The following is a 72089-nucleotide window of genomic DNA, read 5'->3' as shown; positions in this document are numbered from 1 at the left end:
ATTATCTTGTGATCCACATAATTAGGAAACCCATTCGAATTTAAACACTTGCTGGGTTTCTCAAAGAAAAGTTTCATTGTTTGAATTGTATCGTAGTATGATGTATACAGTGCACAGCTAGAGAAAAAGATATTTCACGTAGGCTGCAGTGCCTTCTAAAGTTACATATTTGATTGTTATTTTTAGTGAAATAAATTACTAATATCAGAAATCTCTTGGGAAAGATATGAGCATTTCTACAATCTGAAGATCGTCAATGTTAAAATACAGAACAAAATAATTAAGGTGGTCTTTGTGTGCATGTGAAAAATAACGAAGAGCTATTGTTGTGATCATTTAAATTAAATTAAATTATAAATAGCACCTCAAATGAAGTTTAAATGCAAAACCGAGTGCCTTTTAAGGTAGTTATATCATGAGTTCGAATGCTGTCTAAAAGATGAGAAACATTTATAAGGACTATTTAAATTAAGGGGATATTAAATCCCACATTGTTTTTAAACCGAATAAGAAACTCAAAGATCGGAATCAAAGTGTTTCATGCCGAATATAGTAACTATAAAAGTATCGGCGACTACTAGCGTAAGCTAAAGCACGTAGTCCAAAGTACGTTGTACAAACTAGGGCAACTCTTAGCAAAGGTGGAGAAAGTTCTGATCGCTATTCTTAGTATTTCCCATAATGTAAAACCCAAAATAATACCATTAATATTATTTTGGTCTAGCTACTCACTGATGAGATCTGAATAAAAATCGAAACCGGTCTGGGTAGTGACCTCCCATCATACATCACCTAGGAGATGGGTTTTACATTATGGGAAATACTAAGAATAGCGATCAGAACTTTCTCCACCTTTGCTACGAGTTGCCCTAGTTCGTACTACGTACTTTGGACTACGTGCTCTAGCTTACGCCAGTAATCGCCGATACTTTTATAGTTACTATATTCGGCATAAAACCCTTTGATTCCGATCTTTGAGTTTCTTTTTCGGTTTTAAAACAATGTGGGATTTAATATCCCCTTAATTTAAATAATGTTTACATCGCCGAAATGAAGCCTATTTGGCTCTTTATTGTAAATAATTTATAAGGATTTCTTCAACTAATGATGACTTAAACATTCATAGGAGGTGGGAAGGTCCTTCCAAAATTTCGGGTTTACGTTGCTCCCTCTCCCGTCACGCAAAATAGACAAACCATTCGAAAAGCTCATCCAATGAGAGAGATATTATTGCCTTGGGGCCTTGGATGAATAGCGTCTTCCTAAAAGTCACACGGACATCTCATAACTAGTTTTCCCCTTTATAGCTCATACTGTGGGTGCTGTTATTTTGTTAACTTATCGTTTCTTTATTATTTACATTAGCACCAATGAGATAACGGGAAAAGAAACTATCACGGATATTGCTCAACTACCACACATGTCGAAAATATATCGGATGCGTTTTACAGAATGCATAAGCAAGAAGTGGCGCCGCTTCGTCCGACTATCTGCTTAATGTGACAAAGTCGTTTTAGCTGAATGGATCCGATAAAATCTGGTATTGGTAATATTTACTATTGCAATCTAAATTTAAATGGTAAACTGAATTTTTATTGCAGATACGGAGAAATGCTTTTTGATTCCTGATTTAATCCTTAAATCAGTAAGCTCTTTTCCCCTTTTACTTACAAGGCATATTAGGCCTAGCTATTACGAATTACAAGAGAAGGTAGAAAATATATGCAACTTATTAGGTATTATTTAAGTTTCGTAAATCTTAAAATCTAAAACTGCTGTTTATTTATTTATTTTTCAACTAAGGGGTGCAGCAGTTTCAAAATATATATCCAAATATCTGTTGGAAGAGTGGTAGAGTCCAGGAACCCCCCCCCCCCTACTTCCTTGGAAATATATATATATATATATAAACACTTAAAACTATTCATCTTGAGGAGATAACAAAATAAATCAACTAACTTAATCTTCCATATAACCAATTTATTTATTAGTTATTTTCCAGAAAGAGTTATTTCGAAGTTATTATATAAACACAAGCCACAATGTCAGAACGCTATACCAGAGCGCAATCTTGCTCTCTAGTATATGCCTTCTGACATTTTGGCATCTCTAGCTCTCTGTGAAATTTCTAATACTATCGCTTAAAAAAAATAAACATTAAATTAAATGTTAATGTTAATATTATTAATATATAATATTATATTATTAAATATACACTCTCAAAAAAGCCCGTTTAATTAAAAATTAAGCAGACTTTTTACAAGATAGAGCAAATGAAACCCTGTGGAAATGGTGCCTGGAGAAATGAATGTTTTCCAAACTTTTCATCCACCAGTTCCAATCGATCTCTAGCACAGAAAAGTTGGATTTTTTTCTTCCGGAAAATTCCGGTTTTTAATCCCACAACTCAAGAAAATCGATCGTATAACTGACACAATTTCAGACAATAATATGCAGCGTTAGTGGATTAGGGACTACAAAAAGGCGGGAGTTGTCTGCTGTACTCTCATCCAGAGATGCCAATTAAAATCGCTGATAGTCCAGTCTTTGGCCAGCTAAGGATAGAGTTAGCTTCCTGCCTAGGTTCCCCAAAGTTAGTTTGGGTCAAACGTTTTCGTCTGCTCCCTTTGGGGAATAAAAAGCATTGACATATTTTTGTATATTATTACAGACTCTTTAATAGACAAACCAGAAAATATGAATCCTTTTCCAAAACACACTAGTGTTTAGAAAATTAAATATTCCTTTGGCTTACTTCATTAAGCAAACTGGCAGTTTGAAAGGCGAAAAGGGGAATGAACGATGTTGTGATATGTTTTATGAGAGAGAAAGAGAGAATCTCTCTCTCTCTCTCTCTCTCTCTTTATCTCGTATCTCTACCTACTTCGGTAGGTAGAGATACGAGCCGGTGTATTGTCTGTAAATTGCTTGAGTTCTTCTGGCCTATTTGCTTGCCTTGTGGGATGAAAAACCCGAGTTTCCAGGAGGGAAATACTGCCTCGTATGGAAGGGTTAACTTACCTTTAGTTGCACAGCTTTATTTTTAAAACATTTTCAGGGTAGCCATTAGGAAGAAACTACTAAAGATTATCTTCATCTTTCATTATATCAACGTCCTTCCCATGAATCTCATGGATTTTTAAGGTACTAATAACTCCCAAAATTTTTGTCGTGGTGATGGAGAGAGCTGACATGAAGATATCTACCATTACGAATCGGATTACTGTGGATATCTAGAGATACCCCGCCGTTTAATTCTTTATTAATTAGTACAACTAAAAAGAGAATATTGCTTCCCTTTCCCCCCTCCTTTGTGTGCGCGTGTGTGTGTGTGTGTGTGTGTGTGTGTGTGTGTGTGTGTGTGTGTGTGTGTGTGTGTGTGTGTGTGTGTGTGTGTGTGTGTGTGTGTGTGTGTGTGTCTCCCACCTACCAAAGTTTGTAAACCTATAATGCATTACTACCGTGGGTGTAATAAGAATTCTTTTTTCTTTTCTTTATTAATTTTATATTAAAATATGGATGGAGACTATTCAGAAAAAAAAATTAAATAAAATTGTGTAGTAATTGTGTAAAATCATTCAGTCTATGTTTTCAAGCAATAAATATATCATCTGCGTAGCACCACCACCACCATGTGGCAGGATTCAAATTAGTTTGTGATAAGTCTGTCTCTTCAAGCATTTCCACATATGTTTGCGACTGACGGTTACCACGAAAAATCCAAAACCAGATCATATTGTTGGTTATAGATCCTGTCTTTTCATTTGAAGAAAGAGGAGCGAAGATAATGTATAAAAGGTTTAGTAACAAATGGAAATATTTTGTGAATAATGACATGACATCCAAGCTAGCTAAAATGTCAGAATGGTTTAGTTATATTCTACAGATTTCTTTTAAAACTGAGAAGACTTTTTGAAGAAAGAATCAATGTCCCGTGTGGCTTTTCAAAAGTATAGTTCATGCCATCCGCTATCAGGCACAGGAATGTACCTGTTTTATGAATTTTTGGAGAACTGTACAAATCTAAAAGTAAGATGACTAGGCTTAAGTGTTTTCTTTAATTCTTTAGGTAAGTCGTGTATGGCTAGTATGATCGTATGCCTTATCGTAACAAGAAAAGGCTAGATTAATGTCTCTTTGTGAATAAGTAGCGGAATCCAGGGGCGAATGCTGGTCTTGAAATTCACGCTTGCTCTTATCATTCACGGAGTGAGAGGTGTGATTGAAGTCTGATTAGCGGAATAATGAATTACTGACCATTTAAAACTATGTATTTAGAAATTTATGTACATTTAATCATACAAATACAACATTTATTTTACAAATGATATTCTATCTTTTTCAATTTAGCTATTTGAATACAAATTCTACCCTACGTTTCTTCTTTATGAACTGGTCAATAACATCGTCATAAAAAGTTGGTTGTATTAATTTTCACAAGCAACACGCACACTTGTAAAGGCTGGCTGAAGCTCACTGGCTAGAGCTACGTTGACTGCGTACGCCTGTGTTGCCTACCCAACAGCGTGAGACGATGTAAAATGGCTATGCGCGCGCATGAAATCACAGTGCTGCTGCTGCGAGGACCTGGAAGCTCCTACAACCGAGCAAGCCAAGGTAGCTTTGATTAGACGAGCAAGCATCGGGCTTCGATACACAACGCAAAGCTCAATTATTGCCGCGCAAGCTTCTATCTACAAAAATAAAAGCTTAAATGGAATGCTTATAAATGCATTTCAAGTGCTTTATGTGCGCACTCTATATTAATCTTCTTTGGATTTGTTAAATAATTGTTCTATTGCTTATAGACTCTGAGGTTAGATATTTATGAGGATGTATATGCAATTAAGAGAGGGGAACGGCCTATTGAAATCAGCTGATACTTTGGAAACTGAATAACCACAGCAATACGTGCTAATAGTATCTTGCATCTGACTTTGTATTAAGAACCACATTGGTTCGTTAAGATGTAATTTTTCAGGAAACAAACCATCATCCCTAAACAAATGATCTGATAAAAGTGGCTAGGAATGTTACTCTGAAGAAACTATCAGTCTTATCCAATAAGACTGTTGGAATGGTCACTGATAGCGTGAGTTCATTATCAATGAAAGTTTGAGGGATGGAGACTGGCCTCCCTCCATCAAGAGTTAGGACTCAACTGCCTTGCCTACTCCCTAGAAATAAAGACGTTAGCTGATTCTTTATTAATGAACGTCAATAAAGCTTTCAGGATGGTTGCTCAAAATGTCTGTTAGATACATTTTCGGCGAATCTTATTTGAATTGCATTGGTCTCTCTCTCTATCATTGGCTAGTCATTTCGAAGGCAATGCTCAGAATTCTTCGGTGCATTGCATTCTTATCGTTAACCTTTACTCATACACCGTTACGTTCATGTAACCACGGACGTAGTGATCTAAAGGATTAAGTTTGGAAAATACTGCTAGCCCGAAATAATCTGTTTTTTTTTTTTTTTGGCCAATTAGCTCTTCCCCCACAATTCAATTAAACAAACCTGATGTTGGGGGGGGGGGGATGCTGTTAAGCTCAATCATAATAAAAATAAACAAGCCCATCGCTGAGTAGAGTAATATTAAAAGACCAGACAGTTTATTTTATCAAGAAATTAAAGTGTACCCTTCCCTCATCTGGGATGATCGTTTAACACCGTCTAGTCAGACTAATTGATTCCGAACAAGTCTACACTAATACAATTGCCAAAAAAACAGAAGGTGTAAATTCATTTCGACTACTGAACTGCATGAGGATTTTCAGAAGCCAAAAATGCTCAGTGTTAATATTATTCAACACCATTTTGAGTAAACATTGCTTAACTGGTGTATAAAATGTATCCTCACTCATCAAGATTTTCGAGATCCAAAGATAAATTTCATTCAAAGATCAAAGTTCATTCTCTTCTCTTATTCTGCCTGTTTAAGGCGGTATGCTCCTTATAAATGGTATGAATTACTTAGTGTCCTCCAAACAACCATTTTAAAAACTTTAAGGCATGCTGATGTTCACTAAGTTGTGTTGGAAGCATGCTGCTTTCAAATTGGTGGTTAATTTCATTTAGATACAACACTAAATGAACATTTTCCTCAGACTTCGATGCATCATCATCATCATGCTTGTCAAGGATTTAGGCCTAGAGTGTCAAGGATTTAGGCCTAGAGATGACTTCAAGGGCTGTTCCAGCCTTAAAAGTCATCGTTGAATCTCTTAAGAGGGCGTCCTGACTTCGATAGATATCAATAAAATCCTGTCGTTCGGTATTCTTCAATATCTTTTCATTAAAAAAAAACATACATTTGAAAAGTCAACCTAATGTATTTAGATACTTTGGCGAAGCAGAGTAGTGTGCCTTCCCACGATTAGTCCTTGGACTCCCTGGAGGTGTCACGTAATAATAATGTAACAAACAGTTGAACGCCATTTACAAGATAAAAGAACGTTTGTGAAAAGTAGCGTACTTAACTAAACCATGATACACGCGCAGTCAAATAGCTCTAACTGCTACTAGCAGACAAATGTTGCTGTGTATCTCCACAAGTTGAGAACCAAACACGTTGATGCCGCTCTTTTTTATTATTTATTTTTTTTAAATATTTTAATTAAATCATTCAAGTAATCAATCCATAAAATTTGGCAGATTTCATTTCGCATCCCTAGAATTTTTGCTTTAGTTGTAAATAAAGCCACTTGGAGGCGTTGCTTAATATTACACGAAATATTAACTGTAGAAAGAAATGTGCGAGAAAGTTATATTTTCGAAACAAGTTCACATTACGTAATGTTTGAATTTCTCGTTTATCCCATATTTGCCTATCCATTTCCCTTTCAACGAACATTTGTTATATCCTTTACTAGAACTTCATATCACTGAATATATTATCACATTTGAAGACATTATAATACTGAATACTATATCTTTTCGAAGGACAGGTGAAGGTGACCTTTTGTGACCGTTAAGGATAAGGATACAGACAGTGGTCTGCAACCTCCTGATAAATAAGGGGATGGGGTGGGAAAGAATTTGATATCTCGTTTTCTTGGCAAGCCATCATACTTTCACGCCCTACTATTTGACCTCCAAAAATAATTGAAGGTGTTACCACGTGATATGCAAAAACTTGTCCAACTGTGCCATATTAAAGAATCATGACAGAATGCTATTTCACTTGTTACTCAATCGGTATTATCATTTCGAAACAGATCGGTTAGTTTGGTACGGACTATTATTTGCAAGTGTCCTGTAATGAAATCATGTACAAATGTATATTTAGATACTTGTGTAATGAATGACAACTATTTCGAATCAATCATTCTTAACTGCGATGAACTTAAAAAAAGAAAAAAGAAACTGACATGCATTGAAAAAGAAAACCACTTATTTTAAAGGAATGTTTCGAATTTAAAAAAGAAGTAATAATAAATTAAAAAAAGGGAACATTTTTGAAAGATATTTAAGCGAATGCACATATTTCCATACATTGACTTGTTAAAAATTCATTCACCTGTATCAGAATGAGGAAAGTGCTTTATTTATAATCAGCCTATAACAAGCTGTGAAGCAGAGTGGTATACATCAAGATGATGATGATGTATTAACTTTAGAGATAAACTTAATAAGGGACTAATTAATTTTTTTAAGGATCACTGAAAAACTAAAGTATTAGGAATTGGTTGGGGGAAGGAAAGGGGAGACTCCGCCCACTGCAAAGAATAAAAACAAAATATTATTATGAATTTTTCAGTTAAATGGGAAAAAAAATGCGTGTGCGATTTAATTCAAATTTGAAAAATGAAACAAATATTATTAGTAAAAGATTGTCGTAATTATATTGATTTACTGCATACTTAAAATAGTTATCAATGAATGATAACTATTTTAACAAAGTTTTAAAGATCAATCACTCTCAATTACAATGAACGTTAAAACAAACAAATAGAAGAAACTCACAATTCCCAGTAAAGAATCCCATATTTTAAAAGAATGTTTGAGAGGGAAGCTTTACAGACCTTTCTTGTATTTTTGCTCTGAAACCTTTTACATCATGGAAAGTAAAGAGATTCTGTCAGGTCAGACGTAAACAGTACATCCAGAACACATCAGAATATGCATAATGGGAAATGTAGTTTTTGGTTAGAATGCAATCCGTTTTCTCGAAAAGTCAATTGAACTTTTATTTAATATTAACGTATAAATACAAATGGATAATGTTACATAAGTGAAGTAAAAAAAAGATCATGATAAAAATTTGGTTAATAGCGCTATATAATAATTTTTATTGATCTCTAAAATATTTATACATATATAATCATCATCTTGAGTGACATTCCAACATGTTATTTTACAAAGTACAGCACAAAGTGCTGCTTATGGTTTATTTTCTACATTCGATTTAAATAAAATTATTTTTAATAATTTTTTTTTTTGCTTATATATTTACAAGTTTTGTTCTCATATTAACAATGAAGTTCATACAGATTTTTTTTTGTTTTGTTTTGTATAATGAATTAATAGTAAATGTAGTTGGATAAGATTACATTTTACAATATACATCCTCTGTCCAAAAAGAAACCGAACTTTTCGAAAATAGAAGAAACTAGTGGCGTCACCTGTTGTATCTTTCTGTTGTCGAAAGCGGCAACCTTCATTAGTGTTGTTTCAACTGTTTATGACATTTGTTTCATTAGAAGCCGAGTTATAGTGCCAAGAGTGACAGTGTGTTTTGACGAACGGTCGGTCGTCACGATATTCATGCCGTACGCGACGAATTCCGGATCAATCTCTTCAAAACTTCCAGATAAAACCCACCATTGACCGTTTGGCCAGGCGGAACGAATTCTTTATGGATAATGATGCCCTTGGAATCGTGGAAGCAAATCAGCATTGTCTTTACTTTTGACTTCTCCAAGCGATTTTTTTTTCGGATGCTCCTCTTCTGGTAGTCTCCACTCAGCACTCTGTTTCGGGCTCATACTCAAAACACTACGTTTCGTCACCAGTAACGATCGTTTCAAGGAAGTTTGAGCCTTAATGAGGTCCTTGCAGTGTTCAATTCGATACATTCTTTGATCGTCAGTGAACTGACGATCAAAGTGGGGAACAAATTGCGAATTCAATTTACGAAGGCCCAAACTCTCGGTCAAAATGTTGTGCACAGTTGATTTTGGAATCCCCAATTCATCTTCAATCAATCTCACTGACGATTTCGGGTTTTCTTTGATGAAATCACACACATTTTGAATGTTAACTTCCTCAGTCTAGTTTTTGGATGACCCGGCTTTTCGTCGTGCTTAAGCGTCTCACGATCACTTTGAAATCGCTTAAACCACTCGTAAACTTGAGTACGGGATAAGCATCCATCACCGTATGCTCTTTGAAGCATTTGATGCGTTTCGGTAAAACGTTTACCAAGTTTAACACAAAAGTTAATCGCAGCTCTCTGTTTGAAACTCATTTGCCGACTGTTCGTAAAAACACACTGTCACTCTTGGCGCTATAACTCGGCTCAGGGGCGCGCCGGGCATATGTGCAATGTGTGCAACGCACACAGGCGCCAGGATAGTAAAGACGCCAAAGAGGAGGGAATACTTTTTAAAAAAAAACGTTTTTGTAAAGTGATTTTTTAATTGGAGGGGGGGGGAAATAGATGCGCCAACTAAAATCTTGCACACAGGCTCCGGACACTACTGGCGCACCCCTGACTCGGCTTCTAATGAAACAAATGTCATAAACAGTTGACACAATACTAATGAAGGTTACCACTTTCGATAACAAAAAGATACAACAGGTGACGCCACTAGTTTTTTCTATTTTCGAAAAGTTAGGTTTCTTTTTGGACAAAGGGTGCATATACAATAGCAATAAATTATATATATTTATTGCTAATTTTTGCTTTAATGCATTTAAGTGCTGTAGTTGTAATAAATAGATGTTTTTTCTTTGTGTTGATGGTTTGATTGCTATGTTGGAAGCAGACTGATGCTTGGTAGATCTCATATTTATTTACCACAACCGTAGGACAAGAAATTCACACGCGCGCACACACATACGATAATCCTGAATGCCATGACGCGTCATTGAACTTAAAAGCCTGAACTAATAATATATTGCATTTCATGAAGCATGTAAAGTGTGTGGGGGGGGCATATTTCTCGTTCATAGCATTTCAGGCTACTGTAGCTTGTAATAATAACAACAATTTGGAATAGGCAATATTCCATATTGTCTATTTGAATATTTACGCGCTCTTAGAATGATTTTAATCTTTTTATACTTTGGACATTAAAAGAGGTATGAATGCAATCCTTAAGGTGCACCTCACCTACAGTACTTGGAAGAAATGCGAACCCGAGATGAAAATTCCACATTTTCATCCCGGGTTCGCATTTCAAATTCAAATTTTCGTCAGTTGTAGAGCATACCAAGTAATACTCTCATGCAAAGTTTTATTTGCTGACTGTAGGTATCTGAAATAAAAAATGTTTGGGTGCTCGAATATACAGCGTTCCGCTATCCACTCGATCACCATCCCCAAAAATTTCCCCAATAATTCATCTCACAGAGATGAATTATTCGGGGAATGATTGTTTCAAAAGTCTTTAATAGCCGGATGTCGGCGCCCGGTGTGAGACCATCATCTTGTTAATTGGAGATCTGAAATGGTTGGAAAAGTTCCATGTTTAATTTTGTAAGCAGGGTTTGAGAATTATCTAATCTTAACCACCACCGATACGGATGAGGGTGGATTAAAGTGGAACTGTGCTGATTTGAACAAGTTGTCCGTTATGACATTCGTCAGTCATCCCATTTGTAAATATTCTCCCATGATTATATTCTTAACTTTCCACGTCTTTTTAATACTTTGAATTAACTTCAGGGACAATGTAGTCAAATGGATTATTCTGGAAGACTACTATAAAGTTTCTGTTTGACGCTATTTCGGTGGTAATGGATTTACACAAGAAATAGGAAATTAATGTGCTAATCAATGTTGTAACTAATGTAATAAAAATCTTTCGTTTCATGATAATGTACAATTGGGGAGAGGCATAACTTACTACAAATCATTAAACAAAGTGTATATTCTATTGTCTAAATCAATTTCACTTTTGGAGACTGAGTGGGCAGTTCAATCACCATTGTTAGCCAATCAGAGATAGCAGCATCCAGAGAAAAGACTGGTAAACAAGTGCTGACATCTTGTGGTCCCTAAAATGAAATGTCTGAAATAGTGTGGATTCTATAGTTGATTTTCTTGACTTTACAGGGAAAAAAAATCCGAGTTTCCAGGAGAAAAAAATCCTGCTTGCCCGTGCCAGAGATCAACTAACTTCGCAACAAGTCAAAGGAAGGCTTAGAAAATGCTCCTTTAGTCGGAGGCTAGAATTGAACTTTGGCCTTTCTTCAGGCAGGTTTGCATCTACAATGCAAAACTGCCTGAAGAAAGGCCTAATGAGCTGCACATGCCTCTGGAACAATAGTTAGTTATTAAATTGTTTTGTTCGGGAATGAAACGATGGCCATACAGAGATGAAATGTTCCTCAAACTTACTGGTTTCTGTATTTGGATAGCTTAGGTACAAATGGTTCAGTTTTGAATAACTTATGGCAATATTTATAAGCTGAATGTATAAATTTAGTATTCAAAAAATCAAGTCATTATCGTATGCTGATAGTAGTAGTGTAGCCACTTTTGACCAGATCAAGATCAAGATAAGGAATTGACGTAATTGGTTGATAAGATGACGTCATTATGTGTGATGCTATCGTGACGTCATGGGATTGGAATGTTTGGAATTTCGCTTGGGCCCCCATCTATCAGGGACATCACGTCGTGTGTTTTGGTTCGCGTATGGAATTGTGGGGGTGATCGTTAGAGATAAGGAATTGTGACGTTATGAGTTTGGAAATTTCTGGGGAGCATGTGTGTCAGTGACATAACGTGGTGTTTTGGTTTGCCTATGGAATTGTGGGTGATGTTTAGAGATAAGACATCTTGGAATTTCCCAGGGTAACACACACACATCCATCATTCTCGTCAAGTTTTGTCAATGGTAGTCTATAGGTGGCGGCACGACTTGTCCAATAAGTGTGATATTTCTAATTTCAATTAAGGGGATATTAAATCCCACATTGTTTTAAAATCGAATAAGAAACTCAGAGATTGGAATCTTTCTTTCCTGTTAATGACTAGGAATTCTTAGTTTAGAGTCGAGATGGCGGCAGCATTTAGATCTTTTCTGAATAATTAATTATATGCTGGTGTCCCCCTCGAACACACGCACGTTTTTTCTTGTCAATAAATGAGTATGGAAATTTTTAGTTTAGTCAAGAGATGGTGGCAGCATTTAGACATTTTCTGAATAATTAATTATATGGTGGTGTCCCTCAAACCACACTTTTTTTTTCGCACATTCATAACTCACCTGAATATTTTGATTTGTCTAAATTTAAGATCTTAAAGTTCAATAAATAAATAAATAAATAGTGTTTGTAAATTCATTGTGATTTCAAAAGTGATATTACTTAAAAATATGCATAACACATCAACGACACCATTTGTTCATTTAAGTTTACACATTTTATTTCACAGATATTATTTACAATGTTATCTTTCTGAATATAATATGCAGAAATAGGAATTTACAGACATCACCACTGCCTGTGGTGTTTTTCTTTTCGTAACATTTCTCTGATGAGACATGTGCGATGGGTGATATTGATACTGCTTTCCATACTAGTATACAAATTTCACAGGTCATTAACAAAAACAACAGTAGTATAAAAACAAGCAGCTGACGCTTTTGTGCTGGTTCTTGATTTTCACCTGCAAAGAAAAAAATCTTATTGTTAGTGATGGAAAAGTTAGTAGATTACTATAATCTTAATACAGTAGTTAGTTTTAGAAGTATCAAAGCTTTACAGAAACATACAAATTTGCCACATGAAACCGTGAAAAGTTGGTTAGCAACACAGCCTACTTATGTGAGACATAAACCCATTAGAAGAAAGTTTAAACGCAATCAAATCAAAGTCCCAGCACTTTTACACACTTTTCAATGTGATTTGGCAGATATGTCATCTCAAGCAAAAGAGAATGGAGGCGTGTGTTTCCTTCTTGTATAATTGTTTTTCCCGATTTGCGTGGGTTCGAACAGTGAAGAAGAAATAAGTAGACGTTGTTGTTAATGCTTTCGAGTCTATTTTTAAAGAAGAAGCGCCATGTTACATAAACACAGATCAAGGAAAACAGTTTTACAACAAGAAAGTTCGTGCATTGTTTAAGAACCATAATATTCATTTCTACAAGACCAGGATCGAAATGAAAGCACCCATTGCAGAAAGATTTATCAGAACATTGAAAATAAAGATCTACAAATGGATGACGTATACTAAAAATAAAAGTTATACGAACGTTTTGCCAACTCTTGTACATACTTATAATCTAACACCACACCGCACTATCGGTATGGCTCCTTCGGAAGTTAACCTTCACAACGAGGATCATGTTTGGGAATATTTGTACAGAACGCAAGAAGAGACTACCAAACCAAAATTTCATGTAGGTGATAGTGTGGTTTTAAGTGATGATACCCACAAATTTGGAAAAGGGTTTTGGAGTAACTGGACACAAGAATTGTTCACTATTGCTCAGGTTATTAATAGAAACCCTGTAGTATACAGAGTTCGTGGTCGGGACGGAGAGATAGTGGAGGGAACTTTCTATGAACCCCAACTGCAAACGGCTGATATACCCAATGAACTTCCAGAAGACGTGTATCTAATCGAACAAGTACTTAAGCAGCGCAAGCAGAAAGGAAAGCTTCAGTATTTTGTTAAGTGGCTCGGTTATCCCTCATCGTATAATTCTTGGGTTCGTAGCGAAGATGTTTTACTTAACCCTTCCCAGTAACGCCAGCATGAAAACGTTTCCTACCGACACGCAAATGAAATTTCAAGTGGAATTACCACACGAGATCAGACTTAAAGGTAAACGGGAAGTTGCTCTTGCCGAAATTCATCTTCCGGGAGAATTATTGACAGCGATTCCGGTTACGATGAGTTTCATATGATACGTGGAGTTGGAGGAGGAGTCAACACTATTGACAACATCACAGGAAATGTTTTCGAAAAGTCTAAAGAAGGATTTTACAAAGTATACAAGATTCCCCATGGCAGTTACAATTCACCCTCTGAACTTCTTCAAGCAGTGTTTGATGCGAGTTCTGTGATTACTGGAAAAAAAGAACCCAAACAACACCATTTCTCTGACAGTCCCAAAAGATTATAACTTGATGTTTCCAAAGGAGGCCCCGGGGTTGGGCCTTCTACTGGATTTTGATCAGATTGGTGTTAAACTGAAAAGTACAATCACTGGGAAATATCCAGTTGATAAAGAGGGGTGTAGCCGCATATTTTGTTTATTCTGATTTAATACAAGAACAGATAGTTGGTGATACATGTGCGCCATTGTTACGAGTTGTTCAGCGCAGCACCAAGTGTTCCTCCGTTTTTGCTCACCCCGATTATTATCCGTTACGAAAACAAACATTTCGGTTAATCAGCATTGAAATTCGTTATGACAGCAGCAAATTGTTTCACTTTCAAGACAATAGTTAAATTACACTTCCGACAAGTGAAGGATGACTGGTTATCTCAGATATTACACACTGCAAGCAGATGGGGGCTCAAGTATTTACGAGGCCCCCAATACAGCGTGGGTACGGATTATGTAGCATTTTCAGAAGTGCCTTCTCCTTTTTAAGTCCACTTTTAAAACCTGCAGCTCAGTATGTCGGTCATCAAGCCTTAAAAACCAGTCAGCATATTATAGGAGATATATTGAAAGGGGTACCTGTACGTCGAGCCTTTATAAACAGAGCATCAGAAGCTGGGAAAACCATTGTTGAAAAGCTCAAAGCCGATTACTTCAGAGAGGTAAAGGAAGTAAGAAGAAAACGAATACTAAAAAGTGCAAAAGAGATGACATCTTTTGCTGAGGCTATGATGTCAGAGTTAGATCTTTTTTCCCACCCTCGTGTCAACTTGGGTGTGGAAAGAAGTTCTTATGTCACCTACCAACCAATATCCAGTACTCACAGTGGAGGTTCCGTTGAATTTTGCATACCAGGCACATCTGAAGAATACTTGGATTTGGAAAAATCATACCTGCGCATCGCTGACAATGATAGTAAACCTATTGAAGATTTTTCAGTTGGTGTCGTGAACAATTTTTTCCATCCTCAGTTCAGTCAAATTGACTTTTTTCTCCAAGATAAACTAGTGAATGTGGCATCAGACACGTATTCTTATAGAGCTTATATTGAAAACCTGCTAAATTATGACAGAGATGCTAAAAACAGTCAACTGACAAATGAGCTGTTTGTTAAAGATGATGTGGCTAATGTTAGTGATATGTTTACCAAAAGTGAATATGGGATGCATAGACGACAAGCTAGAATTAACCAATCGAAAAGTGTCGAGATGCTTGGGCGAATACACGCTGACATCATGCATTAAGACCTGTACTTGATCATCGTTTCTGTCCGTGTTCGTTTGGTTCGCAGTTCTCTCGAATTTTGTTTACTGACTGCAAATGCTGATGCTAAGGCTTAAGTGCATATTGAAGAGGCTACACTTTATGTCCGCAAAGTCAAAATAAACCCAAAGATTCAACTGGCTCACCTGTCTGTGTTAGACAAGTCAAACATGGTATATCCCATCAATCGAGTGCAAGTGTCTTATTTATCGATTCCCAAGGGTATGTCAGATGCCACACGAGACGATCTGTATCTAGATGAAATACCATCTAGATTAATTATTGGACTGGACGCTAGTGATGAATTTAATTGATACTTTCAACAGAAATCCATTTAATTTTCATCATTTCAATCTCAATTTTCTTGTGGTGGCAGCTGACGGTATTCAGTATCCCTCGCAACCTTTGATTACGAACTTCAAAGAAAGGCATTACAGCAGATGTTACATGTCACTGTTCAGATCGCTAGGCAAATGGAACAGATATTGTGGTAATGACATTTCTTATGAGGAATACGTGGGAAATGGGGAAAAGGGAAATGTTCTCTATGGATTTGACTTATAGCCAGATCAAAATGCCGTTGGCCCCCCATGTCAGCCTGTTAAGAAGAGGAAGTGTGCGCCTCGAAGTTAAATTTGCTCAACCTCTTCCTGAAAACATCACAGTAGTTCTTTATGAAGAATTTGAGTCTACGTTATCCATAACAAAGGATCGTTCTGTGTTAATGGACCATGAACACTTAACAATTAGTAAGCATACTAGAGTTAGACCCTACCACAAGAAGAGTGGGTTTAGGAGTTTGTGCTCGTGATGAATTGCCACAACACCCGATGTTCGTCGTGAACACAGATCCGACATGGTTGCCAGGACAACATTGGCAAGCTATCTATATTATATTAAAGACAAACACTGCGATTTTTTCGATAGCTTCGGTCGTCCATCCGAAAGCGATATTGTTAACTTTCTGAATATCAACACTAATATATGGCATTATAATAGTGTACCTGTACAAGCTAAGGATTCTGTCATGTGTGGTTTGCACTGTGTATATTTTTTAATATTGAGAAGTTATGGTCTTTGTATGCAAAATATTAGAAAATGTTATTCTAATGATTTGTGGTTAAATGATATTGTAGTCACTCATGCTGTAACAGGTCATTTACTGAAAAATAAAAAAAAAAAAAAATAATTGTTTTTCAGTTACCATTTTTTCCACACCAGTTTCTTATTCCCACAAGCTTTCGGGGAGATAAAAAGACGAAATTGGTACTGGTTCTTCGAGCACTCTTGCAGACGGGGAGTGGACTGGAAGCATTTTTCCTCACTGGGACTGGCTGATGTTGATGACTGACGGGAAAGGGTCGGGTATTCGGTTGGATCAGTGTAGGTTCCAGATGTGACAGTCTATGTTCCTGTTGCTCTCCTTCTGTGTGAGCCAATTGGTTTTTCAAACCTAAATAGTTCTGCAGAACTTTTAAGTATGCTTTTACTTTTTCTTCTGGATTTTGATTTCCCATTTTTAAAATGGCACTCATCTTATCAAGTGTGTACAGTTCACCCTCCTTTGGTGATTGGAGGAGTGTAAAATTTTTAAACATACGATTCATTTTCTAATAAGTAAACTCAATAAAGAACAACGATACTGCCTAATAATGGCAACAGTGCTCCCCCGTGCTGTAAAACCAGTTTTCTTCTAGTAATGAAGGGAAGCGATTTGTTGCTTAGTGCCCTTATAATTTTTTTTTTCCCTTCGTAGGCATGACTTCTGGTGATTATTTAGTGGAATATCACCAGAGATAACATTTTTGCAGATTTCACAGAGCGTCGTGATTTGGCTGGAGGTGCATTGTTTTAGAGCATCATTTGCTTGTTTGGGAGAGGAATGAGATAAGCACTTGATGAGATATTCATATCGTTTGAGTCTATCAGCCATTCGGGAATAAACACCGTGTTGGGTTCTTCTCCCGGCAAGATCCGCGACCGTAAGCGTAAAATATCAGGAGTTTCCTGTCTAAAGTCTAAAACTAAATATGAAGTTTTTCCACTTGGTTATACTATAAATTAAAGATGGCAAGAAATTGTATTCTTGGTTTAATAATTTATTTGTGAAGTAACTTCACAACTGGGCAACTCTTATACAGAGGCTAATGACTTCACATCACTTGTTTTAATATCCCATAATGCAAAGCGGACATGTATAATGCTATGAATTATGGGAAGGTCACTACCTAGAACAGTTTTACCTTTTTTGAGATCTCATCATTGTGAGCCAGACTCAATAGTGATACAAGGTTGAAGTATGGAGAAGTCATATTTCCACATACAAGTAGCCAAAAGGTGTCACACCTTATTACTAAAATATTCTGGTTTAGAGACAGATGTTGAAAGTATAGTATAACTAAGTGGAAAAACTTTCAACACCTATCTCTAAATCCAGACTATTTTAGTAATAAGGTGTAACACCTTTTAGCTATTCACTTGCCTTATGGATACCTTCACAAACACATTCACCTGCACCCCCCCCCACACACATATATTGCTTAAGTTTTCCTGAATTTGCACTTTAGCATGCTTGGTGAACAAAGCTCTCTCTAGACACCTAACACCAAAACCGTTTAGATGCAATCTGTCAGCTTTATACAAATTCTTCTGTCAAACACAGGCCATAGGTGCACAAAATCTACATCATTCCTTCTGCACACCCTGCATATGTTGATTCATTTTCCATCCTCCTTAATTCGCTTCTATCACAACATGGTAGGAGACTTACAATCTTCACCTCCTCGCTCTTCGTTTTTGCTTCATCCAACAACTCCTTCACATCTTCCCTCATAAAAAACTCCTCACTTCTTAGATCATTAGTGCCAACCAAGACAATTAATTCTTTCATCTTATCCTTTTGCATCCAGAAGGCATGACTAATACTAATTTTTGCACCAGGGAAACACTCTTTTGTCATACCTTTAAGTGCTCCTCTAATTATACATTATCTATTCATAATTTTCTCCTTGCCTTGTTTTCTCGTTTGTTGACATAATCTTGATTTTTACATTGGACCACTTGCTTCTTTTTCTTTACAACCCTGCTAATCTCTTGCCACTTCTGTAACTTTTCAATTTTGAGCTTTGTCTTGAGAAGGACATGCAAGCATGCTATTTCCTTATTTAGGTCTATTTTGTTCTGTATTTCAACTGCCACATCTTCAATATTAATTCGAATATTAATGTTGTCTATTTCACTGTGGATACTACTCTACTAACATTCGCTTCAATTCTTGCCACCTAACTGGCACTGACTGTTGAAACTTTACACTCGACTAGCCTTTTTGAAACGATGTAGAGACAGCAACTTAATACCCAACTGCATTAAACTAAAGAAAAAGTTTAAATCAGCTAAAGCACTCCATATCTATGCCCAGTTGGAAAAAGCTTTGTTAAGAGAACAGATCCACAAGGCACGAAAAAACCTAGCATCTACCTAAGCCAAACAAAGTTCTACAACTTAAATTAGAGCTATCCGACTACGTTAATCCCAAAATTCGGGACAATTTTGACAGGATCACAGACGACTCAGCCAAACACCTATTACTGAAAAACAAGGAAAAATTAATAATGACGTTTCAAGCACTACAACAACATGAAAGCACAAGACAATCAGGATGCCATAACGAAAGGAGCAGCAAATCACCCACAAACGAAGCTAGGAGCAACCAACCACCATAGGACCATGGCTTGGTTATCAACCAATCAAACTACAATCTCACCCAAGGTGAACTCTCACTGCTGGAGAAAGGTCTAAACTACGCTATTGCGGCGAGGTCAGTAAACAAACTTGATATCATTTATCATATCGAGAGAGAGGTTTAAGATCCCTCCTTGCCAATCTAGCTGATATAATATGCATGGAAACATCCTGTATACTAAATTCAAACAAAAAACTAAGCAGCAACATAAACAAAACGGAAAAACAGGCCTTAAATCCTTAAAAAATAACCAGGACATTATATTCACAAAAGCAGATAAAGGGAATGCCTCTGTCGTTGGTATCAGACCACAACACCTACCCAAATGGTAAACTACAACCCCACAAAACGTATCAAAAAGAAAACAACTGAATTAATTAAATCCCTTAATACATGGCCGGAAGAAACAACAAAAAACCTAATACCTCATTATGCCCGTGCACCCAGAATTTATGGCCTTCCAAAAATACACAAAACAGACACACCACTACGTCCAATTGTTGAAGGAATCGACAGCCCAAATTACCACTTAGCCAAAAAATTAGCGGCCACACTCAAGGAATTGGTAGGTCAGTCCCCCTTCCTACATAAAAAATACACATTTCATAAACAAAATTAAAAACATTACACTCAACGACCAAGATTTATTAGTCAGCTTTGACATAACTTCCCTTTTCACCAATGTCTCAATCAATGATACTATCTTACTCCTACAGAACATATTTCCACACGACATCACGGCCCTCTTTGCCCACGTACTCCACTCCGGATATTTCGTGCGGCAAAACAATTTTTATCTTCAAAAAGAGTGTACAGCCATGGGCTCACCACTTTCCCCCCAATCGCTAACTTTTATATGGAAGACTTTGAGCAATGAGCTCTAGAGTCAGCGTGCCTAAAGCCCAAAATCTGGCTCAGATATGTCGATGATATTTTTGCCATTTGGCCCCACAGCCACAAAGCACTAAATACATTCCTTAGCCACCTGAACAAACAACACAAACGTATCCTATCAAATGCTGCAGCATTTGATATGATACTACATGAATTGCTATTGCATAAACTAAAGAATATGGGTTTGAAAGCAACTCTTGACTTGAATAAGTAGATTCTTGACAGACAGGTATCAAAAATTGGTATATGGTTGGTGTGAATCTGCCAGATTTAAGGTGACCAGTGATATGTTTCAAGGATCAGTGCTTAGATCACTGTTGTTCAAATTTATACATTAATGATATTAGAAAGGATCTAACAGAAGCTGTTCAATTGTCTGCTGATGATACAAAGATAGTCGGGGTAATCAAGGATGCTACTGATATAGAGTACTTAACAGAATGATATGAATAGTCTGGAACAATGGGCAAATGATAATGTGCAGTTCAGTGTTAGTAAGTGTAAGGTTATGCACTTTGGCATGATGAGATTTCCAGCAACATACTATATTAGTGGAGTTGCACTACAAAAAAATGATGAGGTTGGGGATCTTGCCATTATGGTGAATAGGAATTCATCATCATCATCAAATTCCTGATATGATAGTATTACATGAAAAATTTACATTATTACTAACTTCCTATCTACAATTTTCCTCCAAATCAGTCTGTTAAATGTCAAGACTTTAATATTATCAGCTCTTATATTTCAGTCTTCTAAAGCACTTTTTACTGTATCAATCCACTGTGAACAGAAATTTGAAATCCAAAAAAGTCACATAGCTAAAATTGCAAATACAACTCTGAGAATAATTGTGATATTGAAACGACCCTTAACATATAAGGATGAGGAGGTCATGTGGCCTCTTTACAAGGCCTTGATAAGATCGCAACTGGACTAATGTGTGCAGATTTGGTCTCCTGGGTTCAGAGGGGATAAAGAAGGTGTAGAAAAGGCAAAAAGAAGAATTACAAAGATTATGGAATTTAGATTATGAGGGCAGATTGAGAGTATGTAGACTATTGACTAGTTAACAGGAGAAAGAGAGGGTGATCGATAGTTCTATAAACTTCTGAATTGGTGTTATAGGATATCATCCGATGAAATTTTTCATTATATGGAATGTGGGGAGAAAACTTGGGACATCCATGAAAATTAAGTTTCGTCAAGGTTAAGAAAGGGATAAGAGCTAGATTTTTCTCTCACAGAACAGTGTGATGGTACAGGTTGTCCCATGAAGTGGTAAGTGCATCTAGTGTGAATGAGTTTAAAAGAAGGTATAACAACTAGTTTGGGTGACATGTTTGATAAGTGCTGGACTTCCTGGAGGTCTCAGATAATAATAATATTAAACTGCAAGCAACTGGAGAAGCGATTAGCAACTAATGCAGCAGAAAAGAGAAAAAAAGAAAGGATAACAGAGCTTGAGAATGAGATGGTATAGTAATGATTCCATGATCAGGGGAATACATGAGTGTGACAAAATGATATTTTCTAGGAACAAGGATAAAATATGTGAGTAATGCTGGGAAAGTGAATGTCTGTTTGTTTTAGCAAATGATTTGAAAGGTGATAAAAGGCAGGATGACAAGAGATATGAAAGAGCAATAAGCTAAGAATGAGAAGGGCTGTGACAACAATGAGTTAATGCATAGGTTATGTAGAAGGAATGCCATATGGTTTGAAAATGTATGCCGTGAAGATGAGGGGTGAAGTGACTTATATAGAATGATATCCTGCACTTTGATGTCTGTAGAAAGTGTTGATCAGCAAGAAAATGGATGTGCAGAATCAAAAAAAAAAAAAAATCAGGACTATTCGGACTGAAAGGTGCATGTGTCCACACACATGCCAGGCACCCTTAAAATGAGCAAGTGTGAGAGGGAGGAAATGATGAATGATGAATGAATTTTCTCAAGTCTTAAACTGAAATTGTGTGTACATTAGAAATGTGCAAAGCAACCTGTATACCCAAGGGAATAATATTGCAATTTATGTATACTAATGTCTGGATCATCATGAATAAGGGGAATTTATGGCATTGAGGAAGCCAAACATTTTAGAAATTAGCAATAGTGAGATTTGGTCGATGACAAAGATTACAGATAAAGAATGTAAGTGATGTATTTTTTTTTAGAGAAGGTAGACAACAACAAAAGAGCTGCAACCAACAAAAAGTAGAAGTTTAACAGTAGGATCATAGAGGGCAGTACATTGTTATCTAGACAGAGGCCAATAGGACAAAACATATAGTTAGTTGATGCCATTGGGTGGGTGGTGTGTTGGGGGGGGGGATGCAAAGGAAGGTAAGAGATAAAATGCATTGACAAATTAGTTCATGGCAAGTAGTCATTATGACAATACAGATTAGAAGATACATCGGAGAAGAAAATGGAATTTAGTCAATTTTTGATAATCGTTTCTCAGCCACTGAAAAAATAAATATCAAAAACAGCATGCGATAGATGAGACTCAAAGAATGACAGTACCAGATCTGGGGATTCCTTCTTAAGCAAGGTGGTGAACCACTTTGCTCCAAATTTGGGAGTGTGATCAAGCCTGTGGAATTTTTGATTAAAAAGGAGTTTATGAAGAACTACAGAATTATACAGATTATAACAAACACAGCAAGCAACTTGGAGTAGTACCATGACACCAGAAACTACAAGATGAAGATATTAGCAACATATATATATATAATAATAATTATTATTATTGCACAGGCACCCCCATGGAGTCCTAAGACTCATCATGGGAGACCCAAACTATCAACACGATATCTATCAAACCATTAACAGACAAAGCACCCACAACCGACTCAGGTAACCCATTTCATTCACTCACCAAGCAAAAAATCTAATCCTCACACTCTTGTGAGGATTAGCTAACCACACTCTTACCCCTTTCCGGGATGACCTGTTGTTCTGCATCTCTAGCCAAGAGCTGAAACATTTCCCCTGCATCAATCCAATAAAAGCCTTTAAGTAACTTAAATGTTTCTATTATATCTCTCTCTTTATTGCGTATCAACCAAATTTTGCAATCCACACCCTTAATCTATGCTCATAGGAAGAATTCCACAGACCACTTACCATCTTGGTCATTCGCCTCTAGATTCTCTCCTCCACTTCCTTATCCTCCCTCCAAGAAACCCAGGTGATCAAACCTGAGTGTAGTAATCCAGATGTGGTTGTATCAAGGCTTTATAAAGAGGAATGAAAACTCCTTTATCTCTGCTTGCTAGTGTTCTTCAATAACCAAATAATCCCGTGAGCTACCCTGGTTACTTTAGCAATATACCCTCTAAACATCTGCTCTCTATCTACTACCCCCAAAACCCTGGCTTCATCAATTTCCTGGAATATAGTTCCCTCCATGTGATATACAGCTTGTAATCTTTGTATCCCAAAATGCATAACTTGACACTTTTCCATGTTAAACTGACACCCATTATATTTTGCCCATACTGTCAGCCTATTCCAATCATCCTGCAAGCTCTCTAGATCACCTTGATTAACTATTACCCTACCCAACTGTGCATCATCAGCAAACTGTATCTCTCTCTCTCTTCAAATGATTTCCTATATCATTTATGTACAAATTAAACAGTGATCCAGGCACAGAGCCCTATGGCACACCATAGTCACCTGCTTTCTCCTGGATTCTGCTTCTCCATATACTACTTTGTGGTATCTCTATCACATACCCAGTTTCGTATCCATTGCCATTTGTTGCCGTTTGCATAATAGAGTTCCATGTGATATCTTGTCAAATGCCTTTGCAAAATCGAGCAGTATCATTGTGTAGCCATTCCCTTTATCCAATTTAGTTGTCACTCTATTATAAAAAGTTAGATTGTTAAGGCATGACTGATCCTTCACAAAGCCATGCTATCCCCTCACAGAGTATCATATTCTTATCCACCCATTCCTGAATTCTCTTTATGACCAACTTTTCTAGTACTTTTACCACTACTCCAGATACTAATTGGTCTATAATTTGCTACCACAGACTTAGATCCTTCTTTATGCAAGAAATTATTTTGCCCTCCTTCCACTCTTTTGGGACTTGGGCAAGAGCCAAGACTTAAATTAAACAGCCTAGTCAGAGGCATTACTAGTCCCCCTACACATTCACATACAATGCAATCCGATATCCTATCCAATCCAACAACTGTATTTGCATTCAGATTCTGCCATATACTAAGTACCTTCAATTCTACAATATCTGTTCTCATATTAATCCCTGTCACCTCTCTCATTATAATATCTTCATTGGATGATATACCCTGCAAAATGATCACTCAGTAGCTCAACAATTTCATCAGTCTCCATTACTTCTCTACCATCTGCATTCAGCAATGGCTATCAAAGTTATCCTTCGATAGCCATTCTTCCTCTTACTTACCACATAACGAAAAAAAGTTTTGGGATTTCCTTTTGCCATAGTCAAGGTGTATTTGAAAGAAGCAGTACCGGACTAAATTTTGAAAGCTAGTATAAATCAGGTGGGAGTTGAATGGATTAGCAACAGCAAGAAAGAGCTGCATAAAAAGAAAATGTTGTGGAAGGATTATAATGCAATGAACAGTACATAGTACAGGAAGAAAAGTGACCAGCACAATGAGAAAAAAAGGCAAAATGTAGATGGGCATTCCCATAGAAATCCCAATGAGTTATTTCACTGTTTGAAAAGTAAAAGGAAAAATGAAAGCATACTTTAAATGCAGATGGTAGGAAGAACTAGTAGAATTACCAAGTGATCATTCTATAAGGGATAAACAATCAGGTGAAGATCATGCAGAGACAGAAGTGACAGGGACTGATGTAAGAATATAAATAGATGAACTGTAGACACTCAGGACATTACAAAATATCTACGTAAATTCTGCAGTATGATTAGATGGGATATTTGCCTATGTGTTATGAGAAATACAATGATTGACAATGCCTCTAACCAAGTTAAATCCAGCACCTGGTTAGGTCCTAAGTATGGGGAGAGGACAAGGTAGTTCCAGTACATAAAAGAAGTTGAAAGACAGAGACAGATTATAGACTAGACAGTATATCAGGAATGGTAGTAAGGTTACTAGAAAAATTATCATCAAAATTTAGGGATGGGTGGATAGGAGTATGATATTATATGGGGGGGGGGGGCATTTTGTAAAAGTGAATTCATGTTTAAGTAATTTATTTTATGTAATACAGTGACAATTTAAGTGGAGAAGGGACATAGTTATTCAGTAAATGGAATTCACAAAGGCATTTGACAGGATAGCACATATAAATCTATTACATAAACAGAAATAAATGGGGGGATGATATTAGGATGGATGAAGTGGATAAGGAAGTGGCTGACAAAGAGAGAGAGAGAGAATCTGAGGGAAGGTAAGTGATATCTGTGCAGTAGTCTAAGCACAGAGATATCTGTGCTTAGACTGCTGCTTGCACAATAATGATAACGTAGAACATTCAGTTGTCTGCTGATAATGCTTAACTCGTAAGCCAACAGTAAATGACAGATAAAGGAGACTCCAGTACAGTACTGAACAGTAAAACATGCAACTGAGGAACTTTAATTCCATACCAGGTACATGTATGGAATTAAAGGTACAATGTATCCTGCTGCCATATATTTAGAAGTTGATTTTTGTGTCAGAGCAAACGTTAAAAATGTTTTTACCATAAGTTCCCCTTGCTATGTGTTGTGTGTTATGTTACGCTTTCGCACAGGCCTACACATTTTACCGCACAAGCTTCCGTAACCGATAATCCTGCAGAATAGGTTAGTTGCTCCTTATTCCATGTGTGCAAGTAGCAAGAAGAATGTGACACTTCCACAGTCCAACACGTTTTCATAAAGAAAATTTCTGAATAATGCCAGTCAAGTTTTTAATGTCAAAACCTAATTCTTAATGAAAGTGTCCATTTATTTTGAGTGAAAAATCAAATGGAAATTTAAGATTCATTTTAGAACTCAGAACTATAAATAAGGTCATTCTATTGCCTTTCCTGTGCATAAAACTGAGTTGAGATGAACTGACTATTTTTCAAAACTTAATTTCAATTCTGAATAGTTTCAAATTCCTTTTAAAAAAATTCAATAGAAAAGATTATGTATTTACCATCAGATGGCAAAACTTCAACTCTGCAAAGTAACTACAAAGATCAGGAAATTCTCCCATGTCTTTTTCAGCCCTTGATAAACTCTGTATTAGCTGATCATTTACCACTCTAGTTTGCCAAGATGATGTACTGCTTTATTCAAAGGGGAAACTGAAGAGCATTTATATTCTCTTTTTATAGTTAATTTTGAGAAGCAAATCCTCATCAAAATGCTTTAAATGCAGTTTGGTCCCCTCCTTCCTTTAAAAAAGTACAGTCTGTAGGATATAAAATTATTAAAGATATGATAACTCTATAAACTTAGACTGTCCGCATGGTTAGCCTAGTGGCTTTGTGCTTCGCAACCATATGACTGGGGAAGGAGTGTCCTAGGTTCGATTCCCGTCGACAACGTGAGGAGCTGAAGGATCTTCCTCAGCTATAGCCAAGTTAGCCAGTCTTGGGCGTGGACAGCAGGGTTTTTTACGCTAGTTTATCTGCCGTTTTTCATCCTGCAAGCAAGCAAACCGACCCTGTGAACACACACAGGAATACAGCCAGGAATACTTCGAAGCATAGGGGTGATCATTCTACCGTCGTATTTCGGTTACGAAATCCAAGCATGCTTGGAGGGTTGTGGGCCTTAAAGGCCTGTTAAAGCCATTGAGATAGATAAACTTAGACTATTGTTCTCAGATTTGGCCCCCAGGATTTGAAGGGGATAAATTAACTGTGGAAAGGGTACAAAGACGGATGACAAAGATGGTTTCAGGACTATACAATTTTGGTTGTGAGGATAGGCTGAGGGAATGTGGACTGCAGAGTTTGGTAAATAGAAGAAGGAGAGATGATATGATTGAGACTTTTAAACTGCTTGGTTGAGCAGCGGGAAGGAGTGATGACAAGAGGCCATCCCTTGAAGTTACGAAAGGAAACTGTGAGCAAGAGGGTGAGAAGTGGTTTCTTTGCATGGAGGGTGGTTGAACCGTGGAATGCATTGCCTGATGGAGTGGTGAGAGTGAGAACGGTCAATGAGTTTAAGGAGTGGTATGATAGACTTTGTGTTTCTTAGTGGGGGGGTGCCCTCCCCTCAATGAGTCTTGACAGACTTTATGTTCTTAGGAAGGACCTCCCATGATGAGTCTTTTGACTCCACGGAGGCCTGAATAATAATAATAATAATAATATAAAATCAAATGGTAAGGCAGTTTTGGATTCACAACTTGCAAACAAACAGTGCACACAGATATAGAGGAATGGTAACTTTCTATTTGAAAATATTTAAATGGGGTAAAGCAGAGCAAGACTCGTTTCAATCCTTACAAGCTGTCCTATCACAACTCCACTATTAGCACATCCTAAATATTATTATTATTAAGAGAGACCTCCAAGGAGTCAGACTCATCAAGAGAAGCCACATACTACACACACCAGCTATCATGCTTATTCTTGAATTCATTCACACTGTTTGCACTCACAACATCCAATTGCAATCCATTCCAATCACGCACCACCCTATGAGAGAAAAATCTAGCCCTTACCACCTTCTTAGCAGCATTCATTCTCAGCTTCCAAGGATGCCATCTTGTCCTTTCCCCACCCTCCATAAATTGAAATCCTGTATGTTCCTTTCAGAAATATCACCCCACTTTCTCCTGTTTGCTAGTATTCTGCAGTCTACAAATTCTCAATCTGTCTTAATCAGATTCCACACTCATGATATCATTTTTAACACTCTCCTTTGCACTCTCTCCAATATATGAGAATCACAATGGAAACCAGGGGACCAGACCTGCATACAATAGTCCAAGAGAGGTCTTATCAAGGCCTTGTAAAGAGGCAAAATGACATCCTTATCTTTACATGTGAAAATTCATTTCAGCATTGCAATTATCTTTTGAGTGTATTTGCAATCTTTGCTACATGGTTCTTGAACTTCAACTTGCTATCTACTAACACTCCAAAATCCCTAGCCAGATCAGTTTCTTCTAGCATAATCCCACCAATATAATATGACAGTGGATATCTAATCACACTAAAGTGCATAACTTGGCATTTACTGACAGTGAACTGGCATCCATTTATCCATGCCCACAATTCCAGTCTATTCAAATCATTCTGCAAGTACTGCATATCAGCAACATTCTGATTATCCTACCTAACTTTGCATCATCAGTAAATAGCTGTATGTTGCCTGTCAAATCCTTTTCAATATCATTAATGTACAGATTGAATAACAGTGGACCAAGGACTTATACTTGTGGTACACCATAATTTACCTTAAATCTTGCAGACTCACATCCCCCATATATCACTTTTTGATATCTGTCAGTCAGCCTTCCTCTTATCTGCACTAATATTTTATAATCTAAACCCATATTCTCCAATTTATGCAAAAGTCTTCCATGCTGTCGTCTGTCAAAAGCCCAAGCAAATTCCAAAATCCAAAATTCTCTAGTTCAATGGTAGCATTATTATAGAATGTCAGCAAGTTGCTAAAACATGATCTTCCCTTAGTAAACCCATGCTGTTCAATGCAAAGTAGAGATTCGCTGTCAATATATTTCTGAATGCAAACCCTAACCAATTTTTCTAACATCTTTGCCACCACTCCTGAGATACTGATTGGCCGATAGTTGGATAAATCGATCTTTACACCATCCTTATGCAATGGGATTACCATACATTCTTTCCTATTCTGAGATTCAAATTATATAGCCTGGTCAAAGGAATAGCCAGTTCAGCTGAACCCTCTTTTAGCACCTGTGCTGATATTACACCAATCCCTATTGCTGAATTCTTATTCAGTTTGTGCAACAGCTTTAATATCTCCTCTTCATTCAGCAAAGAGGTAGCAGTGAACTCAATGTTGCATACACTAGGTCAGTGATATTCAACCTTTTTTACTACGTAAGCTACTTTTCTATAAAAATTTATTCGGTGATCTACTCTCTTATATAGATCATGTTCCCCCAACCTGATATCTGATTACACATAAATAAACAACTAAGAAAAAATACACAACTAAAAACTTTATTTGTGTACTTAAAAATTTATTTATCACTTTTATTTTAATAGAACAAATATTTTAATACAAAAAAAAAAAAAAAAAAATATATATATATATATATATATATATTGGAATAAAATATTTATTTCTCTATTTTGGAAAACCAAAGTTAGAAAAAACAACAGATTGATTACCAACTCACAAGTTACAGAAAATGCTGGGTGATTAAAAAAAAAAAAAAAAAAAAGTTAATGTGAAATTTGGCATTGTTTGGACCTCGCAATATTTTCATAGTCAAGTTGATATGAAGAAGTGGACAATCGTCCAAATGTTCATTTGTAATTTGGCTTCTTAATTGATTTTTTTATGATGGTCATATTTGAAAAAGCGGATTCTGACAAGTATGTCAATCCGAAACACAACAGAATTTTTCGCGCAATATCAGTTAATATTGGGAATTTTTCATGTGCATACTTCCAAATGACTCCATTGTTTATTGATTTTAAATGTAATATATTCTGAATGTTTATTATCTCGAGTTCTACATCAGCTTGGTTTATATCAAACAGCCCACTAATTTTATTTGAAATTTCTGTGATGTTCAAGTTTTCTTGAAATGGATTATTGATAAAAGATCAAATCATTTCAGTTTTATTAAAATCTTTAAATCTTGAACTAATTCTATTTCACGAATAAATTCTTTTAAATCATAGCGAAGCATTTCTTGATTTTGTTCAAAAAATTTTAATAAATATGGGAGATGTCTAAATTCGCGGTCATTTATATTTTTCTTTAATAAAAGAAAGTATTGATGTTTATTGAACTTAACATGTCAATTAAATTTTTATCTCTACCTTGTAACTCTAAATTTAAATTGCTTAATTTCATACAGAAATCAACTAAAAATGATAAGTGTAACAACCATCTTTTATCACTCAATTGTAGATAAATATCTCCTTTTTCATCAAGAAAAATTTTTATATCGTTAATTAATACAAGAAATCTTTCTAAAAAGTGACTTCTACTGAGCCAGCGAACATATTGTACAACAGAAGTTCCCTGTCATCATCTGCGTGTAATTTAAATAACCGTCGTTGAGGGCTTTTCCTCGAACAGAATTTCCAATTTTAAATGTAATATCCAAAACATCTTTTATGTTTAATCTTTTACTACACAGTACTTGTTGGTGAATAATGCAGTGGTACGTTAAAAAATCTGGATATTTGTCATCGTTTTTACATAATGAAATGAAGCCTGATTTATTACCTATCATTGCAGGAGCACCATCAGTAGTAATAGACACAAGTTTAAAAAGCAGAAGTTTGTGTTGTTACACAAATTCATCAAATGCCGAAAAAATGTCTTCTCCCCTAGTCCTTCCCAATAATGATATAATTTTCAAAAGCTCTTCTTTACTTGAATAATCTTGAAATACCATGCGAATAAATATCATTAACTGAGCAATATCAGTGAAGTCGTCTGATTCATCAAATTGTAATGAAAATGCAACAGCTGGTGAATGTCTGACATTAACCTGGCCTGGAAACTTTTCTCTGGCAATTGGAACTCTTCCTTTCGGCAATTTGAAACCTTGTCTGTGGCTTAGAAGTAATCTCTCTCTAGTGATGTCTCGAACCGAGAAGCTCCTTTCTGGAAGCGGGAAACGCCTCTCTCAAGCAACGTGGATCCGGGCAGTCTCTCTCTGACGGTGACTATGACCGGGTGGCCTCCCCTATGACAGCAATTCTGGAACTGGGACCCCTTCTGCTTGCTTCAGTCCCTTTTTATTAAGCCTCCTCTGAGACATCACATGAAGTTTGGCAACCCCAAAGAATCGATATGAGTCTTTCATCTTAAGTTTCAAGTTCTGCACGCCTTTTGTTCTCCTCCGCTTTCTTTTGATTGTAAGTTGCCAGCCATCGGAAAGTTGTTTGAACTATTATAATTACAGCTATTTTGCCTGCTTCAGTTTAGGAGTACCCCTGTTTAAATGTCATTGGCTATTTACTCATGGATTCTTAGGGCATTATGAGTGTAGATGTACTAAAAAGTATATGTAGCCTAAGGAATAGAAAATTGCACATACCTTTTTCTGGGTGTTGTGGCTTTTCCTCAGTCTGCGATGTCGAAAACTGCAGAGTGTGTGTGTGTGGGGGGGGGTATGCAGTTTGGTAGAATAAGTTAGAAAAACCCGGGTTTTTTTCGTAATATATAGAAACATATACTTTTATATAGGGTGGGGAAAAAGTGAAAGGGTTAATTTTTTTAAAATAGGGAGGGGGAAGGGGAAAGGTGGTTGACGGGGTGTGGACCGTTTCGACTATTCGTGGTCGTCATCTGAACACATTGGGAAAGTGGAAGCTATGTCAGGTCGGGTGAGTGCTTCTGCTTTAGGTGTTTGTGTTGTCTCCTATTGGTCGGGGTTGTGACCTCAATTTTATGTTGTGAAGCTTCCAAACCTCGGAGATTATGTAGGGCCTGTGTACGTTGATAGAGTTCGCGTCACACTTTATAGCTATTGTTTCCGATATTCTGAGCATTGTTTCATTGTCTTGTCTGTCTATTATGATGGCCTTGTCTATCTGCGGGGTGTGTTTTTGTTCAAGGGCGTGAACAGCTATTTCCGTTTTTCCTGTGTTTTGTATACGATTTTTCTTTTTGATGTTGCGTTTTTTAGTGTTTAAATGTTCTGGGATAGGGATGTTACAGTCACGGAAGTGTTCTTGTAGTCTTGCCCATAAAGACCTGATGGTGGAACCTGTGTAGGTGATGTCACAGTCTTCTTGGCAGGGAAATTTATAGACTACATTGTGCTGTTCAAATATTTCTTTTTGTGTGGGAGGTTTGGTGGATTTTAGGAGGTTTGCCAGTTTTTGGCTTGTGGTGAATACCAGTTTGTAGTCAGTATGTTTGAAGATGTATTTATAGGCTTTGTATGTGTTTTGGGTGTATGGTAGTTTGATAATTTTTTGTGTAGGGAAGTTCGTTTTGGTACTTGGGTTGTTTTGGCGGTTTTTTGCCGTCTTGTTTGCATAGTTAATCAGTTGTGTAGGATAGTTGCGATTTAAGAAGATCTGTGTTAGTTTTTTTATTTCAGCGTTTAGACTATTTTGATTCTAAACGCTGTTCTAAAGTCTAAACGCTGAAATAATAAAAAAACGCTGAAATAAAAAAAAAAACTAACACAGATCTTCTTAAATCGCAACTATCCTACACAACTGATTAACTACGCAAACAAGACGGCAAAAAAACGCCAAAAACAACCCAAGTACCAAAACGAACTTCCCTACACAAAAAATTATCAAACTACCATACACCCAAAACACATACAAAGCCTATAAATACATCTTCAAACATACTGACTACAAACTGGTATTCACCACAAGCCAAAAACTGGCAAACCTCCTAAAATCCACCAAACCTCCCACACAAAAAGAAATATTTGAACAGCACAATGTAGTCTATAAATTTCCCTGCCAAGAAGACTGTGACATCACCTACACAGGTTCCACCATCAGGTCTTTATGGGCAAGACTACAAGAACACTTCCGTGACTGTAACATCCCTATCCCAGAACATTTAAACACTAAAAAACGCAACATCAAAAAGAAAAATCGTATACAAAACACAGGAAAAACGGAAATAGCTGTTCACGCCCTTGAACAAAAACACACCCCGCAGATAGACAAGGCCATCATAATAGACAGACAAGACAATGAAACAATGCTCAGAATATCGGAAACAATAGCTATAAAGTGTGACGCGAACTCTATCAACGTACACAGGCCCTACATAATCTCCGAGGTTTGGAAGCTTCACAACATAAAATTGAGGTCACAACCCCGACCAATAGGAGACAACACAAACACCTCTAAAGCAGAAGCACTCACCCGACCTGACATAGCTTCCACTTTCCCAATGTGTTCAGATGACGACCACGAATAGTCGAAACGGTCCACACCCCGTCAACCACCTTTCCCCTTCCCCCTCCCTATTTTAAAAAAATTAACCCTTTCACTTTTTCCCCACCCTATATAAAAGTATATGTTTCTATATATTACGAAAAAAACCCGGGTTTTTCTAACTTATTCTACCAAACTGCATACCCCCCCCACACACACACACTCTGCAGTTTTCGACATCGCAGACTGAGGAAAAGCCACAACACCCAGAAAAAGGTATGTGCAATTTTCTATTCCTTAGGCTACATATACTTTTTAGTACATCTACACTCATAATGCCCTAAGAATCCATGAGTAAATAGCCAATGACATTTAAACAGGGGTACTCCTAAACTGAAGCAGGCAAAATAGCTGTAATTATAATAGTTTATAAAGAGGAGTAACATGGGAGTTTTCCCAGAAATAATATACGTTGTTTGAACTCTTTCTGACTGACTTCGGAGATTGGAAGCTCTAAGAATTTACACTTAGAGCCTGCAAGCCTTTCTCATACATACGTTTCAATAACAATCTTTTTAATGCCGGCATGTACAGCTTCGCCGACAAAAACATTGCCTTTGTTTTTAACACCCTAACATATTCTTATTAAAGCAGTATATACAGTTAGCTTCAAAAGATTTATTTATAAAAACATCTAATACAAACTATATTGAGACAAACAAAGTTTATTTTTTTACAATATTCACATAGGACTTAACCTAAGTAAAAAATCAATGTAATGTGCTTTGGAATATTTAATATTTAAGTTACAATCGAGTTTTTACACTTTGCTTATAATTGTATTCGCCTGGCTCGCTGTTTGACTTCCACTGATCCAAATTAATTCATTTACCCGGACTTAAGAAAATTACTGATTTGACAATTTTAACGAAAAATAAAAGATGTTTTCAGTTTTAATTAAATTTGTAAGTAAGGAGGAATACACAAGAGATCGACCAAAAATCACTCCACGATCGACAGGTTGAACACCCCTGCACTAGGTTGATAGCTATTAGCGGACATCCTTATGCATGCAGTATTCCTTCCACATCATGGACTGCTGATGGTGAAGTGCAAATTCAGGGAAACTTAAGCAATTAGGGTGGAAGCAAGTGAGTTTGTGTGAAGGCATCCATGAAGACAGTGAGTGTGAGAATGATCAAGTGAGGAAAGTAAAGTAAAGAAAGTCTCAATCAGAAAGTAAAGGTGGGTTGGGGGGGGGGACTAAAGGGATGCTGCAGTTTCTATATAGTAATGTCAGAACTCTCAGGAACAAGATGGAGGAGTTTTGGACATTAGTTAGTGCAATCTTGCCAAAAGTTATAGGCAATAGTAAGACTTGGCTAACAGCAGATGATGTAGTTACAGGGACTGAATGTGAAGGGCTTAGTATTTTCATGGAAGACAGAGAAGATAGGATGGGAGGAGGTGTACTGCTGATGATGCAGACAAATTTTAGCCAAAAAGAATAGAAGACAGGCAGGAGGGTGGCTGTTCATTTGAAGCAATCTGGTGTGAGATTAAGGCCAGGAAGATAAAATATACAGCTGGTTGTTGCTATAGGTCAGGGAGTTCCACAGATGATCTGGAAGACATGCATCACCAAATTAGTACAATGAGTATAGGTCAAGTGAGTATTATGGGGGACTACAACTATGAGGATATAGACTGGAAGGAAGAAAGATCATGTGGCAGGAAGGAAATAGAATTTATACACCTGCTAAGAGATAATTAGTTAAGGTAGCATGTGATGAAGGGTACTAGGGATGGGAGAGTATTAGACCTGGCATTAGGATCAGAAGAGCTATCCATAACCAAGGTGACAACATTGCCTCCAATTGGTGAGAGTGACCATGTGACCTTTACTTGGGAGATCGTAAAACATGAAGAATATTCTATCAAGAAGGGGTATTTGTGGAACTACAAGGCAAGTAATTATGACATGCTTAGGTAAAAAGCTTAAATCTGTACCATGGCATAAAACACTGCATGGGATATAGTTAAGGGTCATCTAGAGGAAGCAGTATTAAATTGTATACCTAAGGTATGGAGGATTAATCGGGTAGGAGTTAGATGGACGAGTAATATCATTAAGCACGAGCTGCAAAAGAAGAAAATGCTGTGGAGAGAATATAAAGAGAAAGCTGACCAGCATAGCAAGGAAGGCAAAATCAGATTATGAGAAGAATCTAGCTGAGTAGGCCAAAGGAAATCCCAAAGTGGCAAGTAAGAGGAAGAATGACTATGGAAGATTAACCTTAATGAGTGATGATGGTCACAGGGAGACAGAAGCAGATAAAATAGTTGAGTTACTAAGTGACCACTTTGCAAGGGCATATCATCTTGGTGAGGTAACATGGGAACAGAAGTGGATGAATTGGGGGTTCTTAGAATATTGCAGAATTTCAATGTAAATACAGCTGTGGGATTAGATAGGATATGAGCTAGGGTTCTGTGAGAATGTGGAAGGGAAGTGGCAATGCCTTTGATTAGGCTCTTTCTCAGCTCTGGTAGAGTTCCAAGGTGTGGAAAAAGAGCAAAATAATTCCTTTGCATAAGGGAGGTTCTAAGACTGCGGTAGCAAATTATAGACCAATCAGTATCTCAGGCATGGTGGTAAAAGTACTAGAACAATTGGTAAAAAAGAGAATTCCAGAAATGGGTAGATAAAAATCGATGCTGTATGAGGGTCTGTCATGTCTTAGTAATTCACTAAATTTGTAAATTTATTAACCAACCAGTGTCATATCGATCCTCATATGTTCTAATTTGCATAACAGAGTTCCATGTGGTATTCTGTCAAATACTACATGATTTTGCAAAGGCATTTGACAGAATATCATATGGAACTCTGTTACGCAAATTAGAACATACGGGGATCGATATGACACTGATTAAGCGGATAAGAGGGTGGCTGCTGGACAGATATCAAAAGAGATATATATTCCTTTGCATTTAACAAAAAAGGAGGAATTTTTACTTATGAAGTAATTAAAAGACTATGAACTCTGTTATACCATTAATATTCTGGACTAAGTGAGGTTATTTTGAGAAGAAATAATAAATCACTGCAAATTCATATATATAAAATAAATTTACATTTTTATATATTTTGCTAACAAATGTGATAGATTTCAAGGTTGCTTTTCATTATCTTTGGACTAGCTGTCTCTGCTTGAAAAAATAATTTTAGTAACTTCCCTCACTTTTCCTAATTTTAGATATCTTTGTAGTAAAAAAATCATTTCACAAGTTATGTCAGATTTCTACACCAGAAGAAGTCAGCAGTGGCATAGTATTTAATAGCAATGAAACAAAGAATCAACTATAAACAAATGAATTTTCATTTTGATCTTTGAATAACATGACTTTTGAAAAGAAGTGGCGAAAGAATTGCGAAACTGTCCTAATCGAAGAGAAATGACTCCACATTATCTAAATCATTTGGGAAATTACAGAAGTGTAGTATACATTAATATTTTGCATTTTACACAGTATATTAAGATGTAATTCTCAAAAAATATGGCCTTTTTAGCTAATGAAATATTTAAAGTAAGGCTTTATTTTCTATTACAAGCGCTTCAACATGGAATGCACATAATTAATAATCACTACTGAACTAAATATGATGATTATGTTACATTAATAGTTTTCATTTCACATGAAATATTCATTTAAGGACACAGGTTTACACTAAAACCCCACTAAAACTCACTGTTTGCTATGCATTCATTTCATTCACATGTAAAACTTGTCTGCAACATACTTTTATAATTAAAGCTTGGCTGCTTCAATCATGTTATTCCCCACCTATATGCAACCTATATATTAAAGTCAGTAGTGGAGTAAGATAAAATATATGTATATATAACTTTTATTTTAGTTGGTTAGAATGTTTCATATTTGCATCTGCAATGGCATTGACTTCGAAGATCAACATGTTGTGTTTATCCAAAGAAAGAAGCCCTAGTATATAAAAATAATAAAATATTTACTGTAAACAAATATATATACAATAGATGCAATTCTCTATAATAAGTAATTCCTTTTCTCTGTAGAATTACAATTAGTAAATTAATTTCTATTATTTTATATGTCTAACTTTTTAATACAGGAAATAATTAAATGGCCATTCTACGAATTACTCGATATGAGCTCAAAGACAACAATATCTCTTACTCTTTCAGTTAAAATACATTTCTGAGGGCAACATCATATATGGAAGCTTCCTTTGTAGCACGTATTTTATTGTTTTTGCTCATTCATTCACTCTGCCTTATCATTCTGCCTTCATCTTTCAAATTCCTTAGAATACAATCAAAGTTAAAAGGCCTCACTTGATTAATATATGCTTGCACAGGTCTTCTTTAAGTAAGCAAATTTCTTTAAACACATCTTTCTTTCATTTTTCTGAAGTAGGCATGAAGTATAATTTCTCGGACAACGGGAATACAATTAACTGAGCAGTTCCAAATGCACTTTCAATAAAAGGAATTTTACTGCAGATTCCATATAGCTCCTTGGAACACATATTACTTCCTTCTCATATACAAAGACTTGATACCTAATACTGTCCTTCAATTATTAACTTCACGGTTCTGTATCTTTGAAAAGTAATTAAAGATGGATATAAAAAACTTTTCCAAGATTAGAGAACTTAACTTTGTAGTTTATTATACCTTTTCGGCTCTGCTTGTCTACTCTTTGCTCACTTAGCAAGTTACCTAGTGACAGCTGTTTTAAAAAAAATAAATAAATAACATGCATGCCTGTTACTGAGAATCAAAGTGAAACTCAAGTGACAAAATGGCAGACATTACTGCAGTGCTCACATGTTGTATAGTAATAGTGTGACATACGAACACTACTGTAAACAAACATACAAAATATGCATAACATTTCCGTGTTATTCCATAAGTATTGCAACAAACAGTAAATTTACTATTTATAACTACATTAAGTCTCACTTAATATCACTACCATTTTGACCACAGGGCAGCCCCAGTAATACTAAGTGTACAATTGCATTAATAAATGCAAACATATACAGGGTGTTCGGGATAAATTTGACAGTTTCGTAAGGAAAAAGAAAATCTTCTTTGTATCTATTAAATTTAATGAATTGACAAAAAAACATTACAGGCAGAGTTAATTACAATACTATCAACAAGATTTACTCAAAATAACCACCATTAGCATCGATCACAGCTTCAATTCTGCTTCGGAACCTCGAACAAGCTGATGCTACAGTCTCCCTGGGAAGGGCCGCAAAAACTGTTTTAATTTTATCCATTAACTGGGCTTTTGTATTACTGGAAGTGCGATTGGTGTCTTTTTCAACTGCGCCCCATACAAAATAATCCATGGGGTTAAGGTTTGGGGAGTTTGGAGGCCAAACATTTGGACTGGTGAAGTCGTAGAAATTTTCAGACAACCATTTTTGACTTTTCCCAGAGGTGTGGCAAGGGGCCGAATCCTGCTGCCATACATACGGCCTACCATTGGCTACCCTTGTTATCCAGGGCTTGACTACAGTTAGCAACTCCACGAACAAAGCCCGAATTCCAATGCCAGGGTTCTTCAACACCTGTTCCTGCAGATTTGCGAGGAATTCTGCTGTACGAACGCAATCAGATCGTCTGCTAGGGATCTTTCTTCTTGCTACATCCTCGTAGTCACCATTGCAAGTCTCTAGTTCATGCCTGATTGTTTTTACTGTATTCAGGGAGCATTGGGCAGCAGTCGTAATATCCTTATTTTGATGGCGGGCACGAATCATCATGATACAAGTTATTCTCTTCCATGATTCAGGTGGGTTCCAGCTATCCATCCTTTCTGACGTCTTGTATATGAATGAAGAAGGGTCCAAACTTTTAAATGAAGAGAAGTGTGTGTTAATACATGTAACTTACGGAAAAATATAATTAATTATAAATATGTCAAATTTATCCCGAACACCCTGTACATATATACTTTTAGATTATCTTATCGCATAACAAAACATATTTCTCATTAATGAAATTTTTACTCGGCATATATAATACTGCAAAAAAAAGAACATAATAAGCAAAATGTTCGTAAGATTTTTCCATACTGACAGATTAATCATCTTTACACAAAAATGTTTGAAAGGTAGGAAGGATCGCTTTCTTTATTTTATTTAAATTAAAAGGTAGTTCTAAATTAATTAATTTAGAACAATGCTGAGTACTTTTAAACATATAATTTCTTTTTTGTAGAGATTTGCAATACTTTTGTATGGAAAGCATTTTTGTATACATCAAGTGAAGGAACTGGATGTGAAACACAGTAATTAATGAGATCTATGATACACAGAAAAGTTTCCCCAAAATACATGTAATCACATAAAATCAAATTTATTTCTCAAACTTTGCTCTGAATGTTATCTTACTACTGACATCTTTGGAAAATATGAGTCTCAATTTCAAACATTACTAATAATACATGCAAAAAAACATGACAACCTTCCTTTTATTTATAAACTGCTACAGTCAAATAAAAACTGTCTTATGGGATGCTTGTATCATTACGAATACAACAATTTGATGGTGCAGTTTTCCAATTATATACATAAGAATATCTAATCCTGAACTCCTTGGAGCATAATTTACCTTTCATTTTCAAATTAAGGTACTTTTCCTTCATTTGATCTTCACTTTGTTTATGAGTAACAAGATATGAATTGAAACAACCACGAGACTGATACTCTGTATCGAACCTGGGATCATGGATTCTGTTCACATCAACAGGTGCTAACCATGCACCAAGAGATATATCTTCACTTTTGTATTTTTTTAAGAAGTCTGAATTTTGAGATATGAAGTGCACTAAATCAGATGAAATAACATAACCCCCACCTCTTGCATGAGGAAGATAAGTATCACAAAGTATCCATTCTGTTTCTGCCCATGGCCCTACTGTTTTCACTCTTGCTCTACCATCAAAAAATCCCCAATATACCCGTTTTGATGGCTTCAAAAGAAGTTCTTTGTATAGTGCATTTAATCGCACAAATGTATCGTCATCAGCTTTCAAAAAAAAATCAAATTTAACATTAATATCTAGCCACACTAATGTAGCTAGCAGCTTTAATGTCAGATCTTCATATCTCTCTTTAACTGATGGCAACAGAAGTAGATCTCCATAACTCATCTTTTCAACATCTAAGTCATTAAGCATCTGTGTGCTCAAATTAGCAGTACCAATTATAAAATACTGAATAATGTGAAGTCTCTCCTCATTCACAAACCATGTCCTTCTAATTGTATTTCTCTTTTTCATATTACCAGGACTACTGAAAACTCCGACAACAAGTATAACTGAATTTTTCTGTACTTGATAATTTTTTATTGCCATATTTGGTAATATATCTCGTGGACTTTGAAGCAATACATTGTGAATGTGACGACAACATGATTCATTACACCAGTCAAAACTCATCAACACAGAAACAAAATAGCCAAATCCTAAGAAAATGAGCAGTAGACAAATAAACAGGAACTGTTGAAATCTACTCACCAAGAAGGCTTTCCTCAGCATAATGTATCTAAAAAATAAACAAATTAGATAAACAATTTAATACTGAAGGTTGTACAAAAAAAAAAACTAATTACATATAAAATAACATTAAGTGTAAAATCCTTCAATAATTCTTGAATATCAGAAAGATAATAATAATGGAAAGTTATATGCTGTGCAAACATTAGCTAAGTTATGCAAATCATACCAGACTGACTAGAAGGATAGATAGTCAGCGAACGGGTGTCTTACCTTTTCTTTTAAAGCTGTGACAAAGACTTGTAAAGACAACTACAGTAAAAAAAGGAAAGTAACTTTAAATCTACAATGCAAATCTAAAGGAAATTCATCATAGCAAACTAGGCATATGGTCCCTAAAAGTTTCTTATAGCAGGAGTCAACAGTTTTCTTAAGTTCTGTGTTTTATTATTAGTTGTAATTTATTATATCAGATGAAGAGTCTAAGAATAATAAAAGATTGGTAAAACCTCTTGCACTAACCATAGATGCCTCCCTAGTACAGTCAAAAGAATAACTACTCTTTGGTTGGAAATGTGTAAGATGCCTTCACAAAGGCTTTATTTAACTGATCTAAGCTCTTGCTCCCCTTAGTATCCTAAAACATTTATATTTTTTAGCTGTGCCATTTAGGACATTTAGTTTATGAAAGAAAATCAAAACAAGAAGCAATTTCTTAAATATGTTTAGTTGTGCAACAATTATGCAGTCGTGACCTTGAACTTGCATCTAAATCCCCCCCCCCCCCTTGCAAGGCTAGATTCGTACTTTATTACGAACAGTGCATTGACAAATGATAGGTTATAAAATTCTATGTGGGAAGGGCGATTATGCCGCCTCAAAAGACTCCACACATACGATAAAAGGATGTCCTCGCAAATGTTAACAATTGACTAAAACTTCTCATCTGTCTGAGCACAATAATATGATACAATATCTTAATTAAACACAATTAGTTTACACACGTTAACTTACGAGAGTAATATGGGTTAAACAGTCCTATCGCTACAATAGCAACCACATTCAATTCTTCAGACAGCTCTCAGACAAAATATAGATAACATGCATAAGTTACTAGACACACGATTATTTATCTATTAACACTGACAAGCTTATTCTCTTTCTATTCTTAAATGCGCTAAAGTCCTAGTTCAACTCTCATTCAAGTCTTTCAATAGATCAGTAACTGAACTACAATCACAGGTACATAAGGTTTGAAATAATATAAGATTTTACGATACAGTTTGATAAGGATCTTCAATGCTAGTCTCTGCTCTTACTCGTCTGTAATTTCCGAGGACGAATTCTTTTGTAGTGGACCATATCTGAAATTTCTTAGATCAAGGTAGGCCTTCACGTCTTCAGCACATCAAGCTTCTTCCAAGGAAACACAATGGATCTGCGGGTTCCTAACCCTTTTATACCATGATCCTACTGGCACCTTCTGCAATTAATCCCCCCCCCACCCACACCCCGATGTCTGGATACGCTTCCTGTGACCAGTTAGGGTGGCGTTTTTTCTGCTGAAAATCCTGCGGGCCATGTGCACGCGACTTACTTATGGCGACGTCTAAAATCGGGAACCTTGACCTTGGACCTTACCTGGGTTCTTGCTAACCTGTGAGTCACATTCACTAAACTTTATCAGCACCAAAATTTTCTAAGAATTGACATAAACCTATAATCCCTTGTTTCAAATGTTTAACAACGAGCGTTTACATGCAAAATTCTTATGACCAATATTCTGTAAGTTAATTATCTTATTTTCATCATATTACAACAAATTTTCTTATGTGAGTTAACAAATACTCTCAGTTGTATTTCACACTTAGATGCAAGTATATTTTTCTTTTTTTATTAAAGGTTCTTACTTGTTAAATTGTGACAAAATTTAAATTCCTTTTAAGAACTCTATTAATCACAAACTTTAACAGCAGGAATACCAGGCTGCAGGAAATTGAGGATGAGGATATGGGGATGCTGGGGTGGACTGAGAGTTAAGTACAGAGCGCATATTGCAAAAGTGGCTAAAATAGTCCATAGGGTTACCTGGTTATTGAAGAACACAGGGCCTAAATACTATCCTATCTGTTTCTATGGTGGCCAGATCTGATCAATCAGAAACCCCTGGATTTCTTGGGAATAAGGAGGTGGAGAAGGAGGTGACCAAAATAGCAGGGCTATGGACTGCTCCTTATGAGGATTGGCTGAAGATTTTTTGAGTTACAGAAATTGGTCCTAAGGGAGAAAAGGAATTAGGAGAGATGGCAGATTGATCAATAATCTGAGGTATGGTGATGACACAGTAGTACTCCTTTGTAATGAAAAGGAAGAACTAGGACAAATTCTTGACAAAGTTATCAAGATCAATAAGAACAGAGAACTTCAGTCAATCTTAGCAAGACAAAGATTAGGGTTCTCAAAGGAAATACAGACAGGGAAGTTCCTGAGAAACAAGTGATGTACCTTAATGGAGAAAGAATTGAGGAATTAAGCAAGTTCGAATACCTGGGATCCATTATTAATGTGAAGAATGTGCTGTTCAGAAGAAGTCAGAAAAAAAATTACGAATGGCAAAAACAGAGATGTCTAAAATCTGGAAGATGGTCTAGCTGCAATACATAGAAACAAAGTTGAGGATTTTGGATGCAGCTGTTTTTCCAACAACAACTTATGGATGTGAAACTTGGAACCTAAAGAAGTCTAACAGGAAAAGAATAGCCCTCTTTTGAGATGTGGTGTTACAGAAGGCTGTTGAAGATATCATATACTGAAAGATAGACAATTGGATGGGTGCTAGAAAGGATTAGTAGAACTTTAAGGCTCCTTAAGGATATTGAAAGAAGAAAGTTGAAATACTTTGGACACATTGAAAGGATGGAAGGAGGGCTTCTCAAAACAGTAATAGAAGGTAAAGTCCCTGGAAAAACAGGAAGAGGTAGACTGTTAATGAGATGGATAGATGGAGTGCCTGATCTTCAGAGAATTGAAGCTTCCAGAAAAGCATACACCAGTACCACATGGTGAGGACTGGTGTGGCACATTACCTAGCATCTGCTGATGTCCAATGAACAGATGGCAGAAAAGTGAAGATATGATAAATACATATAAATCAGTTAGAGGTTATTACAGGATTAATACAACGGAAAATTTTCAGCATCTGACTAATGGGAGGGAGGGGATAATCCCTGAACACTGAGGCAGAGTAGTTAGCAAGAGAGATTGAGGACCAGATTTTCTGCTTGGAGAATGATGAATGAGTGGAATGAATTGCTAGAGTCAGTTGTGAGTGTTTGTTCTGTCCATGAATGGGTTCAAAGCCAAGTATGACAGTCATTGTGGGAATCTTGGTCAGCACTTGGTGAAATGCTAGAATCTCCTTTGATGAGTCTATGAATTTCATGGAAATACCTGTGTAACAATAAATATTCAGGAGGAAAGTAATCAGAGTTCATACTAATAATTGAGGTATTAAACCCATTGGAAAACTGAAACATGGAAAGGCAACTGGAGTAGATGGTATATGACTAAAATGCTCATATAGGGAGTATACGTTTTATAGTGATTACCTGCATAATTAGGAAAGCTTGGTCAGTAGATCAAATTCCAGATGCTATATCTACCTAAGAGTGTGGTCTGAAAAGTTCTTGGCCTAACAATGAAAAAACTAATTTATAATTTCAAAATAATCTCCCTTATGAATAATACATTTATTCCAGCGATGCACCAGTGCCATTATCCCATCCCTGTAGTGGATCTCAGTAAGATCTGCAAAATACCCCTCTACAGCTATATTCACCTGTTGATTCGAAGAAAAAACGCTGACCAGCAAGGAATAGTTTTAGTTTTGGGAAGAGATAGAAGTCAGAGGGAGCCAAATCTAAGGAATAGGGTGGATGTTCCAACAATTCATAGTGCAGATCCCTTAATTTTCATCCTGCATACAGACAAATCGGCCTTCAGAATATGCACAATTTACAGACAAAAAATACTAGCAGTGGTGGTGGTGGGCAGTAGATGGCGTTGATGTAGGTGATTGGTAGTAGAGGTTCTGTGTAGTAGTGGAGACAGAGAGTTGTACAGTAAGTGTCCTCCCTTGATGAGTCTTCAGACTCCTTGGAGGTGCACGAATAATAATAATAATTTTCCATTTGCCAAAATACCTTTGTGGGCAGGTGCATTGTCCTGATGAAAGATGATTTTTTTTCTTCTTTTCTTTTCACATTAATTTTTTTGTCTAGTCTGGTTAAAAGATCGGAATAATATTCCCCGGTTTTGTTTTAAACTTTTCAAGATAATTAATAAACAAAATGCCTTTAGCATCCCAAAACACTGATGCCATGACCTTTCCTGCTGATGGAACCGACTTTGTCTTCTTTGGCACTGAACAACTGGCTTCTGTCCACTGTTTTGACTGCTGTTTGGATTCTGATGTGTAATGGTGCATCCAAGTCTCATCAATAGTAATAAATCGACGCACAAAATCAGTTTTATTCTTGTTAAAACGCTCCGAGCACTGTTCAGATATTTTCATGCGAGTGCATTTTTGATCTGCTGTGAGCAAGCGTAACACCCATCTTGTGCAAAGCTTTTTCATTTGCAATTCTTCATGCAAAATATATATCCTACATGTTCTTTTGAAATGCCTATAGTCTCAGCAATTTCATGCATTTTGACTTGCCGGTCATCAATACCATATTGTGTACTTGATCAATGATTTCTGGTGTTGTTATACTTTTTGGATGTCCTTCACGTGGATCACCTCCAAGGCTGGTACGGCCATGTTTAAACTTGGCAGCCCATTTCTTAATTGTAGAAAATGAAGGAGAAGAGTGCCCATAAACTTTTATGAACTTCGAATGAATTTCTTTTGCCGTTAAGTCTTCTTTTACAAAGAATTTCATAACCACACGATACTCAATTTTATCTATTTCAAGGGATACAGACAACACTTTTGCTTTTGCTTCAGACAGCTGTAAAACAAACTACTTGATAGAATGACTTGCAATTTCACATGGATGCTTATGACAAATATACCAACTCAGAAAAAAAAAAAAATCTTGTCGATAGTGTTGCTATCTATGGTCAAAGCCAAGAACTTTTCAGGCCACCCTCATATTTTCAAGGAGTACTTCTTTAAATTCTTTGGTCCAGTGTGAAGTGTGGATTTTTCTATCCTTGTAAACAATTATTGCTATTATAACAAACATCCACAGAGTCAGAAGACTCATTGAAGGCATTTCCAACTGTCACATGTATTTGAACCTCAGTCAGTATTGATGATGCTCTTTGAATGGAAAGACATGGGTATGAATCCCATCTAGAACACACAAAGAACTCCTATAAGGGCTTTTCAACTGAATGCAAAGTAATTGATCTAAAGGGTTTTTTATTCCAGGAAACTCAGGTTTTACATTCTGCAAAGCACTCAAATTGACTGGAACACACATTTAACAGATAGAAGACAGTGATCTCATATTTGTTAAAAAAAATAAAAAATACAAAACCAACATTCCTAATCAAACTAACTAACTAACATATATGAATCCCAAGAACTTAGTCACAATTGGGATGATTGTTCATCCCAGTCTTAGCTCTGGGTCAGGATGGAGACTATGCTTGTTGGGAAAGTGAACCTAGTCTTCTATGACGAAAATCTAAACTCATTTACAAAGCATAGCATACATGTGAAAAGGTGGCCAATGGCTTGCTGCAACTGTCTATGACTGTCATATTGCAGGTAACAAAAGATGATAAAGTCATTTACACAGAGGGCACTGCATGTAGTAGGCAGAAGTTATTCAGTTATCAAATTTACTCTGACTGCAAATAGCATGACACTTAAAAACTGACCCTTGTGGTTCACTCCTCCTGAAGAAAAGATCAAGAGAAAGTGTTTCCTACTCACACTTTAAAGAACTTGTTAGAAAGTTTTTGATGAAAAGAATGAGATTCACTTTAATACCAAAGTTGTACAGGTCTTTCAGTAGGCCAAATCTCTAAACTATCTCATACACTTTATATAGTAAATAGGTGCTATAAGGAAAGCCTCTGTGATGGATGTTTATTTAATGGATGATGGATGTTTTGTTCTGATGTTTTTTTCTTGATGGCTGTGTATTCATAGTTCCATCACAGTTTATTAATATAATTTACTATATCACTGATAGGAGATAGGCTGACTGCTACAGAATCAAATTCTGCTATGGAGGAAGCTTTCTCTATTTTCCATCATGATATCCATGATGAAATACATGGATGATCACATAAAATAGTGGATATCATCAGAAAATGATCACTCCTATAAATTATGAATTTCCTATTTAAACAGCAGGAAGAGAGAAAAGTGAACAAACTGTTAAGTCATTAGCAAAGAGAATATCGGGATAGGCATATGAAAGAAGGTATTTCTTCCTGTGCTTGAGAGAGAGATTATTGTTATCACATATATGCTCTAAGTTTCATTATTATGTGCAGGTACCCCCACAGAATCTTGAGGTCATTTAAATCTCCCATAAGAAGATCTCTTGTTATAACAGATCTTGTTAAGGTCCTGAGAGATATCCACAGATGGTAAGTCGATGCAACATATTGTAATAAGAGGTCCTAAAAGGCAAATGGCAACTACCTCTGTTAGTGTTGAGGACTTGTTGGAATGGGGTATGATTACCTACAAACGGTCAATTCCTCCATGGCAGGTCTATCCCTATCCTGTCCTTATGGATGATGGTAACATTCCATAATGTAGGATCTCCATATAAATTTAAATGTATATGGAGATAAATTTATTTTTATAAATTTATGGCTTTAAATATATTTCCTAAAGGCAAAGGCACACTTGTTTATACTCCTGGAGGATCATCTTTATGTCACAGATGTTTTAGCAGAATCCACAACAATTACAGGAATGCTTCCATTATTTTTAGTGGATTTACCTGGCTTCTGGTGTTGTAAGGTCTTGTTTTTATCAGTTGGTAATTTTTCCACTTTTGGAGAATTGTGTCCATTTCTTCAGAAAAATATTCAAGACATGGTCAAATTCAACTCTGTATGATATTATGTATTTTAATAGGTTTGGATTCTTCTATAGGCACAGAGGTATCCATTTATCTAATAATGAATCTAGAGGCATATCCTTGATTCCATGAGATGTTCATTCTATTTTTAAAAATTATTATAGGGTTCGTTTGTAGTACAATCATTTTGGTATGCTTTGAGTGATGTGATATTAATTTTTTTTTTTTTAAAATTCTCTTCTAGTCATGAGATTCCAAGTAAATAACACCATTCAGGAATGATGTAATTGTGAGAAGGTGGGACAGTCCTGCAGGTTAATGTTTCTTTAGATATTTTTGCTAATGTCATCCTAAAAGCTAAAGGAAGATCATGTTTTAGCAATCTCCTTACTTATAACCAGGTGAAAAATGCATTGGATAAGGAGAATGCATACACATTAGCATATTTAGATTCTAGAAAAGCCTTTGCAAACCACATAAGCAATGGCAAACAAATAAAAGGATAATCCAAATGTTTATAAGCATCTGTTTTGTAATTATTGCTTTACTGAATGTTTAAAATAAGAAATAAAATTTAAAAAAAATAAAAATCTGCTAATGTCTTTTATTTTCCTATAGGGAGTAGGCAAGGCTGTTTAGCTCCATCTAACTTTTGGAGACTGAGGGGACAAGATATCCAATTATTAATATTTACGAGTTTCAATTTTTGCTGCCCTTAAGCATTGCCTTAGTTGCTTGGTGCGTTATCATGGACCTTCCACTGGTCACCTTAAATCTTTCCGATTCACCCTCCACATATGCTACTTTCTGATATTAGTCAGTCTGCCATCCTCTTATCCAAGCTAATACTTTATAATTCAATCCTTTATCCTTCAGCTTATATCCTCTATCTCAACAATAACATTATTATAAAATACGTGTGTTGAGGCTTAAGTGCCGTGAAGAATTCATGTTAGAGGTTTAATGGAATATTAACATCACTGAGAAAGGATTAAAACTAATTGTAATACTTCCAATATTTCGTCTCTGTCACAGAGACATCTTCTGGGGTTACAAAAACTTTTTGTAACAACACACACACAAATACAATACAAAGTGAAACTAAAGTCCTATCTAGGTGGTGCACCCTCTATGGACATTTGCAGGTGGCCTGGGATGTAAAGAGAGATCTCTGATAATTAAAGTTTCCCAAATTGTGGGAAGTTTAATGCAACTGAATTTGTTAAAATTAGGTTGATTCCTGAGTGTAGATGCAGATTCAAAGAATAGTCTTTCTTTTTTGAATTTACTATGGTGGAGTATGGTAGTTTTTTTCCAGCAGATCCTGTGGGATGTATCCAAAACAATCTGCAAGGCCAGATTGACCATAATCGTGTTTGCAGATGTAAGAACTGTGTTCTTCTAACTGGATGGATGCTGACCTGCCTGTTTGTCCGAAGTAGGCAAGTTTACAGGAACAAGGTACTCTATATACACCAGGCACTGAAAGAGGAGGGAGCTGGTCTTTAGTAGAGTGGATAAGGGTAGTAAGTTTACAGTGGGCTTAAAAGCTGTATGTAGGTTGTACTTTTTTAATGATCTGGCTATTTTCTCTGAAGTACCATGGAGGTAAAGAATGGTGATGGCATTTCTGAAGTCCTTCTGAAGAGATGCACGGGGAATGGGGAAGGACTTGATTATTTTTTTTAATTCTGTAGTCATTATAGCCATTGGAAAAGAAGGTGTTGTGTATGTGTTTGAGTTCGGTTGAAAGGGCAGATTTACTGGAACAAAGATTGTGGGCCCTACTGGTCAGAGTTTTTAATAATTTTTAATAATGCCATATTGCTGAGAGGGGTTGTGGTGGTGGGAGAGTTTGTGAATGTATCTGCCTGTATGAGTTGGCTTTCTATATACAGAGAAAGAAAGGTTACCATTAGGGAGGCGTGTTACTAAGGTGTCTAGAAAGCGTAAACTATTGTTACTTTCCTTTTCCATCATAAACTGGATTCTTGGATGTAGACTATTGAGGTGACTGAGGAAGGAATCTAATGTGTCTGGGCCATGAGGCCAAATAGAGAATACATCATCTATATATCTTAGCCAGATAGAAGGTTTTAGAGGGGAAGAGTCAATGGCTCGTTTTTCAAAATTTTCCATGTAATAATTGGCAGGGGGGGGGGGAACCCATGGCAGTTCCGTCTATCTGTTTGTAGATTTTGTTCTTCCAAGAGAAATAACCAGAGTTGATGACAAAGGGAAAATAGCTCTAAAAATATCAGAAGGAAAAACGTTTTTTAAGAGTGTTAAGGTGTCAATTAATGGAATATTTGTAAACAAAGAGATGATGTCAAAGCTGACCAATATATCTGTATTATTTAAAGTAGTAAGATTTTCAATTAAGTTTTTTTGCATGACTCCACCCATTAAAATGGGTGGAGTTTTTTTTTTACATAAGATGAGGTAAGATCAGTGAGGGGAGTCAAAGAGTTAGCTAGCTGCTTTGATAATTTGTAGCAAGGTGCATTGGTGGCATCTACTATAGGTCTTAGGGGAGAATTAGGTTTGTGGATTTTGGGTAAACCGTATATATGGGGGGGGACGAGAACAGAATGGTTTGAGTTTTTTTGTAATGTCAGGAGGCCAGGAAGAAACTTTTTAAGTAGGTTTTTTCATTTTAATAGCCATTTTCCGATTATATTCTGAGGCGTTGAGAACAACAATGGCATTACCCTTATCAGCTCTGGTGATGACAATACTTTTTTCTTTCCGTAATTATTTTTTGAGGGTGTTGTTACAAAAAGTTTTTGTAATCCCCAAAGATGTCTCTGTGACGGAGATGAAATATTGGAAGTATTAAAATTAGTTTTAATCCTTTCTCAGTGCTGTTAATATTCCATTAATCCTCTAACATGAATTATTATAAAATGGAGGAAGCTGCTCAAAAATAACCCTCCTTTAGTAAATCCATGCTGTTCTTTGCAAAGTATAAGTCACTATCAACCCATTTCTGTATGTGAGCTCTTACCAATTTTTCCAAAATCTTCACTGCCACACCAGAGATACTGACACAGTCGACAGACACATCAGTCTTTGCCCCACCCCCAGTAATATGGGAATATCATACAATTTTTCCACTCTGGTGGAACCTTCTCTGTTCTGAGACTGAAATTATACATCATGACTATCATCATCATCAATTTCCTGATATAAGATATCACCACAGTAAACTGAACATCCCTCAAGGAGTGTTCAGTTTACTGTGATGATTTTGCATCAGTCTCTATTGCCCAATTCTTATTCAGTTTATGCTACAGCTCTAACAGTACCTCTTCATACATCTGAGTTTTTCATCTGGTGAAGAGCTCAATATTGCATACACCAGCGTGATAGCTCGATAGTTTGATAGAAATAAGGACACTCATTTGCAGAACAATCTCTTTCGCATCTATCACCTGCATACCATATGAATTCATTCTTTCTTTTAATTGCAACATAATGATAGAATTCTTTTGGGTTTTGCAGAGTCAGTTTCTTTTCATATGACACTCAGCTTTCGTACAATACTTGTTAACTCTTCAGGCCTGCACCATATAAATTTCATAACTTACAAATACTTATGTACACAGTATTCCTTCCACATATTTTCTTTAAGCATCCCTTTCTTATTAAGACTGAACATCCGTTTCACTCCTACTTTATTGTTCTTTGAAATTCAGGGATATATTCAAATATGTTTGATGGTTTAACATGTTCATTGCCAAGCTGAAAATTGGAATTTCGTGTGGTGGCCAAATTTTTTTTACTTGATAGCGACGTCCACGCGATAACGTGTGATCGGCCGTTTGGTGAGAACTCGCATCACGCGATATCGCTTGATTGGCAATGAACGTGTTAAGAGAGAATTTTTTTGGACTGTTTACAAATTTTGTAGCAACAATTAGCTTAGATATGATTTTCCTTTCTTAGAAAATGAAAGAAAGTTTCACTTAAATATTATGCTCAAAAAATTTGTAATAATTTCAAATTGTAAGAATTGGAACCATTTACGTTAAGTAATATTTTTGCTGAAAATGTGGGGTAACAACCATTTGTGCAGGATACATCTTACTTCTCTTCTACACAGACTTTTAAAGTAGTATCTTGAATTATTGCATAAACTCATTAATGTGAAGATTTAAAGGATGCTGCATAAATGTTCTGATAAAGTATCTAGCTATTTTCAACATTTTTTTTTTCTGGTAGTAAATTAACTATAATGAACCTTATTTCATTCTAATTCATATAATTCATTTTAAATAAAATAAAATAAAATAAAATAAAATAAAATAAACTCAATAATTCATATAACCCAGTAATGGGAATGTCTTTCTGCTCAACACTCTGGTGAATAAATTTCAAATTTGTTTTGTATTTATTTGGTATTATAAAATAAGTAAAGAACAATTTTTTTGATGGAAGCAAAAAGAAAATCGGAAAGTAGTGAAGATGAGAACAGCAGAACAAACAAACCAAAATCTAGATATATTCATATTAAGCATTCCATTTTTAAAAGTGATTGGCAATGAGGGATGACCTCCGTATATGAAATAACTTGATATAGCTGTCCATAACAAATTCTAAAAAATAAAAGTATCACCTTCTTCAAAATTAAAGTTGGTTTTTTTTTTTTTTTTTTGAACATCTCAAAGAGAGTTGTGCTAAATAAGATACTTTTTTTTTCTTTAACTATCACTGTTTTATCATTAAGTTCTCTATTACTGTCTAAATCAGCCTATTATATTCTTAAATCATAAATTTTAATTATAAATGTGGTTAAATAATTTATTTTTATAATAAAATAAAATTTTATAATACTTCTATAATGTAAATGTTTGTAAGTCTTGAAGTAGCAGATGATTTGCATCACCTAGTATAAGACCAGCACTTTGCTTATTATAGACCTTAAGTGAAATCAAAAGTTCTACATTTGGTCTCTAAAGCTGAGTTTCTGAATTATCTAAGTTTTAGACAACCCACAGTACTCGTGCACTATAGGTGTGCAGTCGTTTATGGATAAGACTGACACACAATTCATATATTAAACAGAGAAGAGATATTGAAACTTAAGACAATTTTGCATTAGAGATGAGAACGGAAAAGGTTGGGAGCATTACTTACCATTTACAACAAGCTTTCAGCAAAATACCATATTTGATTTATGTATTATTACAGTTGAGCATTCTGCAGATAAAAGTGATGCTCAATTTTAATCTTTTAAATTTTTTTTTCTGCCTCTCTCTACGTATATATATTGGGCATCACTGGAAAAAAATAAAATAAAATAAAACAAAATTAAAAATTAAAAAACAACTTGATAGTACTATATATTGTATTACATTTACTTAATAAATAAGCACAATTTCACAATGCATTGTATTCAGTGGTTTCCAAATAGCAATTTTTAGAACAGTAGTCAAGCAATAGACGGGGGGGGGGGGGGTAAGTGAAAAGCATCTACAATGTGATAACTCCACTACACACTTCCAAAAATATTCAAATAAAAGAATGACAAGTAAAGGAATTGACAGATATTATGCAAAACCCTACCCATCATGGAAAAAATGTATTTTTCCTCTCCATTTTTGTTTATGATATGTCCAATCAAGTCAATAGGAATTGCCTGCTTACTGGTGCTGTATCATGGCTAGATAAGAAATCCTTTATGTGAGAACCATTCAAAGAACGGAAAAGTCAGTAAATAATAAGAATAGGAAGAACATGAAAGACAATCTTAATTTTATGGGAAATATAATTTATTATATTAATATAATATAGAAACAACGGCATTAATATGCTTTATACTAATGCCAGGAGTATCCGGAATAAGGGAGAGGAATTGGTGGCGGAGATAGCATCAGCCTGGCCAAAAATTATTGAGATCACTGAGACGTGGTTGACAGAAGAGGGTATAATAACAGGAATAGAAGTGGCTAGGTACAGCATTTTTTGGCAGGATAGGAAGGGAAAGCGTGGTGGTGGGGTACTGCTTATGATAAGTGACAACCTATGTCCTCTAAGAGTGGAGGCTTTGGAAGGCAGTGACATTAATGATTTTGAAAGCATATGGTGTGAGGTAGAGGTGGGCAAGATAGGATATTTAGTGGGGTGTTGCTACAGACCCAGGAGCACAAAGGGTGGAGACCAGGAGATGTTTGGACAGTTGAGTTTGGCAAGTGCAAGAAGAATGATTGTTATGGGAGATTTTAACTACAGTAGTATAAATTGGGGAGAGGAAGATGCATGTAGCAATAAGGGAATGGAATTTCTAGAATTCTTGAGGGACAAATGTCTTAGGCAACATGTAATAGAGGGAACAAGAGGTTCAAGAGTTTTGGATTTGGTTATAGCATCCGAAGAGTTGATAATAACTGAGATGACATCTCTCCCACCAGTTGGAGAGAGTGACCATATGGTTTTTGACTTGGAAAATGAATAGACATGCAGGAGTATTAAAGATATGGGAACTTATGTGGAATTATAAAGCAGGTGATTATAATAGTCTTAGACGTCAACTTCGGGAAGTTTCATGGAGGGAAGAATTGGAAGGCTGGGATATCATTAGTGCGTGGGGAATTGTGAAAGAATATTTGTTAGCAGCAATGGTAAGTTATATACTACGAGTGAAGAAGAGGACACAATTTGGAGTAAAGTGGATGACAAACAATATTAAGCAGGAATTGAATGCAAAAAAGAAGCTATGGAAGAGACATAAGGAGACAGGTGAAGAGAAGATGCATGAAGAATATAAGACACAGGCTAGAAGAGTGACTAGTATGGTAAGAAAGGCGAAACTGGAATATGAGAGGAGATTGGCTCTAAGATCCAAAGAAAATCCTAGGGAATTTTTTAGCTATGTGGCCAGTAGAAGGAGAAATGACTGTGGAAGAATGATATTGCGGATAAAAATGGGAATAGAGCGACTGATGCAGAGGACATAGTGGAATTGTTCAATGAACACTTCATTGGAGCATTTCATCCTGGAGGAGTCAGTTTTAATACTAGAGGGATAGGGCAGGTTCTAGGTTTAGAGGTACAGGAGGTGAGTGTGTTTCAAATAATGAGTACTCTGGATGTCAGTAAAGCTGTGGAACTAGATGGTATTTCATCACGAGTTTTGAGAGAATGTGCTAGGGACCCTTTTCAATGAAAGTCTGGCTTCGGGAAAGGTGCCCATGGAATGGAAGGAAGGTAAGATAGTGCCATTGCATAAGGGTGGTAGCAGACTGGAAGTGTCTAATTATAGGCCAGTTTGCATGTCATCAGTAGTTGTTAAGATCTTGTAGAAAGTAGTGAGGGACCGTATACAACATTGGGCAAATGAGGGTGGTGTTATCGGTGAGAGTCAACATGGATTTGTGAAGGGGGTGCTCTTGTTTAAGCAATATGCTAGCTAGCCTTTTATAATAAAGTTACAAGCGCATTAGATGAGGGAAAGGCATATACTGCCATTTTCTTAGACTTAGCGAAAGCATTTTACAGGGTGCCACATGATAAGCTGATATTTAAGTTGCAGCACATGGGTTTGGATGTCAGGTTGGTCAACTGGATTCAGGATCGGCTGTCCGAGAGGTATCAGAGTTGTGTATGGTGGGGCAGTTTCAAGGAGGTAGAGGGTTAGAAGTGGGGTCCCACAGGGCTCAGTACTGGGACCTATATTGTTTAACCTTTATATCAATGACATTGTCAGTGGATTGCAAGGGGATATTCAGTTGTTTGCAGATGATACGAAGCTGGGAAGGATTATTAGTAATAGTGCAGATGTGGTAGCCCTGCAAGAGGATTTGAATAAGCTAGATAGATGGGCAAATGAATGGGGATCTCAGTTTAATGCAGCAAAATGTAAGGTCTTCAGGTTTGGGAAACATTGATGGGACGCTGCATGCTCTATGGGAGGAGTTATACTGGAGGAAGTAGGGGAGACAAGAGATCTGGGGTTGATGATTGATAGAAATCTAAAATTTAAAGGATATATTGCAAAGGTGGTGAAAGTAACACAGAGGATTGCTGCAATAATGAGAAGGACACTGACCTGCAGAGATAAAAGGGTTATCATTCTGTTGTATAAGTCTCTGATCAGACCACACTTGGACTATTGTTCTCAGATTTGGTCCCCAGGATTTGAAGGGGATAAATTAACTGTGGAAAGGGTACAAAGGCAGATAACAAAGATGGTTTCAGGACTGTACAATGTTAATTATGAGGATTGGCTGAGGGAAAGTGGACTGTAGAGTTTGGTGGATAGGAGGAGGAGAGGTGATTTGATTGAGACTTTTAAACTGTTAAGAAGTGGTTAAAGGGTTGACACTGGGGAGTTCTTTCGCTTGGTAGAACAGCAGGAAGGAGTGATGACAAGAGGCCATCCCTGGAAGTTACGAAAGGAAACTGCAAGAGGGTGAGGAGTGGTTTCTTTGCATGAAGGGTGGTTGAACCATGGAATGCATTGCCTGATGGAGTGGTGAGAGCGAGAACAGTCAATGAGTTTAAGGAGTGGTATGATAGACTTTGTGTTTCTCGGGGGGGGGGGGACCTCACCTCGATGAGTCTTGATAGACTGTGTTTCTTAGGAAGGACCTCCCACGATGAGTCTTTGACTCCACTGAGGCCTGAATAATAATAATAAAAATATATTTGTTACTACAGGGTGGCCCATAAGTCATGGAACATGTCGTAGAAAGGGCCCATCTTTGTGTAGCAACTGCATAAGTTTTTTAACATCATCATATTTTTTTTTATTAGTTATGAAAAATCATCATGTAAATACCTTCCATTTTTGGCTTCACAAAGACAGGACCTTTCTACAGAATGTTCCACCGTGTAGAATAGCCTTTATATGATGCATATTCTTTTATGTTTTCTTAAAAAGTTTTTTAAGAAAACTTTTAAAATATTATATTCTGTCTAATCTACAGCTACCTGCCAGATAGCCAAATCTACTCACATATACAAGTCGATGAGCATATTTGTTGGATGAGCAGCAGAGTACAAAGGACAAGCAAGGAAGGTGACTTGCTTGGTAAGAATAGCAGAAGTGCAGTATAAGCAGCAATTAGCAAATAAGGCTAAAAGAAATCTTAGGGAGTTTTTCAACATGTGGCCAGTAAAAGGAAGATTTATGTTGATCGGTGATAATGGTAGCATGATAACCACTGTGTTAAATGAACAATACATTAAAGTATTCCATCCTTGTGAATGTAGCATCATGCAAAACTTGAGAGTAATGGGAAAGGGGAGATGTTGAGTGAGCAGGAGGTATATGAAGAACTGAGTAAGCTTGATGTCAATAAGGCCATAGGACTTGATGGTATATCAGCACATCTTGAGAGAATATTCCAGGAAGTTAACAGTAGCTTTAATTTAGCTTTTTAATATGGGTCCTAGATCTGCCCAAATTCCAAAGGAATGGAAAGAGGGCAAAATTGTTCTACTTTAAAGGGGTGATAAGACTAAGGCCAAATTATAGGCCAATCTGCTTGTCTGGGATTGTGATCAAGGTGTTCGAGTTCCTGTGAGGACCAAGATTCAGAATTGGATTGACAGTACTAGGATTCTCTTTGATGGAAGCATGATTTTCCTAAAGGAAGATCATGTTTTAGCAATCTGCTTACTTATTATAACCAGGTGAAAGATGCATTGGACAAGGGGGGGGGGATGCATACACAGTAGTATATTTAGATTAGATTTTTGCAAAGGCCTTTGATGGATTGCCATATGATAAGATGGTAATTAAACAGGAACAGATGGGAATAGACGGTAGATTAGTGCACTGGATTGGAGTTTGGCTATCTGATAGGACAGCAGGTTGTGTATATGGGGTATGGGGAAACGATATCCCAAAAATGGAAAGACACTAATGGTATGCCCAAAGGGTCTCTTTTAGGATCATTGTTGTTTAATCTATATGTAAATGACACTGAGAAGGGTTTGACTAGTGATGTACAGTTGTTTGCTGATGATGCAAAGTTGAGAAGAGCTACGAGGAGTAGAATGGATGTTATGGTCATGCACAAAAACTTGAATAGACTGGATGAATGGGAGGAGTGTGTGAGGATGTCAGGTTTTAAATTTGGGAAGGATATAGAGTAATATAAGATTTGTGGGGATATCTTAGAGGATATGAAGATGAACAATCTGGGAGTAATGGTGAATAGGGACCTGAAATTTTGGGGACATTTTGCTAAAATTGCAAGGATAACAGCATAAGGCATTGTGGGAATAATGCAGAGAACAATGACATGTAAGATTATGGATGTTATGATTCTGTTGTATAAGGCTTTGATCAGACCACATATGGATTACTGTGCATAGATTTGGTCAGTGGGTTTTCAAAAGGATGAAGAGATGTTAGAACGTGTTTAGAGACAATTGACTAAGTCAGTTTTGAGTCTAAACCTGGTCTATGAAGACTGAGAGAATGTAAACTACAGAGCCTGGTGGATAGAAGGAAAAGGAGTGGGAGAAGGGACATGATTGAGACATATAAGTTGGAAAGGGGTAATTACCAGATTAATGTGCATGAGATTTTTCACAGAATAGCTGGAGACACAGAAAGAACAAGAGGGGGTCATCCCTGGAAGCTGTATAAGGAGAGTGTGAGCAAGAAGTTGAGAAGTAGGTGTTTTGCATGGAGAGTGGTGGGTAACTGGAATGTATGCCTGAAAGCATGTGGATGCATACATCATACCTAGATTTAAATGCATCTACAAAGTCCAGGTATGATGAGATGTGTGTGTGTGAGTGATATCTGTGATGAGTCTCTTGATTCCATGGAAGTCCAGTGATGATAATATTATTATACTCATTTCATTCCAGTCTCTCTCTCTAACCAACAGGCTTTGAGATCAAAATTCCACAGTGACATGGATGTTTGTCAAAATCACTAGATGGTGGTGGATTATTTTTACTGCTTTACACCATCCTGCTTTCTGGATGCCTAAAGTGACTTGAAATGTATCACATTTGATCTCTAAAGAAGGACTATCAAATTATCTAAACTATAATTCATATATGATACTAAGTGGGCTATTTTCAATTTTCAATAATTAATAAATAAATAAGTATTAAAAATCAGGAACTCACCAGATCAAATTTTTTGCCTATATATGCTTTCTACACAAGTCTATGATTAGGGCTTTATAAGGATATCATAAGGATATCACCTGCATTTCTTGTAGATCAGGAGATGGTGGAGAGGAATCAGAGAAGAGTGACCAAGCAGACTGTTCCCTATGAGGATAGATTGAGGGTGTGGGTTGCAGAGTTTAGCTAACAGACAGAGGAGATGGGTATTGATTACTAAATAACTTAAGGAATTAACAACGTATACTGGAATATAAATTAAAATAAACTTTAATATACTTCCTATATTTTGGCAACGTCATGTTGCCATCTTCATGGGAACATAAGATTAAGACATGCACACAAGCACTAAAAACAGCAAATCAGGTCGAAGCAAGGAAACTACTGTTTTTCCTAAAGTCCTGATGGTGCCCCCTAGCGGACTATATTAGGTATTCTTGGCCGTTGGGCTGAAGTTCTCAAAATGTACGTCTCCCAAATTTGGGGGAGTCTCATGCATCCAAATTTGTTGAGGTTTGGCATGTTTCTTAGGGCTGAGGCTGATTCTATGAATAGTCTTTCAAATTTATGCTTGCTGCGGTGTATTACAGTGGCTTTCTTCCACAGTATTCTGTGGCATGTATCCAGAGCATGGTCTGCAAGCCCAGAGTGGCTGTACTGGTGAAACTGGATGTAGTCCTTGTGTTCCGAAATTCTGATATTCACTGTCCTGCCTGTTTGGCCAAAGTAGGACAGCTTGCAGCTGCAAGGGACCTGGTATACCAGGGATTCAGGATTGGCTGTCTGATAGGTATCAGAAAGTTCTGTACAGTGGGGCAGTTTCAAGGAGGCAGAGGGTTACAAGTGGGGTCCCACAGGTCTCAGTACTGGGACCTATATTGTTTAACCTTTATATCAATGACAATGTCAGTGGATTGCAGAGGGATATTCAGTTGTTTGCGGATGATGTGAAGCTGGGAAGGGTTATTAGTAATAGTGCAGATGTGGAAGTCATGCAAGAGGATTTGAATAAGCTAGACAGATGGGCAAATGAATGGGAGTATCGGTTCAATGCAGCAAAATGTAAGGTCTTGAGGTTTGGGACACATCGATGGGATACTGCATACTCTATTGGAGGAGCTATATTGAGGAAGTAGGGGGAGACAAGCGATCTGGGGTTGATGATTGATAGAAACCTGATATTCAGGGGACATATTGCACAGGTGGTGAAGGTAACACAGAGGATTGCTGCAATAATGAGAAGGACACTGACCTGCAGAGATAAAACAGTTATCATTCCGTTGTATAAGACCCTGATCAGACCACACTTGGACTATTGTTCTCAGATTTGGTCCCCAGGAATTGAAGGGGATAAATTAACTGTGGAAAGGGTACAAAGACGTATAACAAAGATGGTTTCAGGACTGTACAATGTTAGTTATGAGGATCAGCTGAGGGAATGTGGACTGCACAGTTTGGTGGATAGAAGGAGAGGTGATATGATTCAGACTTTTAAACTGTTGAGAGGTGGTTACAGGGTTGACACTGGGAAGTTCTTTCACTTGGTTGAACAGCGGAAAGGAGTGATGACAAGGGGATATCATTGAAAGTTACGAAAGGAAACTGTGATCAAGAGGGTAAGGAGTGGTTTCATGCATAGAGGGTGGTTGAACCATGGAATGCATTGCCTGATAGAGTGGTGAGAGCGAGAACTGTCAATGAGTTTAAGGAGTGGTATGTTAGACTTTGTGTTTCCTAGGAGGGACCTCCTACAATGGGTCTTGATAGACTGAGTTTCCTAGGAAGGACCTCCCGCGATGAGTGTTTTGACTCCATGGAGGCCTGAATAATAATAATAATAATTAAACTGACAGCCATTTTCATTTGCCCATATTTCCAGTTTATTCAAATCATTTTGTGATTGCTGAATATCGGGAGCATCCCTGATTGCCCTGCCTATCTTCATATCATCAGCAAACAATTGCAAATCTGATGATACACCCTGCTTGATGTCATTAATGTATAGATTGAACAATAATGGTCCAAGGACTGAACCCTGAGGTACACCTCAGGGACTGAAGTGTACCTCAGTCCCTGAGGTGTTAACACCTCAGGGACTGAGGTGTCAACACCTCAGGGTTGACACCTCAGTGTCAACCCTGAGGTGACACTGAGGTCAACCCTGAGGTGACCTTAAATCTGGCAGATTCACACCCACTGTATACCACTTTTTGATATCTGTCTGTCAACCATCCCCTGATCCAAGTCAATAGATTATATTCCAATCCCATATTCTCCAGTTTACGCAACAGCCTATCCTGTCGTATTCTATCAAATGCCTTAAAAAAATCCAACATTATCAGTGTATCCATTCCCTTTATCCAACTCGGCCATAACATTGTTATAAAATATGAGCAAATTACTAAAGCATGACCTTCCTTTAGTAAATCCATACTGTTCCCTGAAGAGTATAAAATGTTTGTCTACCTACCCATTTCTGTATGTGAGTTCTTACCAACTTCAGACCACACAAATAACCCTATTTGATCTACCTATTAATACAGATATAAAGAAAGGATTCCACCAAGGCGATGTAATCACCCCAAATCTATTTACCAGCTCTTTAGAATATATTCTGAAAACAACAAACCTAAACAGAGGAATAAGCATAGATGGTGAAAAACTACAAATCCTCATGCTTGCTGATGATCTAGTACTGATATCTCAAAACCTAGAAGAAATTAGTGAAGAAATATGCACAAACAGCAGCGAGATAGGCTTAGAAATGAATCTAGAAAAAAACAAAATGGATTAAAAACATCTACATAAGTGACAGTCACCTATATATTAAAAGCATCCCTATAGAATGTTATGTTATTCCTATAGAATGTATTAATAACATCCCTATAAAACAAGTTGACTCTCACAATTACTTAGGACAAACAATAAAAATGAATAAGGATTTATTTGAAGAACTAGTAAAAAGAAATCATGTTGGAGGCTTAATGGATTTTTTACAACACTCAGAAAGGATTAAAAAAGAATTTAATACTTCCTATATTTCGTCCTAGTCACTAGGACATCTACGGGGATTACAAAAATAACTAATGTAACATGAACACAAATATCATACAATACTAAGCCCAACCACGTGGGTGACACCAAAGTCCTATCTAGGGTGTAGGTGGCCTGGAGTGTAAGGTGGGACCTCTGGTGATGAGTGTTTCCCAAATCTCGGAAGCTTAATGCAACCGTATTTATTAAGATTTGGTTGATTTCTCAGAGCTGCTGCTGCTTCTAAGAATAGTCTCTCTTTCTTGAATTTGCTGTGATGGAGCATGGTGGTTTTCTTCCATGATACCCTGTGGGTGGTATCCAAGACATGGTCAGCCAAGCCTGAATGACCATAGTTGTGTTTACAGATGTAAGACTTGCATTCCTCCAGGCGAATGGATGCTGATCTGCCTGTCTGTTCAAAGTACGCCAGCTTACAGGAACAAGGTACTTTGTAAACTCCAGGCAGAGAGAGAGGAGGGAGCTGATCTTTCGTAGAACGGATAAGGGTAGCAAGTTTGCAGTGGGGCTTATATGCTGTGTGTAGGTTGTACTTTTTAGTACAACCTATACACTTTCTTTTTAGTAAAAAGAAAGAAAGAAAGTCGCATGGCTATCATTCAACAAACTAAAAGACACACCAATCCAAATCTTGACATCTCTGCAAAGGCAACACTATTTAATAGTGATGTTCTTTCATCCCTCACATAGGATTGGTAACATCAACAAAATGGAACATTTTAGAAATACAGAAAATACAGAACTAAGAGAGAGAGAAATCAGGCATAAAAGATGTGGTAATGCCACATAGCCAGACTCGGGGATAACAGATGGACATACGGAATACTCAATTGGCAACCAAGAATAAAGAGAAAACCAGGAAGACCACCTACAAGATGGTGAGACCCATTAGTGAAATTTATGGGTATAACATGGAAGAGAGAGACTCGAGATCAAGATCATTGGAGGCGACTTTGTGATCTGCACTCATGGAGAAATCCTGAATAAAACAGGTCATTAAAGGTCATACAGGGTGGCCATAAATTAACTTTCCCTCTTTGGAGGTATCTGTAGCTAAAACTAATACATGGAATGAGACCACATTTTATATTGAGACTTTTGAAGCTATGGGGAGATGAATTCCGCAAAAAAAAAAAGATTCAGTACCAAAAGTCGCCGATAGGGAAAATTTTGGCACTGGCGGAGCCAAAAGCAGTCAAATATTTGTAGTAAACGCAGGTAAAAAGGATTATGCAAATTTTACTGCGAGTATGTGACGGCAGCGCCACCAATTCCACTTAAAAAGGGATTGGGAACGTTCAGGCAGTTATTCGAATGACTGACAAATTTTGCTCAATATGCATCCTACCTTGCCTCAGCGTGCTTTACTTGTTCAGTTGTTTTACCTTAAACAGTGCAATGCCGTAGCGGCCCTTCGGGAATTTAGAAGACTTCATAACCTGCATACAGGTCCTATGTCAGATGTAGCACAGAGCTTTGATTAAGAAGTTTGAAGAAACTGGATCACTAGGAGTTAGACCTGGCAGAGGATGGAAAGCAGTGCAAAAAGAGACAGTAACAGACATTGTTACTGCAGTGTTTGATGACACAGGGACCAGTACTAGTCCAAGCGCTCATGCCATAGCTTGCCATACCAAACTTGATATGGCTTATGATACAGTCTAGAAAATCTTACAGAAAATGCTTCACTTCTATCCGTATAAGTTCAGTCATGTGCAAGCATTAACTACCGCAGATTATGATAAGCATATGACCTTCGCGCTAACGTTTCTTGCCCGATTGGAGGTTGATAATGACTGGCCTTGGAGAATATTGTGGGGTGACGAGACTCATTTTTATCTGAATGGGTCGGTCAACACTCACAACTGCAGAATTTGGGCATCTGAACATCCCCAAGCGATCCAGCAAGTACCACTGCATTCTCCAAAAGTAACTGTGTGGTGTGGCTTCACAGCCGATTTCATAATAGGACCATACTTTTTTTGAGCATATTACCCCTACAGGTCCTGTAACCTGCTCCATTACTGGAGAGATTTATTGATGAATGCTGGAAAATTTTGTCATTTCTGCATTGCACAAAGAGAATATTTGGACTCCATAATTTTTATGCAGGATGGAGCTCGGCCACACATTGAATGTTCAGTACAACGCCTTTTACGCCAGCATTTCAGTAATGAGAGGGTTATCAGTCAGTTCTTTCCGACAGCATGGCCGCCTCGATCCCCTGACATCACTCCATGTGCCTTTTGGCTGTGGGGGTATTTGATTGTTGGTGTATGTTGTGTATGTTGGTGGCGTTCCCAACTCTTATGTCTTGAAAGAGAACATAAAACGGGATGTTATGAACATCCAATCGTGTCGCACACCGGATGCAATTTGTTGTACAAGAAAGGTCAGCATATTGAAAATTGTGTATGTGGTCCAGGGGACCCTGATTCTGATGAATAAAACATCATTTCCTGTAAGTTCAATTACAACATTAATTTCTGTGCACTGTTGGTGCCAGGTTACTTTGCACCCTAGGCAAAGTTTACAAGTGCATCCCTTATTTCATAAACTAAAATGTTTCTAATTGACATTAAACAAAATAAAATCATCTTTCAGGTTAAATTAATAGGGCTTTTTTTATTTTCTTTTTTAATTAATTTGAAAATTCTCTGTTATAATTCATTTACAAAAAAAAAAAAGTTATAAAATACCGAAATTTAATATTTTAAAATGTTAACGTTTTAAAATATTTATCTTAACTGAATTTTAAATAGTGGTAAGTTCAAATCATTTAGGTAAGAACAAAAAAAAAAAGAACCAAGAATTAAATAGCAAAATAGTGTGATGTGCAAGGGATAAGGAAAAAGAATCGATACCTAAATCATATATCACTATTTAATTTTGATATTTTAGTAAAGTATGAATAAAGCATAGCTTGAAGTTTTGTGCACCTTCATGGCTTGCACCCTAGGCGGTTGCCTAGTTTGCCTAAATGGTAGTGCCGGCCCTGTTTCTGTGTCTCTCGCAAGTTGTTTTAGTTTAATTATTATTATTATTATCATCATTGTAATGTGCCACATATCCAGCTGGAATGAGTGACGCGGCTGTTGCTTACACCGTCGAAATGTTATTATTCCATTTTATCTGACTTTAATCTGCTTGTTTTTGACTCTGCCAGCGGTAAAATTTCCCCTATCATTGACGTTTGGTACTCAATTTTTTTTCACGGAAATCATCTCCCCATGCCTTCAAAAGTCTCGATATAAAATTTGGTCTCATTCCGTTTATTGGTTTTAGCTACAGATGCCTCCAAAGAGGGAAAGTTATTTTATGGCCACCCTGTATATGTGCACACACTGAATGACAAACTACATTAGTACATGCTACAGTTGGCTAAGAATAACTGTTTAGCCAACTGTTGACTAGCCTGCCTTCTGATGGAAAATAAGCAAATTAATAACAAAATAAAATAACAAACAATTATACTATTGAAACTATATCAGCAGTAATTTGTTTCTTATAGTCCTGTTTGTGGCCTGAGAGTTATCCAATTAAAGTTATCCTATGTTTTTATCCAATTAAATTTCTTTGTCTTCTGGTGTTCACTACGTGGGTTATTCTTTTTCTAGATGCCATGTAGGTCATACATGAGCCACCCAAATACTTGGGACTTTCAGGCCATCATTTCTGTTGAGATTTGGCTGATGATAAGCATTTCACAGGCTTCCTTGAATTTACGTTCATACCATGTTTTGGTCTGATGTAGGACTGGATGCCTTTCCAGTCAATCCAGTGGTAAGTTTTAAGAGCATGGTCAAGACCTGCTTTTCCATGACAAAGGTACTTTTTTTTTTTTTTTTTTTTTTTTTGTGGATTTCACTCTCAAAAGGTTTTAGTAAACCTACAGTCAACTTTTCATTCTTTTCACACCTCATACTGCTTCTAGTGATTCATTTTCCTACCACCTACATCTGTCTAACAGGTTCCTTTCCCCACTAACATATCTAAATCATAAACTTCCTTCTCCTAAATGGCAAGTTCTATAAAGCATATTACTTCCTCCTCAGTTGGAAAGTTGGCAACTTTCCCCTTCTTAGAAACTCAAGTTCTTTTATTATTCTGTAAAATAAGCAAACCAAGCTATGAGATTAATGTTTTATGTACTGTATATCATTATTATTATACCATCCAAGGAGCTGGCAGACTCATCATAAGAGATTCATTCCACAAACAACAAATCTATCATATTAAATCTTAAAATCCTTAACACTCCCTACATTAACAGCATATTCTGGTAATGCATTCCATTTACTGACAATTGTCCATGTAAAAAATCTACTCCTCATATTCCTCTTTGCCACACTCTTACACAACTTCAAGGGTTGGCCTTCGGTTCTTCCCCTCTCACTTTCTACTCTTTTTGTAATCCCCACTGGATTAATCCAATAAAATCTTCATACTGAAAATTCTTCAGTAATGATACAGTCTAAGTTATTCATCTATGGACCTATTTTAATGTTTTATCCCCCATATATCAAGATCAGTATAGAGAAACAAGGATATGTCCTAATTTCCTCAAACAACTGTACTATCACTTTTAGTTCTGTTTGTCAGTGTGCATTGGAATAAAACATTTTTTTTTTTTTTTAAAGTAACTTTCATAAGTTTTGCAATCTATCCCTTGAACTTCAATTCTTTATGCACATTATCCTCAGATCCCTTGACTCCTTTACATCCTGAAGCAAAATACTGCTAATACAATACATCCCATTGCATCTTCTTTGGGAAAAACCTTACAGTGAATTTCCATTCCTATTTACCAACCCATAACATCAGCTTTTTTTTAAATGCTGTACTACAAAAAAAAAAAAAAAACTGGCTGTATATGGATAAAGCATTCAGATTAAATATTTACTTTTTACTTCAGAACAATAAAAACTAAATTCACTACTGGCTATACACATGCACAAATATTGCATATTATTATTATTCAGGCCTCCAAGGAGTCAAAAGACTCATCGAGGGAGGTCCTTCCTAAGACATAAAGTCTGTCAAGACTCATCGAGGGGAGGTCCCCCACCTAAGAAACACAAAGTCTATCATACCACTCTTTAAACTCACTGACCGTTCTCGCTCCCACCACTCCATCAGGCAATGCATACTCATACTTAAATGCTGATATATATATATATCAACTTCAACCAATATATGATTTTTTCCTGTGACAGTGTAAAATCACCACCCTACTTAGCTGTAGGGCATTAAAAGTACTATATATATATATATATATATATAGAACAACTTGAAAAAATACGTTTTTTATGTATCAATTATGTGTGGCAATTTTTACCTGTAATTTCCAGTTTGTTTTGATACTCCAATGTTTATTACTATTCTTGTCCTTTATGAATACCTGAGGAAGGCTGTTATAAGCTGAAACTAGTCGTATTATTCTTATAAAATCTTTATAAGTTATCTCGGTTTTTAGTCATTAAATCTATTTTTTACAATGTATCACAACAACCGAGTAAAAGCCGATTATCACATATATATATATACACACACACACACACACAAATTATATATTTGTTTAATCCTTTATCCAAGTGCAAGCAAACAAAGTTTGCAATTTAGGTTTCTTCAAGACTAGGCTACTTGAATATAAAATCTAATGACAATTAAAACATTGGCTTAGCACCCCATAATGCAAAGTACATATCCTTTCAGGTGAGTATAATACATTAACCAAGTGAAAGAAACTTCCTGAAAGTACAGTTAGGTGTGATTATAACATGTGATTATAATGTTTTATAACACAGTGATGGCTGAACTGGATAGGGGTAATGGGTTTACAGTGATACTACTGGACCTTGCCAAGGCCTTTGATAGGATACCACATGGAACCCAAATCAGTAAACTGGAGCAGATGGGGATAGATATAGGGTTGGTGAGATGGATAGGAGGGTAGTTGAAGGAGAGAAACCAGACAGTGGTTTATTCAGGAGTGGAGTCTAAAAGATGGCTTGTGACTAGTGGAGTGCCGCGGGGCTCTGTTCTTGGACCACTGCTTTTCAATTTGTTCATCAATGATATAGGAAAGGATTTGAGAGGAAGTGTTCACTTGTTTGCTGATGATGCAAAGTTGGGTAGAGCAATTGAGTGCACAGGATCTCAAAATTTTACAGGATGATTTGGATAGTTTGGAGACTGGGCTAGGAAAAATGGATGTCAATTTAATGTGGCAAAGTGTAAGGTTATGCACTTTGGGGTGAAAAGAATAGCAGCAGTATATTGCATTGGTGGAACCGTACTCTAGGAGATTGATGAGGCCAGGGATTTGGAAGTGTTGGTGGATAGCGAATTGAAGTTTAGGGGGCACATTGCAAAAGTGACTAAAACAGCTCACCAAATCACTTGGCTTCTGAAAAATACTTTAACATGCAGAGACAAACAAGTTGTTGTTCCTCTGTATCGAGCCTTGATAAGACGACCCGATCTGGACTAATATGCCCAGTTATGGGCACCAGGGTTTCTTCGTGATGAGGAGGAAGTGGAGAGGGTCCAGAGACAAGTGACCAAGATGATAGCAGGTCTGTGGAATGAACCTTATGAGAATAGGTTGAAGATTTGTGGGTTGCAGAAATTGGACGATAGGCGAAAGAGGGGTGATATGATTGAGACATTCAAATTACTGAAGGGTTTCTATAAGATTGATCCAGAAGATATTTTTGAAAATATGACTGGTGGTGGGAGGACTAGGACCATGCACGGAAGCTGGGCAAGAGCGTGGTTGACAAGGGTGTTAGAGCTAGGTTTTTTACTTGGAGAGTGGTGAATGAGTGGAATAAGCTTCCAGAGTCTGTTGTGGGTGCTACGACCATGAATGAGTTCAAGGCAAGGTATGATAGATACTGTGTGAATGTCGAATAGTTGTTCTTGACATGATGTTAGGGCCTCCCTCAATGAGTCTGTCGACTCCTTGGAGTTGCCCGGAACAACAACAATAATAATAATAAGCTTGGTTATTTAACTCCTAATCCCAAGTATGCAAACAATTAAGGTTGCACCTGAAACATAGTTCAAGTCTAAAGACGGTACAACACCCTGGTGTTGTACCGTCTTTAGACTTGAACTATGTTTCAGGTTGTTTGCATACTTGGGATTAGGAGTTAAATAACCAAGCTTATAAAATTACTTGGTAACCCTAATATACAGTATCCCCAATTTAAAAAATGAATTACATCTATATCTCCTCCAGAGATTCTTATTAAAAATAAAAACACCTTGCAGCAACTTCTATAGGTAAAGTTGATAAGGCTCTGTATTACTAAAACCTTGGTATTTAGGGTCTAGCTACTCAATGAGACCTCAAAAAAGGTTGAAACCAGTCTGGGTAGTGACCCCACCCATAATGCATTGCAATATACATCTTTTAGTGAGATGTGATTTATATTATGGGAAAATACTAAGAATAGTGATCAGAGCTTTACCCACCTTTACAATGAGTTGCCCTGGTGTTGTACCATCTTCAGACTTGAACTATGTTTCAGGCACAAACTTAATTGTTTGCATACTTGGGATTAGGAGTTAAATAACCAAGCTTATAAAATTACTTGGTAATCCTAATATACAGTATCCCCAAGTTAAAAATTGAATTACATATATATATAATATATATTACTTTTAATGCCTTACAGCTAAGTAGGGTGGTGATTTTACACTGCCACAGCAGAAAATCAATGGGAGCCAGACCTAGAAGAGATACTAAGGTTAAGTAATGCAGAAGTCATATATATCCCTCTTCACTACTTGTACATAGGATTTTTAATTTTACCTACTATATATTAGGTACCATGAGTAGATTTAGGTTACACAATTCAGAAACTTGCCCTACAAACCAAATACAGTATATTTTAGTCATATCTGGCCTCTAATAATGAGGGTAGCAGTCTCATACTGGGTTAGGAAAGTCTACCATCTAAAGACATTAGAAAAGTTAACGTCAACTGTCGGATTCATAATAGGTTGTTTCAAATTATAGCTGATATATCTAAGGCACTGATGCACGTGCATTATGTCATTTATTCATGTTATATCATGCAGAAAATGATAAGGTCTCTGTCATGTGATGTATGTGACTGATTAACTCATCTTTAGCTGAAAAGGAACTTATAAAATAAGTTCTTCATATTTTAGACATGATGTGAAACCAAGGTTTTTCAAATCAAACGGCACAGTGGAATCCAAACCTATGACCTGTTGACTGCAGAGCGGATGCACTATCCATGCAGTCATAATATTGCTTCATTAGCAGTGATTTGGGATTATTAATCCTAGTTCCACTTGTCGTACTATAAGATCTACAACCTTTTGCAGATGGGTAATGTAATACTAAGTAAATCAATTATGATAATCTGATTACACAAAGATTAGCACTTATTTTTTACAAAACAAATTTAATAAGAAATTCATTTTAAAAACTAACGTTGCGTAAACAGAAATATGAGAAGGAGTAATTCCAGCAGCACTGCTGAAACTATTACTGCTGCTAATTTGAAATAAGTTATCAACAATCTTTCTAGTTAAAATATGTCAACATCTGGATTACTGTGCTCAGGTCTAACTGCCTGGATTCCTTGGAGATGAGGAAGTGGCTGAAAAGATTCAGAGGTAGGTGACCATGTTGGTGATCGGTGCAAGGAATGCTCCTGACATTGATAAATTAAGAGTTTGTGGATTACAGAAGTTGGTTGACAGGCGAGAAGAGGGATATGATAGAAACATTTAAGTTACTAAAAGTTTATATATATATATAAATATTTACAATGAGTTGCCCTGGTGTTGTACCATCTTTAGATTTAGACTTGAACTTTGTTTCAGGCGCAAACTTAATTGTTTGCATACTTGGGATTGGGAGTTAAAATAACCAAGCATATAAAATTGCTTGGTTATCCTAATATATATATATATATATATATATATAAAACATTGATGCAAGGGAAATATTTCAGCAGTGGGAAAAAAGGTGGGAAAAAAAAGAGGTCATCCCTGGAAATTAACAAGCGTGTGAATACTAAATTTTTCGCTTGGAGAGTGGTGAATGAATGGAATGCATTGCCTGACTTAGTTGTGAGTGCTTCATCTGTCAATGAGTTCAAGAAGAGGTATGATAGATATTGTGCGTCTATCTACTGACTTCATGGAGATGCCGGTATAATAATAATTCCTAACGCATATTTCACTTACATGTTCTTGCCAATAAGCTAATTTTTAAAATGAGCCACAACATATATGAACAACGCAAAATTTCCAAAGCAATATCAACCACACATCCTTAGCAAGATACTCCAAAGCGCATCTTTAAAAATTAGCCAGATCGTAGTTAGTATCATGAAACTAGAAAAAGCATGGCGAGGGGAAAATTTTCCTCCACCTCCAAATCCTCCGATTTTATTAGAAATCGACATCGGACTTTTCCGTGACTCACCAGTGATGTTTTAACGTTAGTCTCTGTTCAGAACTGTAACGAAATCAATGGTTATTGATGTAAGCATCTTCATTGTCGATTGTCAATCTACCATTTTTCCGAGTGCCAATCCTCCGTGTAGGGCCTGCAACAACACCAGATGTGACGTCACTATTAACCTAGACACCCTCCATGGGGATGCACCTTAGACATCATTGGGAAGCTGATCACGTGTCCTACCGCTTGCACAAGCGCCGTACTAATCTACGAAACCACGATTTACCTCCTAACGTACTCTACCTGACGGCGGGGCCGGCCATCTCGGGAGTGCAATGGGTGTAATGCACCCGAACCCCACGATCGAGTGGGCACAGTCGGTACATATTTGCGGAAACGTATTTTTTATTTTTTTCTTCTTCTAATTTTGCTTATAATTAAAGGGATTTCATCGACAGGATTGTAGGGGCCCCGGTAATAATAATATCTCTGTGTTTCTCTATTATATTAGGATTTTTGCTTAACCCTTTTGATGCGTTAATGCAGTGAATAAAAATTAACAAACATGATTTCGTTTTTAAAATGCCTGATTCATCATTAGTTTTTTCCTAATCTGTTACACATTTATATC

The 72089-nt window shown here is 36.6% G+C and overlaps 1 protein-coding gene across 5 annotated transcripts; it reads right to left on the bottom strand.

Annotated features, from left to right (window-relative positions):
- Positions 1-12725: 12725 nt before the first annotated feature.
- On the bottom strand, positions 12726-71622 carry LOC150107765 (beta-1,3-galactosyltransferase 6-like). 5 transcript variants are annotated; one of them, XR_016548260.1, is made up of 5 exons: positions 71483-71622; positions 58954-59100; positions 52996-53138; positions 40823-40850; positions 12726-12841 (listed from the first exon to the last, which is right to left on the bottom strand). XR_016548260.1 is itself a non-coding variant. In XM_090392037.1 (4 exons), exon 4 carries the CDS (start codon positions 40841-40843, stop codon positions 39812-39814), a length of 1032 nt encoding a protein of 343 aa, XP_090248163.1. In that variant the 5' UTR covers positions 40844-40850; positions 52996-53138; positions 58954-59100; positions 71483-71622; the 3' UTR covers positions 39088-39811. The 5 variants fall into 5 exon arrangements, 3 of the variants coding, with proteins under 3 accessions (XP_090248163.1, XP_090248164.1, XP_090248165.1); XR_016548259.1 differs by lacking the exon at positions 12726-12841 and adding an exon at positions 33908-37249; XM_090392037.1 differs by lacking the exon at positions 12726-12841 and having other exon boundaries at positions 39088-40850.
- Between the last annotated feature and the right edge of the window lie 467 nt (positions 71623-72089).

Source organism: Typopeltis vanoorti, chromosome 4 (assembly GCF_054136105.1).
Source record: "Typopeltis vanoorti isolate ZY-2024b chromosome 4, IOZ_Tvanoo_1.0, whole genome shotgun sequence".
NCBI lineage: Eukaryota > Metazoa > Arthropoda > Arachnida > Uropygi > Thelyphonidae > Typopeltis > Typopeltis vanoorti.
Note: the sequence above shows the minus strand (reverse complement) of the source record. Positions and strands in the feature narration are given on the sequence as shown.

Excerpts from the sequence above, each read along its gene's own strand:
- LOC150107765 (XM_090392037.1), bottom strand. The coding sequence starts at position 40,843 with ATGCTGAGGAAAGCCTTCTTGGTGAGTAGATTTCAACAGTTCCTGTTT.